General features: G+C 40.5%; 1 protein-coding gene across 2 annotated transcripts; it reads right to left on the bottom strand.

Annotated features, from left to right (window-relative positions):
• Positions 1–20,088: 20,088 nt before the first annotated feature.
• fam120b (family with sequence similarity 120 member B) lies at positions 20,089–56,792 on the bottom strand. 2 transcript variants are annotated; one of them, XM_061964257.1, is made up of 16 exons: positions 56,728–56,792; positions 56,544–56,623; positions 56,361–56,474; positions 54,836–55,026; positions 54,542–54,675; positions 53,849–53,971; positions 52,739–52,930; positions 52,396–52,654; positions 50,820–51,003; positions 50,635–50,739; positions 50,266–50,438; positions 47,606–47,698; positions 42,008–42,214; positions 32,184–32,325; positions 22,359–22,605; positions 20,089–22,290 (listed from the first exon to the last, which is right to left on the bottom strand). In XM_061964257.1, the coding sequence occupies exons 3-16, from the start codon at positions 56,470–56,472 to the stop codon at positions 22,221–22,223; spliced, it is 2,232 nt and encodes a 743-aa protein (XP_061820241.1). In that variant the 5' UTR covers positions 56,473–56,474; positions 56,544–56,623; positions 56,728–56,792; the 3' UTR covers positions 20,089–22,220. The 2 variants fall into 2 exon arrangements, with proteins under 2 accessions (XP_061820241.1, XP_061820242.1); XM_061964258.1 differs by having other exon boundaries at positions 32,184–32,322; positions 56,544–56,770.
• Between the last annotated feature and the right edge of the window lie 15,297 nt (positions 56,793–72,089).

The raw sequence follows: 72,089 nt of genomic DNA, 5'->3' as shown, positions 1-72,089 counted from the left end.
AGGTTAATTAAACAAACAAAAGAAAGCCGTGTTTCCATAGTGTCACTGAACACACCACACTTCTAGTTTAGCTAAACCAGGAGAGTCCAACAATTTCGGCTCGCAGCTGTTTTTCTTTTGTTTTTTTATTGGTCATTGACATGTTCTGAAAATATATTTAAACTATTTGCTTCATCACCTATAACACAAAAGCTGAGATGTTTTATTAAATAGCTTAGCATATACTGACACTGATTTAGTGTACAATGTGTATCAGAGACTACATTTACACTGCAAGCCAAAGTGGCCCAAATCTGATTATTTTTAAATCTGATTTTTTCCAGCGGACTGTTTACACTGCAAGTAAAATGTTACTTTTATCCGACTCCAGTGTCGACGCACAGGCCCCAATGTGGCCCCAATGTGGCCCCAATGTGGCCCCAATGTGGCCTTGACGTCACTTGCATGCACACTTCGATAAAGTGAAAACAAAGGAAGTTGACCGGGAGGAAGTCGCGACCACTACAAAATAAAATAAAAGTGACGACACCTTAAAAATTATGGGTTTTTTTACGTGAAAATAAATGAAAGTAGTGTAATGTATGAATGGGTATTTCATGTAGTGTAATATATTTGGGAGGGTCATAATCTTTTAATGGCTGTTAAGTAAAAGATGCATGGAGATCAGCGTGGAGCTGAGTCAGCTTTATTTTTCAACTCACATGTAAGCAAATGCGCCACAGGGTCAATTCCGGTCCTTCAACAATCGCTATTTCTTCAGAATCAAAATATATATTCATATACTACATATAGCCTAATATTTGTGCACTATTGAAAAGTGATGCACCGAAAATTTGGTCGTCTTAAATAGACTTTGCTCACCAAAACAGGATGTTGTGATGAAATATCCACTTCCACTGGTGACTGTGTCTTTCACTGCGCACACCAATGACGTGGCTCGCCCAAAGCTGACGAAAAAGTCACATTCAGGTTGCATTTAGGTCGTATTGCGTTTAGACCAGGGGTCCCCAAACTTTTTGACTCGGGGGCCGCATTGGGTTAACAAAATTTGGCCAGGGGCCGGGCTGTGTGTGTGCGCGTGTAAATATATATATTCCTCACGCACTAATTGACAAAAAGAGTGCGCACTTGCCGCACGCTCGCCCGATACTGCGGCGCGAGCGCGATGATGTGACGTTATCGATGGGAAAATGCATTTTTAGACATTGTGATTTGCCTGAGCGGCTAGGAGACCCCGAGAGTAACAAGCGGTAGAAAAAATAGATTAGAAAGGACAGATTAAAAAAAAAAACTTGAGACTTCCCTCGGGCCGGGTTTTGAACGCAGTTCGGGGACCACTGGTTTAGACTAAAGTCACATGTGAAAAGATCAGATTTTAATCGGATTCAGGACAACCTCCTGAAGTGGCCTGAATCTGATGCCAAAAGATCAGATTTGAAGCACTTTAGAGTGTTTAGACTGGCAAAAAAAAATCAGATCTGTGTTATCCGAGGGCAAAACAATCAGATTTGGGGTGCAAAGTGGCACCATAGTGGATCTTCTTAGATCCACTATGGACTGGACTTTCACAATATTATGTCAGACCCACTCGATGTCCATTGCATCCGGTCTCCCCTAGAGGGGGGTGAAGGGGGGTTGTTAGCTATATCTGCGGTCCTCTCCAAGGTTTCTCATAGTCATTCACATCGACGTCCCACTGGGTTGTGAGTTTTTCCTTGCCCTTATGTGGGCGCTGAACCGCGGATGTCGTTGTGGCTTGTGCAGTCCTTTGAGACACTTGTGATTTAGGGCTATATAAATAAACATTGATTGATTGATTGATTAAATTTTTCATTGTACTGCGCTCGGCGGAAAAAGTTTGGACACTCCTGAGCAAAACATTTGAGAGTAAAATGGCGCTACCGGCTGGCCTCAATAGTTTTGTACAACACGGTCTTGCGTTAACCTTGATGGCAGAAATTGAATTTGCTCACTCTAAGAGAGATAAAAGCAGGGCCTCCCTTCGTTATATTGAGGCCCTAAGCAGAATTTTATTTGGAGTCCCCCCCTCCATTAAAACATTTTTTTTTACCCTTTTTTTATTTGTGATTATGTTGTATTTATGTGATTTTCTCACTTTTTTATTCATACTTTAATTTAATTAAATGCATGTTTTGTACTAAACTAACTCATGTGAGAGGAATTGTTCAATACAATTTTTTAGTACAACATTTTAACAAAATTACTTTTGTGACACAACACAGATTGTAGATTGAACCCAGTATGTCTGCCTTATAAAACCAGAACCAATGGCGCACGCCAAGCTGGACAGTGAAAAAGGAAATTTGCCATTATATTCTTGGGATTTTTTTTTCTAGCGTACTAACACATCGGCGTGCTTTGGTATTAGCCGTAAAAGCTAACAACGGCAAGAGACAAGCTAGCTTCTATAACAACACGAAACACGTTTGAGTTTGTAATGCACAACACTGTGATACGACACCAATTCAAACTGACTGAAAAACATGAACAATCATATTACAGTATCTGTAAAGTATTAACCCACATTTCATGTTTTGTTTGTACACAGGTAGTTAGACAGTGTATGTACTCTAGTTGTAATAACATGCATGGCGTGCTGCTTGTATCATGGTCAATATTAAAATTGACTCACTCGATGGACAGTTTTTCATCTGGTGCTCTGTCATGTCTGTTGATCATGTTTTTGTTTAGTTATGTTCTGCTTGGTTTTTGGACACTTTTTAGTTCCTGCTTTCACTCCATTGCCTTGTCACCAGTGTTGGGACTAACGCGTTACAAAGCAACGCGTTACTGTAACGCCGTTAGTTTCGGCGGTAACTAGTAATCTAACGCGTTATTTTTTTTTATTCAGTAATTTAGTTACCGTTACTACATGATGCGTTACTGCGTTATTTTACGTTACTTTTGATGTAGTATCGGCTAGAAACAGAAGCGCTGCGGTGTCGTTCTTCTGAATCTTCCTCTGTCACAAGCCGGAGAGAAGAAAAGAGGCGCGGTCTATGTGTGTGTGGGGGGTGGGGGGGGCGGGGAGGGGAGGTTTGATCCGCGGTTTGATATATGAAACAAAAAAAAAAAGTTGTTGGCACGTTCAGTCCACACACAGCGTGGTCATGGCGAGCGCAATAACGGAGGAGCTTGAACGCCCAGCGCCATTGAATCGGTGTGTTTATAAGTGCAGATTTGGTTGTGCAAAACGAGGGTTTTAAACACATGCTGAACGTGCTTGAACCACGTTACGACATCCCGTCGCGCACCCACTTCAGCAATAAGATTGTGCCAGATCTTTATGAGCAGGAGAAGAAAAAAGTTGTGGATGAACTATCCCGAGCATCATCTGTTGCGCTCATGACAGACGGGTGGACGTCCAGGGGAACTATAAGCGCTCACTTCATCACAGCAGACTGGGAGATGAGAAGACACGCCCCCTCTACGAGAGTCACCTTGCGCAGGTACTGACACAAGCAGTGGAGGAATGGAAGATAAAGATATCCCAGTCACACGTGATAATGCCAAAAATCTAATAATTACAGAGAATGAGGCAGGACTGGGACCACAGATAGGTGCTTTGCACATGTAGTGAATTTGGCATCACAGAAGGGAATCTCAGTCAATAGGATGGAGCGCCTCTTTGGGAGGATCAGGAAGGTTTCTTACTTCCACCCAAGCACAACAGCTGCTCATGTGCTTAAGACAAAGCAAGAAATGCTAAAGCTGCCTGCTCATACATGATGTCCCAATGAGGTGGAACTCCACTTATGATATGTTGGAGCAGCAGGCAGCTATATACTCTGCATTGACCCACAACACCCTGAAGACAAATGTCACCCTGTCTGATGATGATGTGAGAGTGGCAGATGAGGTCCTCTAGGTGCTTAAACCCCTCAAAAGTGTTACATCTCTACTGAGCACTGAAACTTCACCATCTGTGTCAATGATCCTGCCACTGAAAACAAGGATTCTACAATCCATGGCTCCAAGTGTGGAAGACAGCAGCATCACTCCAGATGTCAGGCTTTATTTCACTACCTATGTTTCAAGGAAGATGATGTTTCTTCTTATGTTGCACTTAAACTTGTTTTTTATTAATGGTCATTGGTCCAAGTTTAAAGAAAGGAGGAATGCCTTTTTATGTTGCACTGTTTTTCATTAATTATGTTAAAAGGAAAATAAAAATGCATGTCAAGTTGATCAACAGATTGTATTATTCTCCAGTGCAATAACAGTACTTAAATGAAGGCAAAAAGGGCATTAATGGGAGCTTTAAAAAAAAAAGAAGAAAAAAAGAAGTAACTAAATAGTTACTTTTCACAGTAACGCATTACTTTTTGGTGTAAGTAACTGAGTTAGTAACTGAGTTACTTTTGAAATAAAGTAACTAGTAACTGTAACTAGTTACTGGTTTTCAGTAACTAACCCAACACTGCTTGTCACCATGACTACTCGTTAGTTTCACCTGTCTCACGTTTTGAACTCGCGCACCTGTCACTAACCATGTCTGTATTATTTAAGCCCATAGTTGCCAGGAAGTCAGCCTGGCGACATTAACTCTGTTACCCTTGCTACTGTGGACTTCTGCTACCCATGGACCCATGCTACCATAGTTCATGCTGATAGTTTCATGTCACAGTAAGTGTTTTTGTTTCTTGCCCATAGTCTGCCTAAGTGCTAGTTTTTGTTTCATTAGTCAAGTTTGTTCTCCGCCATTGTGCGCGCCTTGTGTTTGCTCCCTTTTTTTGTAGTTTGTTAGTGTTAAAATAAATATGTATCTACCTTCACGCCATGTCTAGTCCAACTTTACTTGCATCTCGAGAAAACAAACATCCCACAGTCCACAGTTTGACAGTTTCCTGTTGATTTTGGTCAAGCACTCAATTTATGTTGAAATAGCTTGGCTCCAAGTTCCAAATTTACAGAGTCAAAATCGTTTTCATCCCTTTTTCCCGGCTTCTGTCTGCTCAAACGTCTCAGTCTTTCTTCGTGCTCACTTTCGAAAGCAGCAGTATCTTTAGCTTCAAAAGTAAAAGGTTGTAAATCTTCATTTGTCCAAAAATAGTCATCTTGGTTGTCTGTTACCAAGGCTGCTATGGAAACAGTAAATAGCAAACAGTAAATAATGAACATATTACAAACCCCGTTTCCATATGAGTTGGGAAATTGTGTTAGATGTACTGTAAATATAAACGGAATACAATGATTTGCAAATCTTTTTCAACCCATATTCAATTGAATGCACTACAAAGACAGGATAGTTGATGTTCAAACTCATAAACTTAAATTTTTTTTTGCAAATAATAATTAACTTAGAATTGCATGGCTGCAACACGTGCCAAAGTAGTTGGGAAAGGGCATGTTCACCACTGTGTTACTTCACCTTTTCTTTTAACAATACTCAATAAACGATTGGGAACTGAGGAAACTAATTGTTGAAGCTTTGAAAGTGGAATTCTTTTCCATTCTTGCTTGATGTAGAGCTTCAGTCGTTCAACAGTCCGGGGTCTCCGCTGTCGTATTTTACGCTTCATAATGCGCCACACATTTTCGATGGGAGACAGGTCTGGACTGCAGACGGGCCAGGAAAGTACCAGCACTCTTTTTTTACAAAGTCACGCTGTTGTAACACGTGCTGAGTGTGGCTTGGCATTGTCTTGCTGAAATAAGCAGGGGCATCCGTGAAAAAGACGGCGCTTAGATGGCAGCATATGTTGTTCCAAAACCTGTATGTACCTTTCAGCATTAATGGTGCCTTCACAGATGTGTAAGTTACCCATGCCTTGGGCACTAATGCACCCCCATACCATCACAGATGCTGGCTTTTCAACTTTGCGTCGATAACAGTCTGGATGGTTCGCTTCTCCTTTGGTCCGGATGACAGGATGTCGAATATTTCTAAAAACAATTTGAAATGTGGACTCGTCAGACCACAGAACACTTTTCCACTTTGCATGAGTCCATATTTATTATTTTTATTTATCTTAGATGATCTCGGGCCCAGAGAAGCCGGCGGCATTTCTTGATGTTGTTGATAAATGGCTTTTGCTTTGCATAGTTGAGCTTTAACTTGCACTTACAAATGTAGCGACCAACTGTATTTAGTGACAGTGTTTTTCTGAAGTGTTCCTGAGCCCATGTGGTGATATCCTTTAGAGATTGATGTCGGTTTTTGATACAGTGCCGTCTGAGGGATCGAAGGTCACGGTCATTCAATGTTGATTTCCGGCCATGCCGCTTACGTGGAGTGATTTCTCCAGATTCTCTGAACCTTTTGATGATATTATGGACCGTAGATGTTGAAATCCCTACATTTCTTGCAATTGCACTTTGAGAAACGTTGTTCTTAAACTGTTTGACTATTTGCTCACGCAGTTGTGGACAAAGTGGTGTACCTCGCCCCATCCTTTCTTGTGAAAGACTGAGCATTTTTTGGGAAGCTGTTTTTATACCCAATCATGGCACTCACCTGTTCCCAATTAGCCTGCACACCTGTGGGATGTTCCAAATAAGTGTTTGATGAGCATTCCTCAACTTTATCAGTATTTTTTGCCATCTTTCCCAACTTCTTTGTCATGTGTTGCTGGCATCAAATTCTAAAGTTAATGATTATTTGCAAAAAAAAAAGTTTATCAGTTTGAACATCAAATGTGTTGTCTTTGTAGCATATTCAACTGAATATGGGTTGAAAATGATTTGCAAATCATTGTATTCCGTTTATATTTACATCTAACACAATTTCCCAACTCATATGGAAACGGGGTTTGTACATATTGTTATGAATGTGTCTATTACTACATTATATAGACTTGCAGTGTGTATATAAAACGTTGCTGGAGGGTTTTGAAGTTGTTTTTGAGGACTTTGAAGGCTACAAAGGCAACTCCCATTACTGGCCTTTTTCATGTGTTTCATTATCCTCTTTAAAATCGTAAAAAAAAAAAAAAAGGACGTACGTGTTCTTGTCCCTCATAATGATTGTGAAGGATAGGCAAAATAAAATAAAATAAAGTGCAGTTCCCCTTTAAAAGGATTTGCTCGTTTCCGAGAATGACCAGGAATGTTTATTTCCTTGACAGCAAACAGAGGACCAAGCTGTTAGGAGCAATGCTGGGCACTTTTAGGGTGAGGTAGTAATTGTATAGACACAAATTTACATTTCTATTATTATTGACTCATTGACTCATTTTACAAATAAAAAAAATCCTATATTTTTATTTTTCGAGAAAGCTACACACCTTTAACTTAGTTCTGTCGGCCTAGTTCCTGATGTTTTGTTTCTATAACAGTCTTTTACAACCCAGTTTTATTTGGCATGTATTATACAAATATATGAATTAGCAATATGAAACTGTGGATACGACACAGTGGCAACGCTGTCAAGTACATGAGGTAACACAGTAAAAAATATAATTGTAAATTCACAGTAAATTACTGGCTAATAATTGCATTACTTATACAGTAAATTACAGTGAAGTTAAATGCAGTGAAATATAAGGATACTTGTAATGTTTACAGTAAATTATTGGAAGGTCACAGTATTTTTTGACAATGAAATAATACTGTTAAATGCTGTGGAAGCCTGGTACATTTTCACAGTAAAAAATATTTTTATACTACACAGGAAGCTTGTTTACAACATCTGAATGTCAGCAGGTAAGACTTCACACTTAAAGAATGTCAACATGCCTCTCTCTGTAGGTGCTGCTGTTTTGGTTGGCAAAAAAAGAGGTGCTCATGTTTGTTAAGTGGGGGATTAATTGTGACATAGCTTCTATTAGAGTGGAAGTCACTATTAGAGGAAATATAATAGATAAGGCATCAAGAAGCAGATCTTCTTTAAGAGGTAACCTGACAAAAAGGATGATTGGCCCAATGCATGTCATGCCGACCTTTGACCATGACCCTCTTTACCCACCTCCCCGATCTGTCTGTCGATTAACCTGGATCTTCATGCATGTGACCCATGGAGAACTTCAGAGGACGGCACAGCAGAAAGACATCTGTGCAGCTTTAAAGCGTTACTGGAGGTGAGAAAGACTGGGACAAGAACAGGAGCCCGAAGGGGAAAAGGCGAACGAGAAAGACAGAGTCCAAGTGTCATGATTCATGCATGAACACAGGAATGCTATGAAAAGGTGGCAGACTATAAATAGTGTGCATGCTCGTGATGATCTGGTTCAAAGGAAGAATCCATACAGAAACAAGATTCATGTGTTCCAGTGCTCTGATGAGCTGAGCATCAGAATAAATAAAACAAACAATATTGCTTCTGTAAAGGTGATGTTTTATTGAGATATAATTGAATTTGTCAAATACAAATGCACCTGAGATACAAATCAATCAATCAATCAAAATGAACTTACTGTATATAGCGCTTAATCACAAATGTCTCAAAGGGATGCAAAAGGCACAACGACATCCTCGGCTCAGATCTCACATCAGGGCAGGAAAAAACTCAACCCAATGGGAATTGGTACTGGGAAATGGTACTGCAATCACGGTCAAAATTCTGTAGTCCCCATCCACTCTCCATGACTGAGGTTGCCAGATACGCAGCAGAAGCCGAATCCTACTCCAAGCAACTTCAAGGCAAACGACGAGTCCTACGCTGTAGCTTTCTCTTGCTTATGCTTCTTGCAAGATGGTTTACTAAGTAATTATTAGAGATATCCGATAATGGCTTTTTTGCCGATATCCGATATTGTCCAACTCTTAATTACCGATTCCGATATCAACCGATACCGATATATACGGTCGTGGAATCAACACATTATTATACCTAATTTTGTTGTGATGCACCGCTGGATGCATTAAACAATGTAACAAGGTTTTCCAAAATAAAAGAACAACTTCAACTCAAGTTATGGAAAAAAGTGCCAACATGGCACTGCCATATTTATTATTGAAGTCACAAAGTGCTTTTTTTTTTTTAACATACCTCAAAACAGCAGCTTGGAATTTGGGACATGCTCTCCCTGAGATAATCCTGAAACCCACTACAACTATGAGAAATACTATACTTTGACTTTCACAAAGTGCATTTTTTTTAAACATGCCTCAGAACAACAGCTACAAAAACAATGAAGGCACACAGCTTCAGTCCAGAGTATACTAGAGTAATAAAGTAAACAATAACATAGTCCTCCTTTAGTGCGAGACTGCCTGGTATACTGTATAACAGGAGATTATAAACTGGGCTCAATCTGCCCTGCTCTAACGTATTCGTATGAGTAACACAAATGTGCTGCAAGAAGTGGCCTAGCAGTCAGCCAGAGCTTCTGAAATGCTGCGTTGAGACAGGACACCTCCGTTCACTGTAAGCGGCAAAGTGTGCGCCATGCAGGGCAGAGTAGCCACACCAAACTCCACCGGCTTTCGGCTTTACGTGGTTTTTGTTGTATTTTTGTTTTTTCTCGGCGGAGTCTTTAAGCGACAACTGTGTGGTACTACTTTTTTTCGGTGTTTGCTTTTCATCCGTCTTCCACTTGTATTCATCGTGTATCTCCTTATGATTCTTGAAGAGGTGAGAGATCAAATCGCTCGTATTAAAGGTGCTGTAAAGAGAAATGGTCACAACTGCTAAAATATAGGTATACCAAGCTTGTGGCATCGTATTCAAAATGACTTGAGGTTGTAATTGCTGCCAAAGGTGCATCAGCTAAGTATTGAACAAAGGCTGTGAATACTTATTTCTTAGTTTAAAAAAAAATCTTTAATACATTTGCAAACATTTCTAAAAAAAACAAAAAACTACTTTTTCCACATTGTCATTATGGTGTATTGTGTGTAAAATTTTGAGGACAAAAATGAATTTATTCCATTTCGGAATTAGGCTGTAAAATAACAAAATGTGGAAAAAAGTGAAGTGCTGTGAAAACTTTCTGAATGCCTTGTAAAATATATATCTTTTTGCCAATGTGGTCAATTTTATTCAAACAACATTTTAGTTAAATACAATTATTCTAGAATTACTTAAATATCAACATCGCTTTAAAACCGAGAACCTTGACATAATTGGAATCTAACATAATATTTTGTAAAGGTGATTTTATCCAATTGTTCAAAATAATAGTACTAGCAGAATGGATTAGCATTTAGGTCTTCAACGATTAATTGATTTAATTTATTAATCAGATTAGAAGAAAACCCGTCAATTTATGTTTTGTTGCTTTGATTAATCATTTAATGAGTGTAATTACAAAAAAAATCAGTCAAATCTGTACTGCATGGAGTGTTCGGAACTTGAAATATGCAGAAAGAGTAGTTGCAGCAATAGAGCACACATGCGAGCTGTGGTGTGACACCAAATAGTTGAGGTTTTTTAAATGAATGTTAAAAATGCAATTCCAACATTGCTGACATTCAGGTGTTGTAAACAAGCTACCTGTGCAATGCATTTATATAACAAAAAGAATGAAGGTTATGGCAAGAAAAAAAATATTGATTTTTCAAAACTATTTTCCCTAAAATACGCATTGAGGTTATACATTGTGTTTTTTCTTGACTAATCGAACAAACTATTCAATAGATTACTTGATTTCTAAAATTATTCATAGTTGCAGCCCTTTTCCAATGAATCATGGGTTGAATCCAAAAAAGTTACATTATTTAAATGCCTAAAATTGCTTTAAAATTGAGGCCAATTAAGGAGGAAATTGTCATTCTGACAAGTTTCGTACATGTAGTGACTTCAAATTCGTTAATCATTATTAATTATATCAGTGTATATATCAAAAGAGGATGACTGCTACTTTTCAACAATGTTGTACTTCAACAAAATAATGTAGAGAAAACATGTGCGCTGAAAAAGTGGGAGCTTAAGTTCGAAAGACATCTGTGAGGATGCCAATGGATGCATGTGTGTTTTTTAAGGGAGCAGCACAAGACTTCTGCAAATGGCAAATGTTTGTGTGCATGCAGACTGTGGCTCTCTGTTTACTGAACATCCCAAAAAAACAGAGAAAGTCACTGCTTAAGTGAAGTTAAAGGTGTGGAAATAATGAGGATTAGTGAAAGTGATGCCACATGGGACCATTTGCATTCTTTGTGAGAACAGTTTTTGCTGTTGTCATAAAGGCACACTTTGATGAGTTGGTGTGAAATAATCCCAACAAAGAGCTTTGGGATGAGTTGTGTATTATGAGCCAGAAGGTCCATTCTCAAATCCAACATCAGTGACCTCTGACCTAAATAGTTTTGAAAGATTGCATTGGTGCAACACATTCATATGTAGCACTTCTTTGTGTATTGATTATAGTCAAAACTCTTTCAAAACTAAGTCGAAAAAGTTTCAGAATGAGCAAAACAGAAGTCCTTACCAAAACAGCAGCCATGAGAAAAGTGAATAGCAAAATAGTGACTCAATTCTCAACGAGAACAAACAAATGACAGCAAAAGCGCTATTTCGGCAAGTTAAAGGCACGTTTGTGCTGCCAGTTAGTAGAGACAGTGGCTGAAAAGATGGGGCGGAATTTAACTTGGTTGACCCTAAAAAACGTCATCGTAATGGAACTTGAAAACAAAACACCACAATGTGGAATGGGCCGAAGCGTGCCAAGCATCGGGGATGGTCCAATCAGTCCCACTCTCAAGTCTTTGCTGCTCTTTAGCACAAACAAGCAACGCTATTTAAATAATATAGTTGCTCTTTCAGCAACATTTGGTTTAGTCTAAGAGCCAACATTACCATAGTGACACTCAAATAGAATTTTTACAATTTGGTGTTCAAAAATCACAAAATTCACAAAAAACACCACTGTGCATGACATCCCCCGAGAACTAATCTGGTGAAATTTAGCTCAGGGGCTGCATGAAGAAAAATCTATTCCCACGTGGGCCGGACGGGTAAAATGATGACACGATAACTTAGATATAAAGACAACTTCAGATTATTTTTTTCATTAAAAAAATAGACAAAGCATATTCTGAAAATGTACAAATCATTAAGTTTTTTTTTACACTTAAATGTTGCAGTTAAACGTATTCAATGTTCATTTGTCGTTATTTCTACTTTCTGAATAAATTATGTGATCATAAAATAGGTGGAATTGAGTCTGGCAGAGTTATAAAATGCTCCCATTGGTGTTCATTTTTAATCTATCAGAAGGTAAAATTAAAAATAATATCAATATCAAATTAAAGCATGTTAACAATATAATTTCCTCATTTTCCTCAACTGTTGTACTAACACAGTGGTTCTTAACCTGGGTTCGATTGAACCCGAGGGGTTCGGTGAGTCGGCCTCAGGGGTTCGACGGAGGTCAAAACACCCCCGACTCATCGTGTAAATAAAAACTTTTCCCTATCGGCGTATTACGGATACGGCAACAGCAGAAGTCACACTGATTTGCAGGTGTGTAATTTGTTGTGCGTTTATGCACTGTGTTGGTTTTGTTCTTTGAACAAGGTGATGTTCATGCACGGTTCATTTTGTGCACCAGTATAAAAACATGGTATCACCTAAGTATGGGGAACATATTCACCATTAATTAGTTGCTTATTAACATGCAAATTAGTAACATATTTGGTCTTAACTAGTCATTAAGTACTTATTAATGCCATATTCGGCATGGCCTTATTATAACCCTAACCCTCTAACCCTGACCCTAACTCTAAATTAAGTCTTTGTTACTTAGAATATGTTCCCCTAGTGTCCAAAAAACTCTATATTAAGTCTTTGTTACTTAGAATATGTTCCCCATACTAAAGCGTTACCAAAAACATATAACTTTGTCTTGAATTTGAAAAAAAACTACATTTTATTTTTCACTAAAGAAGGGTTCGGTGAATGCGCATATGAAACTGGTGGGGTTCGGTACCTCCAACAAGGTTAAGAACCACTGTACTAACATCATGTGGTTTATTCTGTACATATTTTGCATCATCGACAACAAAACTTGCAATCACAAATTAAGTTAGAAGGGGATACATTATATTTCAGTATATTTATGTGCGCCATGAAAATATGTCCCCAGTTATAAGTGCAACACGAAAAGAACAGATTATCAAAAGCATTTATTTGGGTAGAAATGTCAAAGTTTACATTACAAACATCTTTGACAATCAAGGCATTAACGTAACAATCCACATTTTGTACAGATTATATTCATGTGATGTCACGTCCAAGGTCGTTAAATATGCGAGGCTGGAAGTGGTGGGCCAGCGAGCGTCTGTTGTCATAGCGTTCTAGGAGGCATTTTGCCTTTTTCGAAGAAAAGTGCCCTGTGCTTGCGTTGTTTTTGGTTGTTGGAACTGTTCAAATCACGAAAAAGATCAAAGTTACTTCAGAGTTCCTCAAAAAGAAATCAACAAGGGCAAGATTTTACGAAAGAAGACGAAAATAGGAGCACACACTCTAGTCAAAAGCCAGGACTGTTTGCCTCTCATCCAAGTAGGCTTCATCAGTTTATGCATCTAGCAGCTAGTGCAAAAAACCCAACTATTGAGCCTCCTCCTTATACTAGTCAGGAAGTATCCACAGTTTTGTGAACACTGCCTCTGCCTTTCTTCGGCTGAACAACATAAAGATGCACTGATGAGATAAAGCAGATTGTGCTATTCCTAATCACTGTAGCAACCTGGCTGTTAAATTAAGGAGTTTTGTGATTTCAAATTGTGAATGCACCACAGAGCTAGTGAGAGTGTGTTTGTGTCAGCAGGGCGGCTGCATACAAGGACAGTTCAGCTAGTTGCTGTTGTTTTGCCTTTGTTATTAAACAGAAAGTTGATCCACCACCCCCTTGTTATGTTTGTTTAATGCATTTAGGGTTGTCCGGATACCAATATTTTGGTACTGGTACTAACATTTATTTCGAAATTTTCCTAAATAAAGGTTGACCACAGAAAATTGCATTATTGGCTTTATTTTAACAAACAGAAATCTTACGATACATCAAATCTTACGTTTCTTATTGCAATCGAAGAACAATTATGGCTTCCAATAAAATAGTGAACATACTGGACAACTTGTCTCTTAGTAGTAAGCAAACAAAGGCTCCTAATTTAGCTGCTGACGTATGCAGTAACATATTGTGTCATTTCTCATTTTATTATTTTGTCAAAATTATGAGGGACATGTGGTAGAAAATTGATTATTAATTTACTTGTTCATTTACTGTTAATATATGCTTACTTTCTGTTTTAACATATTCTGTCTACACTTCTGTTAAAATGTAATAAACATGTGTTCTTCTGTTGTTTGGAGGCTTTACATTAGTTTTGGATGATACCACAAATTTGGTATTGATCCGATGTGAAATAGTTACAGGGTGATACATTGGTCATATTTAAAGTCCTCATGTATCCAGGGACATATTTCCTAAGTTTATAGACATAATAACAATTTCAAATAAGGAAAAAAGATTTTGTGATGATAAAAAATATCAATGTAATCCTTGAATATGGACTAGATATAGCTCTTGTATTGGGTATCATTAAAGTGAATGTCAGGTGTACATCCACCCATGACATTTGTTTACATTGCAGGGATGATACTTGTAAGAAACATACTTTATTTGTCGCCATGGAGGCGAGGATTAGTGATGTAGAAGTAGCTAAAACACTGCCAACTGCGGATGGACGTTAGCTGTTAGCTAGCCAGCCATGTTTTAAAGCACTTCTTGCTGAGCGGCGTTTCAGTGTTTTAGCTTCACCTTTATCGTTAGTTTTTAAGCCAAAATGTGTCCATTCTCCATTTCTATCTACACACTGTGTCTGCTTGCAAGTACTCTGTGCGTATGTGTTGTTGAACATGCTCCTCTGCTCGTAAACCAGCAATGTCACAACGACGCGCCGTCATGCCCCTAAAAAATGTAAATATTTTTCACAGGCAGTATGGTACTGTTTTTAATTCATTCGTACCGCCTTACTTTGTTAGTACCAGTATACCGTACAACCCTATAATGTGTAGCACTTTATATTGTGTTCAAAGGGTAGAAACGTGTACTACAAAATGGACTTTTGTCAAGGCTGGAACACATTATTTATGTTTATATTGTTTCTTATGGAGAACGTTGCTTATATACAAAATTCACTATTTACAAAACCTGTCTCAGAACCAATTAAGTTCGTAAAGCAAGGTTCCACTGTACTTCCGCCGGTGGTGGGTTGGGTTTGTAAATCAAATTATGCTCGCAAAAAGCCAAAAGACAGCTCCTATCTCAAATGACTCATAAATTGACGCACACTGTACTGCGATAAAGACCATAGAACTAGAAATGTCATTTACTGTGACAAAACTCTTTCCTGCCTACTCCTGATTGAAGTTTTTTAATTGGCATAAAGATTAACTTGTTGCTGTTCCTCAGCTCTGAACACTACAATAATATACTCAGCCCCCAGTATCCTGTTGAATAAATTGAGTATTTTTCATTGTGGTCGGCAACCACATACAGAAATAAATACAGGAGACCCTTGTTTCTTTCATTAGTTAGCATGTCTCCGTTTTTGTTGTTTTTAGATTTATTATTCTGAAGCAGAAAACCAAACGTACACATTCAATTTGCTATACATTTTAAAATAGTTTTACACTTGCAAAATTTCCAAAAAATGTCAAATCGTTACTTACAAAATTGCTAATGTTTTTTTACAGCCATAGTTTAATCTTGGAATGGATTATTTCACATTTTCCTGGAATAGATTGCATTGCACTTAAAAGGTTATACTGTATTCCAATGATAAACTGCAAAATAGCAAAAAGTCACATGGACCCAGGAGGTTCAAGTCCGAACACACACTTACTGGAAAATAGAGCTTATCCCCCCGCAATTAGACAAGTATTGAATCCATGCAGATGTGGTGCGGTCAGTTGCACTCAAACACTTGCTGGATGACAGCGGTTTAGAGATGGCTCGTGAGCAAAGATGGCAAACACATTACAGCGTGCATGCACGCACACATACACGCACACAAAAGAGGGCTGAGGGTCTCAGGAGAGGTGTCTCACAAGAGATGGGCTGACATATGGCCAGCAGACCCCGGACCACTGGGTGGAGCAGGGTGTGTGTGTGTGTGTGTGTGTGTGTGTGTGTAAGGGTGGGGCTGCTGAGGGTGCAGATGAATAGCCCAGTGGTTTGAGACAGTTGAAACTCAATATTCATTTTCACTGCTGCCCTGCTGCTGTTTGTGTGCACGTGTGTTCATTTACTGTTGATGAAAGGAGATGCTTCTTCACAACTTCAATTAACCAACTAACTTAACTTTCCATGCAAAAGTTCAAACTCTAATAGGATGAAATGACAGAAGATATACAGGAAGTAAACACAACATTACAAAAATATCTTCAGATGTAAAAAACAACAACAACCTCAAACACACCTTTTGGTCTCGCTAAAACTTTACATTTGAAAGCCCTTATAGTTTAGATTTGCATCAACTCACCAATGTGTCATCGAATAATAAAAATGCACTTTCGTCAATATGCATCACAACAAAAACAATAATACTAAAAATGGATAGATCTTAATAGTACAACTCATTATGACGTGTATACACAAACTATGGAGAAGATATAAGTGGAAAAAATATTTAGATTAGATAATGAGTCATATCTTGAAATATGGGATTCATTATATGAATTTGTTTTAGCTATTACATTTATTATAAATATGACATTTTATTTATTGTGGTAAATATTGAATACAGTGTGATCGTCAAGCTTATGAGATGCAGTGCAAGTGTAAGCCACTGTGACTGTTTTATTTTTTTTAATGGCTGTGATGGTGATGGAAATAAGTGATGATAATAATAATAATAATGATACATATTGTTTCTGTTATCGTAATTAATTGTGTTTGTTGTTGTTTAATGTTTTATCATTATTTACTATTATCGATGTTATTATTAGTATGTTTAATATTATACGTTTTTGTTTGTCCTTTTTTTAAATATTGTATGTGTATGTCTTCCTAATTGCTGGGAAAAAGCTGGGTTTGGGTTGGAATTGGGTTGTTCTATTTTGCTTTTATTAGACTAATTAATATTCTTTGTGATTTAAAGTACATGGTTAATGAAAAAGCCATTATTTTACCAGGGGTATGTTCACTTTTTATATGCACTGTATTTTACAAATATAATCAGCATAAATCAGATAATTTTTTTATAAAAAAAATAGAAAAGCTCAATTCGTTTCAGACGTTGTTGCACACAATATACATATTTAAATGTTTCCTGTAAAAAAAAAAAAAAAAAAAAAAATTTAAATAAATCTTCTAAACACATTGTCAGCCTGCTTTCATCAACATGTGGGAATTCCTCCACTCTGCCAGTCAATTCCTGAACATAAACAAAAACACACACACACACAAACAGCCAGGGGTGGTTTGATGGGCTATTTGACTGAATGGCCTATCGCCATGGTTACAGCAGTACTCCATCAGTCCATTCAAGGAACAGATGGCCGATGTGCAACAGGAGGCACATGTTTCAATGAACACACACACACACACACACACACACACACACACACACACACACACACACACACACACACACACACGCACACGCACACACACACACACACACACACACACACAGAGACAACAACCATTCACACAAACACACTCTCTTGCTTTCGCTCACACGCACACGCACACACACGCACGCACGCATGGATGTGCCCCCGCTCAGAGGGAGGGTATTGAACAACCAGCAGCATATGTTCCACTAGTCAAAGTGCATTCATTCACGGACACAGGCAGGAGAAGAGGAAGGAGGAGGGGCCTGTGAAAGAGAGAGAGGGCGAGCAAGCAATAATGGACACAGGTAACAACAATCAACCACAAGCTCACTTTAAACAAATGGTTGACGTTCAATAATGACAAAGTACAGTATATCATCATACTACCTTTTATCATGTATTTTTGAAATGTTGGCTATTGTTATTCATGTCACATCAAGCATCGTCAACTTTGACTTGGTAACCACCACCCCGCCCCCCACCCCAAATACACACACACACACACACACAAACCGACACACAGTAAAAAGGTTCTAACCTTTGCTGCCAGCGTACATGGCAACAACGACAACACACCCACACCATGGGAGTTGTTCCCTCTGTTTATGGCCAGAGCTAAAACATATAACTTTGTATTTTTAGACATATCCTATAAATACAGAAGGGTTATATTTGCCTGCACAATCTTTCCGCGCATTTTTGGATGCCAGTGTACTGGTTGTGCGTGCGTCTGTAAAATAATGTAATCCAAAACAAGAGAGAGGGAACGCTTCTGTTGCTAGATCAGTTTCTTTGTGTGAGGGCACACAGGTGAAGATAATAATGCTCAGTGCTGATTAACAATGTCCGAGAGGTATTATTGTAATAATATGTGTATTACTGAGGTTGTAAATTCTGCATCAGGTGTTTCTAATGTTTTGTCCCATACATGTTGCTAAATTTGTTTTTTAGAAGAAAAAAAACAATGCTTTGTTTAGATAACAAACCCAATCTGACAACCTGCTGAATGACCACCAATGGAGGGGAAAGGGCTAATCAGCCAATCCCAGACTAGATCATTTAAAATGGGCTTGACAGTGTTTTTGTCCCTGCTGCTGCAGGAACCACACCCACTAGTAGAGAGAAAGGAAGCCAACTTAGTTTCCTGCAGTTGAAGAAACATAACAAGATCTTTGACTCAAAAATTGTCTTCTCTTTTGCTCTCTTCATCACCTCATCCTGTTTTGTTACCATGTCTAATATTAGTCCTCCATCAACCTTCTCCTGTTTCTCTCCTCATACTCTTTAATGTTTATATGGACTTTTTCCAACACTCCTCAATTCCTTTATTCCGTGTTCTTCCTGTTGTTTAAACCTTCTGTCATTGGCTTTACCATAGAAAGCATCCTGCCACCTCATAAATACTCTACTCTACTAATTTGGTGTTTGGGTGCCTTGCTCTATAACCACTCCTCTTGTATTAATTAATTAATTGTATTAATTCAAGTTGTTATATAAAGTTACATTACATTGAGCTCCTAATGTGACTACTTTCTTGCATCTTTGTACCTGAACACACTGTCGCACACAGTACACAAAGGCAACTTCTGTAAACATGGCGGCTATGCTACAGGCATGCTTATATTCTGACACCAAAATGTTAAATTTTGCCATGCCAAAGCAATTCTGACATGTTATGTGTGCTTTGCTTTTTCTTTGTGTTTTTGATGCCACCAACGAAAGGTACCAGTGATGGCTAGTGATGGGTATTGTTTACATTTTAACCAATACCGTTGGCAAATCAGTATTTTTGAGACAGGCGTTGGTGCTTGATTAGTGTCTAATAGTTTTGTGATTCAAATCTACATTTAACACACTTCCTTGTGATTTAGATAATGCTCCACAGTCACATTTTCAACCTCCTGTAAAACAGCTCATACATTGTTGATATACTTTAAAGATGAACATCATTGCTATTTCCTTTTCAGACATGGTGGAATATAAACTTAATTGCATATCTCACTGCATGTAGAACATCACTGTTATTGTGCGCATGCCACGGTTAGATGACAATAATACTTTATCAACGTCTATTTATGTGGTAAGTCTAACACAGCTTGATTGAAAACTTTACATAAGCTGCCTGTAAGTACACTAACATTACACAGACAACCACGTTTACACAAAATAAACAGTAAAGGTATTGATTAAGTGACTCATGGCTTTCTCTTGTGGTCAACATGACCGATTAGTAATGTCGGAATGGCGTTTAGCTGTTAATTCAACTTCATTATTGGCCCATGTTTACAAAACAGTACCGTGTAAAATGCGTGGACAAATAAACAAGGAGGTATTTATTTTGTAGAAATCAGAGGTCGGGTGGCATGACACAGGAGCTCCAGGATGGCAGAGAGCATGTACAAGAAATGCCCACATTTATACTTCCATCAATCTGTGACATCACAAATTGCACTCCACCTGTTAAAAAAATCATCCTAAGTACCCTTTAAAAAAAAAAAAAAAAAAATTGGGCGGGGGGAATTTTGTGAAATGCAAGTTAAACAGAATAGTAATCTAAATACTTGAATAATATAAATAATACAAATAATAATAGTGATAACAAAAGAGCTTCAGACTGTGTGTATTTGTCAGGAAGCTTTATTTACAAGATGTTACTTGCACAGTATCAACGTTAAGCACTGGTTGCAGGTAGCTGAGATGGTCGCTACTTTATATTTGTGCCATAATGTAAAAAAAGTGATGGCACACGCTTAAAGTGTAACAACCATATAATTGGTCTGGGTTGCTCAGTACACTATGGCTAAGTCTCAATAATACAGTAAACAAAAAATAATTAAATGTGAGTGCTTACATCCAAAGCAGTTAGGGGTTGGTTACACAATTTAACTTTTTTTTACACTGGCATGACCGTTAGGAATATAGAATATGCATTATGCATATTGTCTGTACATTTAATAAATTGTTTATAATGACCTATGGTCATGAGCTTTGGGTTATGACCGAAAGGACAAGATCAAGGGTACAAGCGGCCGAAATGAGTTTCCTCCGCCGGGTGGCGGGGCTCTCCCTTAGAGATAGGGTGAGAAGCTTTGCTATCCGGGAGGAGCTCAAAGTAAAGCCGCTACTCCTCCACATCGAGAGGAGCCAGATGAGGTGGTTCGGGCATCTGGTCAGGATGCCACCCGAACGCCTCCCTAGGGAGGTGTTTAGGGCACGTCCGACCGGTAAGAGGCCACGGGGAAGACCCAGGACACGTTGGGAAGACTATGTCTCCCGGCTGGCCTGGGAACGCCTCAGGATCCCTCGGGAAGAGCTGGACGAAGTGGCTGGGGAGAGGGAAGTCTGGGCTTCCCTGCTTAGACTGCTGCCCCCGCGACCCGACCTCGGATAAGCGGAAGAAGATGAATGGATGGTTTATAACAGGGATCCCCAAACTACGGCCCGCGGTCCGGATCCAGCCCCCAAGCATCCAAAATCCGGCCCAAGGGAAGTCCCAAGTTAAAAAAAAAGTTTTTTGTTTTTGTTTTTCTTTAATCTTTCCTTTCTAATCCATTTTCTATCGCTTGTTACTCTCGGTGTCTCCTAGCCGCTCAGGCAAATCATATTGTCTAAAAATTTATTTTCCCATCGATAACGTGACAATGTTAAAGGTCAAAACGGATTAAAAAGAAAATGTATATATATATATATATATATATATATATATATATATATATATATATATATATATATATATACATATACAGCCCGGCCCCCGGCCAAATTCTTTTAACCCAATGCGGCCCACGAGTTTGGGGACCCCTGGTTTATAATGACAACAGTTAATTGGATTATATATTTTTCTATTTGATTGTCATACGTCCTGGTTTAGAAAAGTGTAAAATAAATCAACAACGTAGTAGTGAGTATTACATGGGACAAGTGTATACATGATACTGGAGGACTTGTGGTAATAAGTCTCAACATTCTGATTTTTTCCCTTAGTTTAAAAGAAACAGGTTTCAGGTGCATCAAACTCATTTTTAGCACAGTTATGGCTACCCTCAAGGGCCTGCTAGTAACTGCAAAACAATATAAATGTACAGAATGATCGTCCCATGATACTATTACACAATTGCCCCTTCATTGGAATATTCACATATTGGATGCCAACAAACGGATGGAAAACTTTCTTTGCATGTAGAAATCAAAGTGACAAGCAGATATTTAAGTTCAGCTATTGTACAATTTATTTTAAAGAGACTTTTAATGACAAAAATGCTCAGAACTGCATTTTGAATTAAATAATATTGAGTTAGAAAGAACTGCAGTTGCATGTGGTGCAATGTTTTTCAGTCAAAATGTTATAAAATTTTAGCAAACAATTATTAAGGATAGGGTTAGGGTTAAGGTTATCGCGGGGGCCAGATGTGGCCTATGGGCCTTGAGTTTGACACCTGTGGGTTAGATGACTAGCTATTGATCATCTTCTTAGTTCACCTTTGAAGTGGTGTGTTTATGTTTGTTTGTCAGTAGAGTTCCAAATACCACACAAGACTTTTTCTTAAGAAAAAAAAAAACATGTCCAAATTGACAAATGTTTGGTTTCAAAGTTCTTAATCTCTCCTTAATCCCCTCTATTTTTACCTAGAACATCCTTTGGACAAACATTCTTGACTGCAAATTCACTACTCAGTTTGTTCAGAGAAACTTGATTCCATCACTCCTTTCATCAGCTCTTTCCTACCCTCTTAACTCCTCAAGCCCTGTGCTTCTAATCCTCTGCTCCTCTCCTCTCTCTGGCAGGGTGGGCTAATGTCTCAGGAGCGGGAGGATGACCCCATCTGAGAGGAGGAATTACACATGAGGGAACAGGAAAACAGAATGGCCTGATTCTTCGGGTGACGTTTACCTGGGTGCCACCTGGTATCTCCCCCTGCTGTGACGCCATCCGCTGTAAGTCTGCTCAGGCCGAGATCTCGTGTTCACATTGATGGAGGGAGGATGGAAGTGAGAGTGAAAATATTGACCTCTTCCTCCTCTTCTGTGTCCTGGTCTGTGCTGCACTGTCTCTCTGCTGTTTTCACTACTTAAATGTCCACTTTCCCTCCATCCTCCTGCTGTTGCTTCTCCTCGCTCTCGCCAGTTGTCATCAACACCTGAAATACGAGCTGAAAGTAACCCATTTATCTGCTATAATCATTTTGTTACTTGTTTAACACAGTTTAAGCAATTTAAAGGATGAGATAGACCACTCAGTGAATCCTTATTTTACTGCACATTCTATGCAATATAATGTTTAATTCCAGCTTTGGGCAAACTGTTTGGCCCAATGCACAAAACATAAAGCTCCATAAATGGAAGGTTGGATGAGTTTGGTGTGCAAAAACTTGTCAGTCCTACCTTGAAACCCCATCAAACACCTTTGGGAATTCAACAGGGATTGTGAGCCACTAGGCTCCTTCTGAGTGACCTTTGATCGGTATTTTTACCAACTGGAATTGTCAGGTGTCCCAATACTTGTGCGTTCTACAGTGAATGAGATGAGGCCAACACGGAAAAAATTCATTGTAAATTCACAGCAAATTGCTGGCTAATAATTGCATTACTTTCGCAATAACATTTACAATAATTTACAATTAATTGCTATGAAACATACGTGTATCATAATTTTTACAGTTATTCGTTGTACTGAGGCAGTACATTTTAATTAAATGCAACAACAACTTTTCTGACCTGTTGGTATACCAGTTTTTGTATAATTGGGATCCCCATAAGTCCCACAAATTTAAAAATCAAACCATAGAGGCATGGTTGAGATATTATTGAAACAATCTTGCCTTCTTCCAAACTTGCCCCAAATGAGCCGTCTGGAATTTGAGACTCTAATAACGTATATTACCTTAGTTACGTCAGCGGATATCTTCATATATGGTAGAGGTTTACCCACTGAGCTTTGTGCGAGTCCTCCATTTTTATTCAGTTGTAGTGCAAAGTTGTAGTCATTAAGTTCCTTATTTTTCTTGATCCTCCTTTTGTGGGGCAGACAACCTCTTACATTCACATGCATGTTAAAATCCTCCGCTGTTGCTATTTCTAATAAAAAGTACCGTATAGGACAGGATAGGATAGACTTTCTTTATCCGACAATGGGGAAATTATGTGGTTGCAGTGCAGATTCAAAAAGTCCACAAAAATAAGGCTAAAAACCCATTAAACATGAGGGAAATTTTAAAGAATACAAAGGACATAAAATACATTTAAAAAAGCACAGAGCTGATGCAACCAGCTGCCACTTCAGCGCAAATTTTAAAAATCAGAGTGGGGACGGCGTGGCGAAGTTGGTAGAGTGTTGCAATCGGAGTGTTGCTGGTTACTGGGGTTCAATCCCCACCTTCTACCATCCTTTTTTTTTTTTTTTTTTTTTTTTTTTTTTTTTTTTAATGTCCTGTCCAGCTTCTCAGGCAAATCATATAGTTGATGTAGATGCCCATGTCGGCTGTTCAGATTTACTTTACAAAAGAGAAGTGTAGGATACTTCTCTTGTTGCCTTATTTGTATTTGACTTTATTAAATGTATTTATATTATCATTTAGTGCAGCCGGGCCGGAGCAGGAGGGGATAGAAAGAGAAAAAAAAAAGAAGACAGAGGGGGAAATTGTGGGGACAAGAGGGGGATTAGACAGAGAGACAAAAACAACAACAGCAAACAACAACAACAACAACAATAGAGCAACATCAGCAAATATGACATGTACAAATATGATGGTAAAAGTAATAGCAAATAAGCAGTTAGCGAAAAATAAAAAATAATACAGAAATGACAATGAGCATTATTACACTACAAATGGATCAATACAAATACCAATAGAAATAACGCTATTGATAATGAACAATACCAATAATTTACCTTTATTATCAACAATACAGTTGTTTAAATGCAACAATACATATACGTAATGATAACTTGAGATACGAAAGAATGCAGAAAAATGGAGGGGGAGAAAGAGAAGCAACCTACATTAACCTTGTAGATTGTTATAGTCACAATAGGTTAAGCTTTGTCAGTGTGCCATGTGTTACACCCAGTTTACCCTAGGGCAACAACGTTAATATATGTTTGATGAAACGTGATTATGTGCATGAGTGTAAGTATGCATATGTACTTGTATATGTACAGAATGTGTATATGTGTTTGTACAATGAATGTATATGTACAGAATGTGTATATGTGTTTGTACAGTGAATGTATATGTACAGTATGTGTATGTGTATGTTTGTATATTGAATGTGCGTGTGGATGTACGAACATTAGGTAGGTAAATATGTACTGTATTTGTGTATGTATGTGGGAGCGTAGGTACCTATGTACGTATGTGAGCATATGTGAATTTGCATGTACAATACATTCGACTCCCAGAGTGCGTGGGAGCCAGAGCACGGCCCCATCACCCCCGAGAGCCCAACCCACAAACAGGAGGCGTGGTGCCCAGGGAACCAGGGACCACCGCCCCCACGCAGCCAAGCCGGCCAGCGACAGGAACCCCAGAGCCCGACCCACCGTACCGCCCACAAGGGCCAGCAGCAGGCCGCAGACAGACGCACCCGGCAGAGGACAGGGCACGAGAAAAGCAGGGGACAGCCAGACCCCAAGCCAGCGAGAGACCACCCCCCACACGGGCAGAAAGGCGAGACGCCCCGCCCGAGGGACCCAGAGACTCCCCGCAACCGGACGGGAAGACCGCCCCCGCCCCACCGGCAACCGGGCCCCCACGAGCCCACCCCCCACCCCCGGAGAGCGCGGCGAGGCCAGCCCCCGGCCACCCCACCCAAACCGGCCGCCGCAGGACCACCCAGGCACAGGGCCACGGGAACCACCCACCCCACCCGCAGGGACCCCAACGATGGAGATGGAACAACCAGCAACCGCCCCGCCGAGCCCCCCCCCTGAGGGAGGGGAGAAATTAAAAAATAATATTAATAAAATATATTTAAAAAAATAAATAAATAAATTAATTAATTAATTAATTAAAAAAAAAAAAAAGAATTAAAAGAAGATCACAGACATGCTGACAAACAAGGTCACTACCCCAGCAACTGGCCGACTCGCAGCACCTCGGAATACCTTGCAGCACCAAGCTACCACAATAGACGCAGGGACTAGGCCCAACAGGCCCCAACCAAGACGGGCACCCGGAAGGGATGGACAGCGGGACCCAGGAGCTCCAGACACGCAGTTCGGATGCAGTAGCCTGAGGCGTCGACCCCCGTCTGACAGGCAGGCCCAGAGCGTACCCCCAGAAATATACATACATACATACATACATACACACATACACATACACATACACACATACACGTATACATACCCACACATACACATATATACATATACATACACATATGTACACATACACATATATAAACATACATACATACACACACATATACATACATATACACAGTTCGTCAGCCCCGACAGCCATCACGCGCGCGCGCTGCCACCAGTCACAACATCAGCCACACCCCTGCACCAGACCCAGCAGCCACGGGCGCCCACACCACAAACAAACGGCAGCAGAAACAGCAGCCGCAATAACCCCAGACAGCCAGCACCAGCCAATCAAATCAAAGCGATCAAAGAAAAACTGCGACCAGCAACCACACGCCACCAGGGCCACGGAGACCAGCCGGCGCCAGCCCGCCGGTCAGCCCGAACGCCAACACGCAAACAAGAGACACCAACAACCCCCCCAACCAAAAGGCCCCCCACCCCAACCCAAACCCGCACAAACACACCACCGCCCAAACAACCGGGACACAGCATCCAGACCAGACACGGGGGCTGCGCCGCCACCACACCAAGTCACCGACAGAGACCCCACAGCGCAAGGTCGGGCCACACGGGCACGGACCCCATCCAACAGGAAGTGAGACCCGCGCGACGCCACACACAAATAAATAATAAGATTAAAAAAAAAAAAAAAATGAAATAAAATAAAATAAAAAAATAAAATAAAAAATAAAATTTAAAAAATAAAATAAAATAAAAATGAGTAATAATAAAAATAAAAATAATAAATACATAAAAAATAAAAAATATATATATAACAATAATAAATGAATAAAAGCCTGGCAGGCCACCAGACCGCAGTCCCCGCCGGCCGACGAGGCAATGAGGGGTGCGCCGAACCCCAAACCCCCCATGCATGTGTACAAGGCCCCCAGAGTGTCTAGTGTGTAGTTAAAATTAGGAGGTCAGCCGTTACAGCCGACCTCCAGTCCCTATTGATGTGTGTACTGTAGCGTGAGTGAGATATGTATGCTTGTGGGAACTAATAATGCGATTAAAATTGGGGGACATCAAGGTCATGGTGGGTCCCAACCAAACCAAGCCCCCCAAATCCTAAGTGTCTAATATGCAGCTAAGATTGAGGGATGGACGAGCAGGGGACAAGAAAGGAGGACTGGAGCCCCATTGGAGGCATCCTCAACCCCCCGCCATGCCTCCCCGCAGGACAATCCCCAAAGTCCTATATATGTGTGACTGTGTGCGCTATAAGTAGGAGGAGTAGAGGGCCCGGACATCCCCCCAGTCCACGCGGCCGACAACCAGGAACTACGGCCAGGAGGCCGCCACCCCCCGCCACAGCCCGTGACCCACACCAGACCACTTTAACGTGACGCCACGCGAGCCCCTCCCCCCGCCAAACAAAGCCAGCCCCCGCCCGCCCCAACCCAACCCTGCAGAGCCCATACCGGCAACCAAACGCAGAGAAACCGCACAGCCCCCACGCCCAATGCAAACACCGCATCCCGGCCATCCACACAGCAACGTGCCCATACGAGTCCCGGCCAGGGGAAGGAGCCCCCCAACGGGGGAAGAAGCCAATGCATCCCGTCCGCCTGCCAGCCCCCAAACCAGCCGGCAAGCCAACGCCAGCCATCTCCACAACCCCACAAGCGCACAGACACCAGCCACAGTCCCCCAACCACTCCAACCCAACACAGCGATGCCAACCGCTGGTATCACCGCAGCAACCATCACCACCACCGCCCGTCCGCAGCGCAAACACCCGCGGCCGCCGAAACCAAAACAAAAAAGCGACCGACCCCGTAAACCACAACAACGCACACCCCCGGCTACCACCGAGGCCACCAACCCACCTTCTACCATCCTAGTCACGTCCGTTGTGTCCTTGGGCAAGACACTTCACCCCTTGCTCCTGATGGCTGCTGGTTAGCGCCTTGCATGGCAGCTCCCGCCATCAGTGTGTGAATGTGTGTGTGAATAGGTGAATGTGGTAATACTGTCAAAGCGCTTTGAGTACCTTGAAGGTAGAAAAGCGCTATACAAGTATAACCCATCTATCATTATTTAGTTGATGTAACCAGCTGCCACTTCAGCGGTGCCATTTGTATACACTGCTACAAAGGTAAAACACAATGAAAAAACAAAAAATGAGCACTAAATAATACATATTTTGCACATACAATTGCACCATGCATGCAAACAACAAAACAAAATACTATCTCAACACCCACCTACATTGTGGTGGCCTCTGTGGTGCTCCACCCCATCATCCGCCGGAGTGGGGGGCAGTACACCCAAAGACAGGAACAGACCCAAAAGCAACCAAGAGAGCAACCGACTCCATCCCAGGTTGCCCACCAGCCCTTGGCCAATGTCGCCAATGACGAGCGAGAATCCGTCCAGGGATACCAAAGCGTCTGACACTTGCTCATGCAGCCACAGCTCCATGAAGCTTGTTCATCCCGACAATCAATGCAAGCTCCACAGCCACGTCTTCTCCTTCTCACCTCCTTTGGTCTCTCTATGTGGACTCAGGTGTGGCAGAGAGCCAGCAGCTAGTCTCCGGTGCAAATATGGACATGGCCAAAAGACTACCCCGAGGTAGATACAGAAGTCCACAAAAAAGCACCAAAAATAAGTGCAAAAGTCACAAAAGTGCCAACCCGTGTTGCGCAGTCTCGAAAAGGCCCGAACCAAAAAGCAAACATCACATGAAAACAAGAGGGAAACCTCAAGAACGCAAAGGAGAACACACAAGAACACAAAGCTCCTGCAACCAGCTCCCACTACAGAAGAGCCATCTTGAAAAAAATATATATAGTATAGTATATATAGTATAGTTCTAACTTATATTTGACAGTAAACTCAAAATGGAAGCGCTATAAACTACAACATGGCTAATTTAAGACCGCCCACAGAAAGTGGTTTGAAGATGGTCTGTATAACAAAATCTATGAAACATTTTGACCAAAGCACTACCATTACGTGTCAGCAAAAAATGTAGTCTATAGGGGGTCTCTATTTTGCCCACAAAACTCTCTAAATAACCATTCAAAACCCGCAAACGATACTCTATTTACATCTCGTGACCTGAATATTGACCAAATATTAGTAATATTGTTATATGTAAGCGCTAACGCAGACAAATTATTTTTAGCATTGATAACCGAGAGCTAACTATAGTTTATGCTGCACTGGACTCAAGGAGAGACTTTAATGTAATTATACAATGAAATGGAAGATGGCAGTAATGCAACATATATGGATGCAAACTGCCGTAAAACTGTAAAGAAGAAGAAACTTATGCCGCACTGCAGACTGCAGCATTGACGCGGCGATGTCTTGTTTGCTGCTGTTCTGCTTCTGCTGCATCGCGTCTCGGCTCGTCAAAGTTATTCTAGATTATACATCATGCCTCTAATCTAGATAACAGGAGGATTTAGCCTTGAATCTAGAAGTTGTTCATCTGTGACATTCAACTCATACACGGAGATGGAGACAAACACACTACAACAGAAGACAGTGTCAGCAGCAACTTTTTCAACACTTCGTCGTGTGGATTAAAATAATTATTCATCCAAATGGGAAGCTTTGGACATCCTATCAGTCGTCATCACAGTGAGAGCTGACATCGTACTGTAAGCTATCGTTTTAATATGTTTGTAGTTTGTATTTCTTGTTTAGCACTTAGCAATACTGCTACATGGTGCTTAGTATTTCACTAAAGCTGGATCTGTTTTGCAGAGCTTCTAAAACTTGTAGTTCACCCTCCTTATATTCAGGATACAAAATATAAGGTTCTGGACCCTCATTTGTCCCAAAGTAGTCGTTATTGGCTGCCACAAAGTCTGCATGATTTTCATTGTTGTTGGTAGGGAAGGAATCTGCGGTTCTTACCTCTACGTCACGCGATCACGTGACTGGCTCACTATTTTGATCATATCTCTTTACTCGCAAACTTTGTCAGTCTTTCGGTGTCATACATCAAATATATATGATAATAGCTTCAACAAAGAGGCAACTTGTTTTTCCACTCTACTGGTAGTTTAAAACATAAATTATTAAACCTTCCAAAACCGATCGGCAATCAAACCCAGTGCTCTGTCTTACGAGACAAGCACTAATGCTTTGTCCCACAAGAGCCAGTGTGACTGGGTGGCAAGGAATACGTTTGTGGTAAAATTGTATATGAAGCGCCTGGCCCCTGTCATTCATTAATTGACATTTTGCATGGGCTTTGCAAAAACGCAAAACGCAGCCCCCTCACTACAAAATGAGGTTGTCTTTATTAAAAGGTTACTTTGGCTTTGTGGACAGAATGATGAGGGGAGTCATTAAATAGCTATAGTCAGTGTAGAGAGATATTTGCTGAAGAGACTAAACATCAAGCTTGATACCAAACACAAACCCAGCAAAGCTCTAAATGACACCACAAAGCGCCAGTACGACTCTCATTATGAAAATCACATAAAGTAATGATGGAAATAGCAATAGTGAGGGCACAGTCTTCTCTTCATATGCAAGCAGAAACATCCCTCTGAGACCCACGGAGCTTGACTTGAGTACAGTGCAGTTTGGGGTAAACCAACTGCCGCTTTAAAAAAAAAAAAAAAACTACTGCTGAAAGTCAGGGGGGTTCCACTAAAATGTCGGGTTCGTGTTTCACAAGGCTACTGCTGACTCGTGCTCACTGACTGACCACCAAGGGGTTTAAAAGTCTATTTATAACTAATATGTTGTGTTTTTGAAAGCATTTGAGAGGCATCCATGAGCCTACTGCAGTAAAGAGGAACATAACAATCAAATGTGCATAAGTAACTTTGGAGTCTATGATTATGTTGCCGGTAAACAACTACCGTATGCTTTGAAACAGAAAGGGGTGGGATTAAATAAACTCTGCTTCTTCCTACTCCTTTTGGGACATGCTGTAATGAGAAACTGGAAATGTATAATGTTATAAATGATAAATGATAAATGGGTTGTACTTGTATAGCGCTTTTCTACCTTCAAGGTACTCAAAGCGCTTTGACACTACTTCCACATTTACCTATTCACACACACATTCACACACTGATGGAGGGAGCTGCCATGCAAGGCGCTAACCAGCACCCATCAGGAGCAAGGGTGAAGTGTCTTGCTCAGGACACAACGGACATGACGAGGTTGGTACTAGGTGGGGATTGAACCAGGGACCCTCGGGCCGCGCACGGCCACTCTTCCACTGCGCCACGCCGTCCGTTCAATGTTGTAATTGTATACATGTTCGAAACAAATTAATTCCATACCCATAACCATATTTTTTGCAAAACACTGGCCTAAACTAGGGGTCTTCAAACTTTTTCCACCAAGGATCTCATACAGAACAAATTAGTGTAATATAAAATATGTCATATGTCATAAGTAACATCCATCCATCCATTTTCTACCGCTTATTCCCTTGGGGGTCGCGGGGGCGCTGGAGCCTATCTCAGTTACAATCGGACGGAAGGCGGGGTATACCCTGGACAAGTCGCCACCTCATCGCAGGTCATAAGTAACAAATTCACTTTATTTTTAATACATTGCATAGGAGAACACTTTGGACATTCTCATGGTCTTGCAAGCCTGCATACTGTGCAGGAAGTTTTATAATGATGCCATGCCTGGTTTCAACCGATTGTTTAGTTAAACATCTCTTATACTGTACAGTGTCAACTGAAGGATGCCAGTGGAATACGCAGTGGTCGTCTACGAGCATGCATTTCTAGGCATTACTGATATAGCAATGAATGTTACAAGGGCAGAATGTGGAAGACGGTGAAAGTGTCTACATTTTTGGAGACACGCAGGAGAAGGGAAACAGGGAGGATGATGTGGAAAATAAAAGGATGACGACTATGGGATCAACTGAGGTATGGGGGTGAGGGGGATACAATAGGGGCTTGGAGACAGAGAGAAAAGCCTGTAATCATTGTTGTTGTCTGTCCGAAAATAGAGCGCTCCTGCCCTATAAACAGAAACCAGCTATTACTAGCGCACTGACAAAGCAAGTGTTTTGGTTCCAGGCATGTGCACATAAGCCATATGTGTATGTGTGAGTGCGTAAGACCACAGCACACATGGAGCTAGTTACAGTACGGCCCTCTGGGTAATGTGGTCCATGGAGGGGTTCCAGAGAACAACAACCACAGATCAACAGTCAGATTAAAATGCTGCTTCTCCATTTGGCTCTTGGAGTATTTTGAGCTCCAGACGACCCTCAAAACGTGAGGCCTCTTCTAAATGCTATTAACTTGGCAGTTGCAAAGTTATTATCATACTCATTTGGCATGTTTTCTTTTAGAAACACAATATTCGAAAACAGCTAAAACAAGAAATGACAATGAGGGAAAACAATTATATAAAAGAAAATACGTGAAATAAAGAGTCAGGCAAACGTCTCACCTTTGTGTCCATCTCTGTATCGTGTTCTGTGACTTTGATCTAGCACGTTGGCTCTGGGTCGGGACTGCAAGACTCTGCTTCTCTTTGTGCAAACTTGTACGAGTTTCTCTCTCAGTCGGATAAACAAAGACAGACTGGGCTGCTGGAAGGGAAGCAGGCAATAACAATAGGATTGCAGATAAACATCACTGAGGTGACTTAACTGCTCACATCCTATTCAACGAAATTCAATGGCCACAACAATAGGTATACGTGCATATTTTGACAATATACAATACAAGAAATTTGTCAAAACGTCTAGTTTTAAAAAGATAAAAAAGCAGAATTTTGATTGAGACTGGCAGAGAAGTAACAATGTAACATCTTTATTATTGCAGTTTGTTGTGGCGTACAACTACACTGCGTAATACTGCATTATTGTGTAGCTACTAGGGGTGTGGGGAAAAATCAATTCAAATTCGAATCGCGATTCTCACGTTGTGCGATTCAGAATCGATTCTCATTTTTAAAATATCGATTTTTTTTTAATTGAATTGAATTTTTTTTTTAAATCAATCAATCCAACAAAACAATACACAGCAATACCATAACAATGCAATCTAATTCCAAAACCAAACTCGACCCAGCAACACTCAGAACTGCAATAAACAGAGCAATTGAGAGGAGACACAAACACGACACAGAACAAACCAAAGAAACAAAAATGAATATTATCAACAACAGTATCAATATTAGCTACAATTTCAACATAGCAGTGATTAAAAATCCCTCTTTGACATTATCATTAGACATTTATAAAAATTTAAAAAAATTAACAATAGTGTCACAGTGGTTTACACTTGCATCGCATCTAATAAGCTTGACAACACACTGTGTCCAATATTTTCACAAAGATAAAATAAGTCATATTTTTGGTTCATTTAATAGTTAAAACACATTTACATTATTGCAATCAGTTGATAAAACATTGTCCTTTACAATTATAAAAGCTTTTTACAAAAATCTACTACTCTGTTTGCATGTCAGCAGACTGGGGTGGATCCTGCTGAAATCCTATGTATTGAAAGAATAGAGAATCGTTTTGAATCGGGAAAAAAAAACGTTTTTAAATCAAGAATCGTGTTGAATTGAAAAAAAAAAATCGATTTTGAATCGAATCGTGACCCTAAGAATCGATATTGTATCGAATCGTGGGACACCCAAAGATTCACAGCCCTAGTAGCTACATTAATAGGTCAGTACAATGGAACCTCGATTTACAAACCCCTCATTGTAGGACCTTTTCAATTTACCAATCACACACACCGAATAAAAATATGCTTTGGTTTACAAACCTGGCCTCAGTGTACAAACGTTTAATCCACCCATTGCGTGTGTCGCACCACAGCCATTTTGTGCCCAGCAGCACAGCGACTGTGGGGAGGTTTATCAATCTCCGGTGCTTATTCAGTCAGCACAGTACAAAGCTGCTGTTAGGCACAGTGCTACTTTGTATACTTTTAAGTGTTTTTGAGCATTTTTACAAACATTTTTGAATTTGTTTCTAGTTTCTAGTTTCTAGCACAGTATGTTATGGACAAGTAATGTGTGTTTTGAAAAATTCAGTAGGTAGCCACAGTGTTGTTGACACTCTCTCTCCCTTGAACTACATGCAAAGAAGATTAACTGACAAGGTAAGGTAGATTTAATTTTTTTATTACTAATCTTGGTAGCAACCTGACTGTTTAAGTTAAGGAGTTTTATCATTTCAAACTGTGAGTACACCTTAGGGCTAGTGCAGACTTGGGCATTCTGCGGCCCGCGGGCCACATCCGGCCCTTTGTGCGTCCCTGTCCGGCCCGCGTGAGGCCAATCATAAATTACAAAATAAATTTAAAAAAGTATTTATGTCGAGTGTGCAATACAACGGTGCTGCTTTTGTTTTGAAAAGCGTTATTTGTATTACTTCCGTGTGGACGTATGCTCGTGCGTGATTGTGAGTGAATGTGAACAGCTGCAATCACAAATTACAAAATAAAGTTTAAAAAACATCTATGTCGTGCGCGCAATACAACTGTGCTGCTTTTATTTTGAAAAGTGTTATTTATGGGCGTATGTCCGTGTGTAACCTGTGAGTGAAGGTGCGCACCGACAAGTGATGCACGGTTACTCCCGAGACGCTAAAAAGAGAAAAGCTGATGACGAATAGCGTGTTTTCAACAAGACATGGACTGCCAAGCAACATTCCCTCTAAGGTGCGCGCCTGCGCAATTGCGCACTGCTCAAGCGTCCTCTGCGCATAGCAAATATATACCGCGCACCAAATAAAATCCCATCTGAATTCTAAACAAAGTAAACACATTTATTCTGTGTAATTTTGCAATGCAACTCTGAGTGACAGTGACAACAAGCGGCCCTAACAGTGTTCGTCAACACCGTTCAATTGAACACCGTTCAATTACTGTAACGTCTATCGAGATGCTTCGAGGACAGGAATTATATTGATCCCTTTATTGAGCAAAACTGTTTATATTCGGCCATAACCACACCAACAACATGAGTAAAACACTTCTATCTCGAAAAACTAGTCATTTTATGCCGTACAAACCAGGCCAAAACCAACTTGTCATCTGTCACCAACACCATAGCACTAAGCCACTGGTGCGTTTATGGCCACACAAAAAGTCGGACAACTCAAACACCACACAAAGTTGCACTATGACTCCTCAGTCATACGTGTGCTTATTTTACTGTCATTTATTATTAATGTTAATTTATTTATGTTAATCATGGAACGCTGTTACTCGAGAAAGTTACAGGAATGCACACTTCATCCTATGCTTACATTTAATTGTGCAACATGAGGATGTTTAACGGGAACTAAATGTGATCTCTGAAAGGGGTACAAATGATTTCCAAAGCAGGACCCCCACCCAGACATATTGTACAACACTAATCCATAGCTTATGAAAAACAAGATTTATTTTATTTTCATTACAAGTGGGCCAAATCACTAATATTAAAAATAATCTCATGAAAATTACTCGTCTCATTTGAGTGTTATTATACAAGATTGGTTTGAGACAGGTGTGCTGCTGGTATTGCCACGTATGATGTTGCTCACATGTGCTCCACTGAATGCTCAGGGAGTTTTTGTGTTTGCTCACACACATGAACAATTAGAGGGAACATTGCTGCCAAGTATTTTATTACAGAAATTAAAGGTAAAGCCGTGTGCTTAATGTGTGGTACACAGGTTGCTGTGTTTAAAGAATATAATTTGAATCGCCACTACATGACGAAGCACGAGGAAAAATACCAGAATCTGTCTGATGAAGCGCGCGCAAGAGAGGCTGATGCGTTGATGGTAAAACTGCAAACCCAACAAGGACTTTTTGCCATATTTCACACCCCCAGAGATGCAGCCGTCAGGACAAGTTTTGTCATTTCTCACAAAATCGCCAGAAAAAGTAAAGCGTTTTCTGACGGAGAGTTTATTAAGGAGTGCTTATTGGACTCTGTTGCGCTGATATGCCCGGAAATTTGGAGCTTCAGCTAAAGAACAGAACGGCCGACTTTGACCGTTTTTCGCTGGCTTTGGATGAGAGCTGTGATGTACGTAACACCGCCCAGCTGCTCATCTTCTTACGTGGGATAACTACAGAGTTTCAAATCACGAAGGAGCTGGCAGCCATGCAGTCAATTAAAAGGGACAACCACAGGTAATGACTTGTTCACATAGGTAAATGCGTGTTTGGACATGTTAGGACTGAAATTGGACAAGCTGGCAGGTGTGACAACAGATGGTTGTCCAAATCTGACGGGGAAAAATGTTGGACTTTTAAAGAGGATGCAGAATAAACTTTAAATTAACCCTGTGCAGAAATTGACATTTTTGCATTGTATTATACATCAGGAAGTGTAGTGTAAGACAGTGTTAAAAATAAAACCATCAAAAGCAATCTGCTTTTGGTATACAGTTAAGTTAGGTTAAATGAAAGTATTATTATTATTATTATTATTCATTATTATTATTATTATTATTACTATTATTATTATTATTACTATTTATCTTACGGTAAATATCTAAAATAATATTGAGCAAAATTTAATTGAAATATTGTCGATGTGGCCCTCCAACAGTGCTCGGGTTGCTCATGCGGTCCCCGGTAAAAATTAATTGCCCACCCCTGGGCTAGTGACAGTGTGTGTGCCTATCGGCTGAGCAGCTGCAAATGAAAACAGTTTAGCTAATTGTTGATGTTTTGGCTTTGTTATAAAATAGAAAGTTGATTCATCTCAACTCACTTGTTATGTTTGTTTGATATATAGTATAACATAGTATAGTATAGGAAAATATATCATAGTATAGTATACTATTACATACCTGCCAACTTTTGAAATCAGAAAAACCTAGTAGCCAGGGTCCAGGGGCCACAGGCCCCGGTAGGTCCAGGACAAAGTCCTGGTGGGGGGTTCAGGCTTCGCCCCCCGACGCAAAATGATTGATTGCATTCAGACAGGTTAAAATGTTGCTAAAACCATCACTTTTCTATCAGTCACAGTGACTTTTCAAAACAAAAATATTACAGCAAAAATCATATGGGTTGATTGACATGTTTATTCTGTAAGCTAACTTCAATAGTTTGAAATTATTTTGACAGTTAATGCCAGTTATCCTGTCAACCTTTCACAAGACTTCAATTTGTTAATTGAAAGTATAAACAGTATAAACACTTTTTACAGTAAACAAATGGTAAAACAGTACTAAACAATTCCATTAAAAAAAAAATTGGTGTCATTATTAACTTTCTGTCCAAGCTTGTATAATCTACTGCCTTGTTCAATTGTAAAAAATATTCTGTGCCTAAAATTCACATTTCTATCACAATTATCATACTGTAAACATGGTAAGCTAACTTCATTAAAATTAATAGTCCTGTCAATAGCATGGAATTACAATTCAAATGTAGTTTTTTTGTAAGCCTTTCAAAAGAATTCAAAATATGAAAAATTAATGAAAATTAATTTAAGCCATCAGACACTTGAAAAGTGGCACATCACATCTCTAATGTAATCATTTTAACTTTTCAACAGAAATAGCACTGCAAAAATATTAAGGACATACTTCTGTATTTTGGTAGTTATGCTGTCAACATTTAACAAGATTTCTTCAACTTGGACTTGAAAGCATAAATAGTATAAACACTTTTAACAGTATAACAGTACTAAACAATTCCAATAGATAACATTGGTGTCATTACCTTTTTGTGGCTAAAATCCAAATTTAGCAACGGCATTAGACTTAATAATAATAATAATAATAATAATAATAATAATAATAACTGGGATTTATATAGCGCTTTTCTAAGTACCCAAAGTCGCTTTACATGTCGACTTGTGTTTTTTTGTCCCAACGTGGTCTTTTACATCGCTAATTCCTCCGTGTCCGATCGAAAAATCTTGTCTGCACAAGGTGCAATTCGCGTAGTTTTCACCCTTTTTGGAACGGATAATTATTCCCGGATAGGCTTTTGAATATTCTTCACGGAATGACTGCAGTTTTCTTTTCGGTTTAAGACTCGTTTGCGATTTTTCTCCGGCTGATTCCATGATCGTTCGCTCGTTTGGAAACAATGGGCAACAGGTGCCTCGTGCTTGGCAGCGGTGCTATAAATAGCCTCGCGCATGGCATTCGGAATGGCTCGATAGGAAGTTACGGGAAGCAGTGTTGATTGTGATTGTTGTTACGCGATTTCGTGAATAAAACTTAAAAAAAAAGAAAAATTTTTAATTAATGAAAAACCGTATTTTTTATCACTGCAACCGTAACCCGGAATAGGTTGATGAAAACCGTACTAATTACGGGAAAACCGGAGTAGTTGGCAGGTATGCTATTATGTGCAGTACACTATATGTATAGTACTGCATAGCGCTTTATATTGTGTTCAAAGTGTACAATATTTTACTTTCACAGACTTTTTTCAAAGCTGGAATCCATTATTCATGTTTACATGGTTTCTTATGGAGAAATTTGCATCGATATAAAAACGTATCTATTTACAAAACCGGTTCCAGCTCTCTGAGCTGCCACCTTAACGTGGTAGAGGAGTTTGCGTGTCCCAATGATCCTAGGAGCTATGTTGTCCGGGGGCTTTATGCCCCCTGGTAGGGTCTCCCAAGACAAACTGGTCCTAGGTGAGGGACCAGACAAAGAGCAGCTCGAAGACCTCCATGAAAGATAAAAACAAAGGCCCCAGATTTCCCTCGCCCGGACGCGGGTCACCGGGGCCCCCCTCTGGAGCCAGGCCCGGAGGTGGGGCACGATGGCGAGCGCCTGGTGGCCGGGCCTGTCCCCATGGGGCCCGGCCGGGCACAGCCCGAAGAGGCAACGTGGGTCCCCCCTCCAATGGGCTCACCACCCATAGCAGGGGTCATAGAGGTCGGGTGCGATGTGAGCTGGGCGGCAGCCGAAGGCAGGGCACTTGGCGGTCCGATCCTCGGCTACAGAAGCTAGCTCTTGGGACGTGGAACGTCACCTCGCTGGGGGGGAAGGAGCCTGAGCTAGTGCGCGAGGTGGAGAAGTTCCGGCTAGATATAGTCGGACTCACTTCGACGCACAGCAAGGGCTCTGGAACCAGTTCTCTCGAGAGGGGCTGGACTCTCTTCCACTCTGGCGTTGCCGGCAGTGAGAGGCGACGGGCTGGGGTGGCAATTCTTGTTGCCCCCCGGCTCAGAGCCTGTACATTGGAGTTCAACCCGGTGGACGAGAGGGTAGCTTCCCTCCGCCTTCGGGTGGGGGGACGGGTCCTGACTGTGGTTTGCGCTTACGCGCCAAACCGCAGCTCAGAGTACCCACCCTTTTTGGATTCACTCGAGGGAGTACTTGAGAGTGCTCCCCCGGGTGATTCCCTCGTTCAACTGGGGGACTTCAATGCTCATGTTGGCAGCGACAGTGAAACCTGGAGAGGCGTGATTGGGAAGAATGGCTGCCCGGATCTGAACCCGAGCGGTGTTTTGTTATTGGACTTTTGTGCCCGTCACAGATTGTCCATAACGAACACCATGTTCAAACATAAGGGTGTCCATATGTGCACTTGGCACCAGGACACCCTAGGCCGCAGTTCCATGATCGACTTTGTAGTTGTGTCATCGGATTTGCGGCCTCATGTTTTGGACACTCGGGTGAAGAGAGGGGCGGAGCTTTCTACCGTTCACCACCTGGTGGTGAGTTGGCTGCGATGGTGGGGGAGGATGCCGGACAGACCTGGCAGGCCCAAACGCATTGTGAGGGTTTGCTGGGAACGTCTGGCAGAGTCTCCTGTCAGAGAGAGTTTCAATTCCCACCTCCGGAAGAACTTTGAACATGTCACGAGGGAGGTGCTGGACATTGAGTCCGAATGGACCATGTTCCGCGCCTCTATTGTCAAGGCGGCTGATTGGAGCTGTGGCCGCAAGGTAGTTGGTGCTTGTCGTGGCGGTAATCCTAGAACTCGTTGGTGGACACCGGTGGTGAGGGATGCCGTCAAGCTGAAGAAGGAGTCCTATCGGGTTCTTTTGGCTCATAGGACTCCTGAGGCAGCGGACAGGTACCGACAGGCCAAGCGGTGTGCGGCTTCAGCAGTCGCAGAGGCAAAAACTCGGACATGGGAGGAGTTCGGGGAAGCCATGGAAAACGACTTCCGGACGGCTTCGAAGCAATTCTGGACCACCATCCGCCGCCTCAGGAAGGGGAAGCAGTGCACTATCAACACCGTGTATGGCGGGGATGGTGTTCTGCTGACCTCGACTGCGGATGTTGTGGATCGGTGGAGGGAATACTTCGAAGACCTCCTCAATCCCACCAACACGTCTTCCTATGAGTAAGCAGTGCCTGGGGAGTCTGTGGTGGGCTCTCCTATTTCTGGGGATGAGGTTGCTGAGGTAGTTAAAAAGCTCCTCGGTGGCAAGGCCCCAGGGGTAGATGAGATCCGCCCGGAGTTCCTTGAGGCTCTGGATGCTGTGGGGCTGTCTTGATTGACAAGACTCTGCAGCATCGCGTGGACATCGGGGGCGGTACCTCTGGATTGGCAGACCGGGGTGGTGGTTCCTCTCTTTAAGAAGGGGAACCGGAGGGTGTGTTCTAACTATCGTGGGATCACACTCCTCAGCCTTCCCGGTAAGGTCTATTCAGGTGTACTGGAGAAGAGGCTACGCCGGATAGTCGAACCTCGGATTCAGGAGGAACAGTGTGGTTTTCGTCCTGGTCGTGGAACTGTGGACCAGCTCTATACTCTCGGCAGGGTCCTTGAGGGTGCATGGGAGTTTGCCCAACCAGTCTACATGTGTTTTGTGGACTTGGAGAAGGCATTCGACCGTGTCCCTCGGGAAGTCCTGTGGGGAGTGCTCAGAGAGTATGGGGTAACGGACTGTCTGATTGTGGCGGTCCGCTCCCTGTATGCTCGGTGCCAGAGCTTGGTCCGCATTGCCGGCAGTAAGTCGGACACTTTTCCAGTGAGGGTTGGACTCCGCCAAGGCTGCCCTTTGTCACCGATTCTGTTCATAACTTTTATGGACAGAATTTCTAGGCGCAGTCAAGGCGTTGAGGGGATCTGGTTTGGTGGCTGCAGGATTAGGTCTCTGCTTTTTGCAGATGATGTGGTCCTGATGGCTTCATCTGGCCAGGATCTTCAGCTCTCACTGGATCGGTTCGCAGCCGAGTGTGAAGCGACTGGGATGAGAATCAGCACCTCCAAGTCCGAGTCCATGGTTCTCGCCCGGAAAAGGGTGGAGTGCCATCTCCGGGTTGGGGAGGAGATCTTGCCCCAAGTGGAGGAGTTCAAGTACCTCGGAGTCTTGTTCACGAGTGAGGGAAGAGTGGATCGTGAGATCGACAGGCGGATCGGTGCAGCGTCTTCAGTAATGCGGACGCTGTATCGATCCGTTGTGGTGAAGAAGGAGCTGAGCCGGAAGGCAAAGCTCTCAATTTACCGGTCGATCTACGTTCCCATCCTCACCTATGGTCATGAGCTTTGGGTTATGACCGAAAGGACAAGATCACGGGTACAAGCGGCCGAAATGAGTTTCCTCCGCCGGGTGGCGGGGCTCTCCCTTAGAGATAGGGTGAGAAGCTCTGCCATTCGGGGGGAGCTCAAAGTAAAGCCGCTGCTCCTCCACATCGAGGGGAGCCAGATGAGGTGGTTCGGGCATCTGGTCAGGATGCCACCCGAACGCCTCCCTAGGGAGGTGTTTAGGGCACGTCCGACCGGTAGGAGGCCGCGGGGAAGACCCAGGACACGTTGGGAAGACTATGTCTCCCGGCTGGCCTGGGAACGCCTCGGGGTTCCACAGGAAGAGCTGGACGAAGTGGCTGGGGAGAGGGAAGTCTGGGCTTCCCTGCTTAGGTTGCTGCCCCCGCGACCCGACCTCGGATAAGCGGAAGAAGATGGATGGATGGATGGATGGATGGATGGATGGTTCCAAGAACCAATTAGGTTTGTAAATCGAGGTTCCACTACAAAAACAATGTAACAAAAATGTAACACCCCCAACACTGGAATTATATGGAACTCTAATGTCATTGCAAACTTCTGCATATTTTACTTTAAATATAGTTTGTCCAAATGAGTGCTGTGAAATGTTACTAAAAGCGTTTTATCTTGAAGTGGCCTAAGACTTTTGTGCAGCATTACAAATATAAATGCCATTCAAAAGAGAGCAAAACCATTATAAAGAAAACAGTAATGCGTGAGAAATTTGATAGAGTTGTAGTCTGAATATAATTAGATTGTGCAGGTGGACTCAATAAAGGGGCAAATGGGTGAGTGTTTTGTCACTATTACGGTAGTCTTTTTGTCTCCACTTACATTGTTGTCCAGCAGCACAGTTTCCTTAGTGGCGCTATGAGCCAACAGGTACTTGGAGTGAAAGAGCCGGCCGTCAAAGCTATGCCAAGGCATGAGAGCGGCGCTGGGCAGCGGGCAACCGCTGGCACAGTTGGCTCCCAGCAGGTGGCTCAGTCCTCGGACGTACAGAGAGCCCAGCTGGACCGCGCGACTGCAGAGGAATGGCAGCTGAGAGCAGAGAGAGAAAAGAGGTCATAATTGTATTTGCTTGGTTACATAAACACACATGCTTACACACACACACATCACATCTTTGGTTGGATGACTGATGTTTTGTTTGATCTTCTGTCGCAACACTGCGTTAACCATTCCATAAAAATGGGACCCATTACCTCCCTGCTTGGCACTCAGCATCAAGGGTTGGAATTGGGGGTTAAATCACTCAAAATGATTCCCGGGCGCAGCCACCGCTGCTGCCCACTGCTCCCCTCACCTCCCAGGGGGTGATCAAGGGTGATGGGTCAAATGCAGAGAATAATTTCGCAACACCTAGTGTGTGTGTGACAATCATTGGTACTTTAACTTTAACATATGTCACTTTTCTTTCCTGAAACAACTACTTCCCTAAGCACTGCACAGCTAATTGGTATGCTTTAAGTTGCGAGCCAAAATTACAAGCTTCCCCGCCGCTAGCTGGCGTAACGAATGTCACTGTGACGCCTACCAGATCCGCCTCAAAACATCCAGTTTTACTTGCCAACAATAGTTTATAGTTACAGATATAATTTTGTTTTCCAACTATGAAAAGGAAGGAAGTGAGTGTGAAGGACAGTCCTGAGAAGGTGAAGTGGGTGATATTCGTTGAATTAAATAAAGAAATCATCAAAAACACGACCACCCATGTAGCCAACCTGACGAAGCAGTTCAAGCGTCATCACTGCTGGTCTCCATCATATTGAAGCAGAATGAGATGATAACACAAGCCTGCATGTTGAAATTATTTACTAAACGGCTGAAATGTATCCATGAAAATATGGAGAAGCTGCTGATGGTGTGTTTGACGGAGGAGCCGAAAAATATACTTTAGAAATCTGCTCTCCAAGATAAATGCTGTACATTATTACATTGCTCCATAAAGCTACTGTAGTTGTTTGTAGTACATTATATTGCATTGGTTTTTCTTTTTAAAAAGTATGGCTCATGTTAAAACTGTGCTGTTTTATGGGGAACAGTACCAATTAAATTAATTGCAATTCATTTTAATGGGAGACATTGGTTTAAGATACCAGCGTTTTAAGTTAGGAGCTCCATCATAGAACCAATTAAGCTGGCACGTTGTGGTACTACTGTATTACTAATACAATTACTATTGGCTATATGCATTTATTAAGGAGATGCATTTGACACAACACATTACTACTGCTAGATAGATAACTTTATTGTCATTGTACACAATATACAACAAAATTGAGTTGCTCTTCAAGATTGTGTTTAAAAAGTGATTGTAGATTCCTAATTAAGCCTTAGCTTGACGCTCCTCTACTTTCTCCTGCTCCTCTTGCTGCGGCAACAACAAACAAAACTTCAGACGGTCCTCTTCGTTTTGTATCGTTTACTTGTCACTTAATTATTCAAAAACGTAAAACAATAACGATGTGGGAACAAATGAATGTCAAAATGAAGCGAGTTTGTTAAAGTAAAAACGAGTTAGAAAAAGTAAGAGTAAGAAAAAGTAAGAGTGAGGTCAAAAAACTGTGTGGCTCAATTCCCCCGCACCTGACTGCCATTACCCATAATACCTTGTGTCCAAAAACCCACCTACCACACAGATCCTTCCGCCATATATGCAATCAAACAGTTACGTCATCAAATTATTTAGACAAATGTAATAATTACAAATAAAGTGTACCCTATGATTATTCTAAGCATGCAAATAAAGTAAATAGTCCCATTTTGGCTGAATAAACAAATAGCACCTTCCATAAAATGTAAATTAACTTAAACAGCATTTAGGCTCCTACAGTGATACTTGCCCAAAGCATGGGTAAAAATAACACACCGCACACGTTTGGTTTTGACTATAAAGAACGCTACATTTCCTTATGCTTCATATTAATGACAATAAAGCATCTTGTTCCATCTTAAAAGTCAACTATCCAATTTTTTTTCATAGCGCACAGAGCACATTTTCCCTAATTACAGCATTTTCAAGCAGTCATGGGAACATTGGGAAATATTTTATTCACTAATTTTATAAGGGAAATTGTTATTTTTATCATCATTTGTCTACACATGGGCTAAAATCCTCACGGTTTACATTATACTTAGAATAATATCAAGAAATCAATTATTTAAATGTGGACTTGCAGTGGAAAATATTTAGATTAACTTAACAAATGTGACTTGCTGCTGTTAAAGAGGAGGAGGTAAAGACTATGTTGCACTATGTTGCAAATGCCCCGGCAAAGTGCAAACTAACGACAATGTCAGAAGTCAGTGGCATGACAACAGGCAGATGTCCGCTGTGTGTGCATGCACACTTTATGCTCTCACCTGTCCTTCTGGATGGAAGCCCTGATATCTCTGATAAGGTACACACACACACACACACACACACACACACACACACACACACACACACACACACACACACACACACACACACACACACACACACACACACACACACACACACACACGCCCTGGATGTCACCTGCTTCCAGTCAAACACAGCTTCACACACTGAAAACAATGAAGCAGTGGACAGACGCACAAAAAAGCTTGAAGCACTCAAAAACAAACAGACACAAAGGCGACTGAAAAAGTAAAAAGAATAAGAATATGAGAACTCACAAAGAACAGAAAGCTGAGTATGTGTGTGTGTTAGAGTTCAGTGGGGCAATGTGTGTTTGATGTAAATAGCTCCATGTGGTGAGCGTCAGCCAGGACAGACGGCGACTGTCGCAAGCACACACGCATACACACAGGCACGCAGCCCCATTAGGAGAAATGCTAAATGCTGCAACGATACCAAGGCATCTCAAACCATGCATGTCTCGTTTTCAGGGATGTAATGGTATCAAAATCTCACGGTACGATACTATAACGGTATTAAATAATAAATAAATAAATGGGTTGTACTTGTATAGCGCTTTTCTACCTTCAAGGTACTCAAAGCGCTTTGACACTACTTCCACATTTACCCATTCACACACACATTCACACACTGATGGAGGGAGCTGCCATGCAAGGCGCTAACCAGCACCCATCAGGAGCAAGGGTGAAGTGTCTTGCTCAGGACACAACGCACATGACGAGGTTGGTACTAGGTGGGGATTGAACCAGGGACCCTTGGGTTGCGCACGGCCACTCTGCCCACTGCGCCACGCCGTCCCACATTAAAGCCACTGTATGATATTATTGTGGTATATGTCCAAACAAAAAATACTTTAAAATGCCATAGTGTGTAAAAGGAAGCGGCAGGAATGCTTAGGATAAACACACTTACTGTAATTGAACATAACAATAATGGTAAAATGAGGGCGGTGTGGCTCGGTTGGTAGAGGGGCTGTGCCAGCAACTTGAGGGTTGCAGGTCCGATCCCCATTTCCGCCATCCTATTCACTGCCGTTGTGTGCTTGAGCAAGACACTTTACCCACCTGCTCCCAGTGCAACCCACACTGGTTTAAATGTAGCTTTAAGATGTAGATAATGGGTTTTACTATGTAAAGCACTTTGACTCGCCACAGAAAAGCATTATGTAAATACTGCTAATCATACTAGAAACATTTATTTCAAGTGCAAATGGTCCCTAGTGTGTGAATGTGAGTGTGATATGTTAGTGTGAATGTTGTCTGTCTATCTGTGTTGGCCCTGCAATGAGCTGGCGACTTGTCCAGGGTGTACCCTGCCTTCCGCCCGAATGCAGCTGAGATAGGCAACCCCCGCGACCCCGAAAGGGACAAACGGTAGAAAAAGGATGAATGGATGGCAAATAATTGTGCAGGAACATCCACTGCTTCAAGCAAATATAAAAAAAACCTACAGTTGAGTGTCTTTACAATGACAACGTAAACATCCAGTGTAAAACAATCATGTTCACTTTAGTGTCTTTCAACTTTTACTTTGTGACAACCAGTGTCCTCAACAGTTGACATCTTTATAAAAGTCTACAATATGCTGTTTTTGAGAAAAGTTAACTGACAATTTAACTTTTAATGATGTAAATACCTCACAAACTGATTTTTGGCTTCAAATATATTTTCTGAGCGACGGTTTATGAGGTGGCGACTTGTCCAGGGTGCTGCCTTTCATCCGAGCGCAGCTGTATAGGCTCAAACCCCTCCGCGACATCAAGACAGACAAGCGTTGGAAAATTAATGGATGGATTGAGGATTTATCAAGAAGTTTTTCAGTATACTCGTATTTCCCGCGACGTACAGTTTTTTTGGGGGGGGATTTCCTCCCGTGCGCTGCGATGTGACCGGCTGGCTGTGTCGTCTTGGAAATGCTCGAGATGACAGTGGTGTGCTTTGCTTGGCTGAACTCAGACTTTCTTACCTCCGCCAAAGAGGTTATATGGTTGCCAGGGTTTGTTTGTCTGTTTGTTTGTAACAAAACTCCAAAAGTTCTGGACAGATTTCGATGAAAAGTCCGAAAACAACAAAACTTCTCATCTACTACGAACTCACTTCACTTCCTGCTTACATTGTCCACGCTCCCACCTTGCCGGTCCTGTAGAGGATTCTGGGGGATGTAGTTTATTTCAGACTCAGCCACCGCTAAAGCACCAGAAAAAAACTACACCAAGTTTTTGTTTGATACCGTCACACATCATGTCATTATTGTGTAGACTTTGAAACCGAAATACTGTGGTATCCACAAAACCGTTACACCTCTACTAAATTTACAACAAGGTAAACTCACACACACTTCCTCAATAATCTCGATTAATATACTTTTACATTACAACAAACATATACATGTCTGCCACAACAGAGATGCTCAGGTATTTTATTCTTGTGTGTGTGTTATTGTAGTAATAGTTTGTGGTGGTACATAACTGCACTGCATCATTCATACATATTTGTTACATCTTTTTTCCCCTCTCATGTAGCTAACTAAGGTAATCAAGAGATGATACAGTTCAGGTCTACACCGCTATGAACTACAACCACAAAAACACAAATCAATCATTGATCCAAACTGCTTATTATTGTCTTTGCAAAGGCAGAATATTTCAATACTGACTAATATACTATAATATGCAAGTATGCCTAATGGTCTGTATATATAGCTGCTTTCACTTTGTATATCTTAAGAACATGGTGCAAAAGTAAATCATGATCTTTTAAAATGTATACAAAAATACAAATAACTCCATTTACATAACAAGGCCAACTCTAATTGTTTGTTTGTTTTTCTCAAGAGATGCCCATTCAGGACCTTATCTGTGTTTTCAGTCTTTTTTTAAGTCTACCCTGACTAGAAACCTTTTGGGAGCCGTGTTTGCTAAAAGAGGTGCATGTTTACTGTAAAGGGTACAGGGCCATTGTTCTCATGCATTGGAAAACGTAACACAAATTGGGCTTGTTATACTAAGCGTGTACGTGTCTGACCTTGATCTGTTGAAGCTCTTGTGGAGATTTATGGCTGAGACACACAGCCTGACTCAGGTACGCATCCACGTCCTCTGAACATAAAGATGGTACCTACATAGAGACAGAGAGAGATGTTTTTATTTAGTATATGGTTTACGAATTCAATCTCGCACTTGTGTGTCTTCAGTCTGTTTGATCTGTCCTCAACAGGAGAAAGCTACAATGCCTGAATGCAGCAAAGAGGGCAGCCAGTGTGTGTGTGTGGCGTGTTCAAAACAAACAAACCCTCAAGCTATTTAAACAGACGAGTGACAAGCGAATGTGAATGCAGTGGTCGTCAGACAACAACAGCCACTGTTGTCTGTCGGCCCGTCCGCTCAACTTTGCTTGTCTACCCACCTAACTGACCCTATAACAAGCAGCCCCCTCTGTGGTAATGTTGTTTTTTGGTCTAATTAAATCACAGTTGCGAAGCCAGCAGGTGACAGTTGCTCCGATAAAAATCCATCTGGAAGCCTGAATGTGATGTAAATGAAGAAATTAAGTGTTTGGGTGCTCATCAGTGTGATTGTTGACATGTCTGCGGCTAAAATGGTCACTCTGGGTGATGACAGCCATGCATCAAGTGTTTAACACTACATGTGTACCAAAGATGGCAACAGCTCTAATATGTTTGTCACAGATGTCGGTCTCAAAATAAAACCCTACTAAGGTGTCAGCAAACACATTTGGTGTTTTTGTAGTTCGTTCACGACAATCACCCAATTTTCCCCATAAACACAACCATTACCAAGACTAAAAGACAACAACATCGTGATTCAATTATTTATAAAAGACATATCATGTGCAGCTGCCAGATATTGTGAACCAAGACCCATAAAACAAAGCAAAATCAAGTTAAACTCAGATTTTCTAATTGTTCCGGTGCACAAAATACTGGTTTAAATATTAAGAGGTAGCATTAGGGCCAGACTGAAAATACAATTACAATGAGAGTCTAGCTCAGGGATAGTCAACTTAATTGTTTTGGGGGCCACATTTCCTGAAAGCAAAGGACCGGGCAGCCGGACTTGTCACTTCACTATTAATCCTATTTTTTATATTCTGGACAACTAGCCTCAACGGTATACATTTGATTGTGGTCTATTTCTATGTCAGAGTTACAGGACTCTAGTGTAATTCTAGTGTAACTAAGAATCTACTGCAAACATGTAAGTCTTCCACAAATTTTAAAAACATAGCTCGCAAGCCAATAGTTTTAATAGCCCAAACGATTAAAAAAATAGAGGACCTAAAATGGAACATTGAGGAACGCTACTAGGACAGTATAACTAAGAAGTTGAACAAATAACTACTGGACTTAATCTGAAGTAAACAAGCTACAACTCCTTTGTTACAAAAATCACATTACCTAAAAACAATGTAACTGCCAAAAAGGTAGAGGACTTGAAGGGGTGCCTTTTGGAACGCCTCAGTTATGGATATTGCAAGTTTGGAACCCAGGGTTCTATATTTGCTAGGAAGGTTAAACTGTTAATGCAAGGATCTGCCAATGTGCTTAGAGTGGTCCAACTTCCTCTATACAACAGGAGCACTCTAGTGTTTTAAGGAATTTGCTGCAAAGTAATTGTCTCCCAAGTTTTGAACTGAACTCAGGATCCGTATTTGGCCGCTGGACCGCCAGTTGAATAGTCCTGGTCTAGATATTACAGGAATAAAGTAGAATAAAAAGTAGTGATATATCAATTAAAAAAATCATAAAAATATACATGCATTGCCAACACTACTTGCATGCAGAAGAATATTACTCCCTTGGAAATCCTACACACCACCAAAATTGTCTTTGAGGATGAGCGATTTGATGCATTTTATCAAGTTAGAAAAAACTAAATAGTCACTTAGGGAATCAAGGGATAAATTATTTTTTTCCTTAGTTTTTTTTTCTACTAACACTTCTGAGCAGTCAGTATTTTTAATTATGTTCACTAGCTAATTAAGTAGAGATTACACAGCCACATAATACATACTTTATTCACATAGAGAGAGATACATACTTAATCATCAACAGTACGAATGTGTATTAATACTTAAACTGTAGTAGCACTTTATTAATTTTTCACCTTTTACTTGCGTATTAATTTTTTTTTTCCTCTTTGATTTGTCAGTAGGGGGTTAAGGCAGGCCAGTCGCTTGTGGGTTTTGTTAACATCATTCTTGATAGTAAAAAAAGAGTGTTGTTTATGTAGTATGTCTTCCCTTTTATGTAAGTGCATATACTGTATGCATGATTGCATGTATACGTTTGCACAATAAATGCTAAAGAAAAAAACATTACTAAACAAATGTATTATCTAATCCTGTTATTTTATTCTCGTAATGTTACTATATTTTCATTTCAATGTGGCCCTAATGTTTCTTATAACAATATTACATTGAGGTTTGGATGATGCAAAGTACAGAAGTGTAAAAGTAAAGATTATTTTAACAATTCTGCTATAATCCCTTCTCTGGAACTAGAGCAGGTGGCCGGAGACGAGGAAGTCTGGGCATCCCTACTTCAGACTGCCCTTGTGACCCAGATAAGCAAAAACAAATAGATAGATAAAGAGATGGTATTACCAATCAGTACCATTTGGTTTTACGCTTTTTTGCTACAAAATAATTACAACTAGCACTACCTGGAGGGCAATGTAGGTAACCAGACAAAGAGCAGCGAGCAGAAAGTCTTCGATGGCTCCATGCAACTCAGCAACCTCCTGGCAGTTGAATATCGAAAAGAAGCTCGTTAGACGAAGAGTGGAAACGTCAGGTCCAGAACCGAACCACAGAACGTCCAGACTGGGTCGTTCACCTACAAAACCAGAAAAAAGGATAACACTTGGGTGTTTGGAACATTGAATGCATGTGGCATGTAAGGCAGCAACAGCTGTGGACTGGTGGTACTGCAACTACAAAGTGACAATTTTCAGGGAGCAATGTAAAACTTAAAAATAAACTTAATTCACTAAACACAAAAATAGTTTTGTAAACAGTACAGTATGGCATACATGGAAAGCTGGCGAGGATGGGCTGAACCATCTGGGGCTCTTTCAAAGGGTTGCCTGGGTAGACAAACCATTCTCTGATGGCTGGAAGTTCCTCGCTTCCGCTGTCTAAAAATATAAAAAGTCAGGATAATAACTTTAAGATGCACCTATGTGTACAATAAAGACAATAGAATGAGCTTTTATACCATTAGCCCTGCTAAGCAGTAGCAGACTATAGATGTGTTGTCTGCAGGTCTTATAGACCACAGCCTGAGGTAGCAGTTCATCCTCTTCCTCATCCTCCAGACTGTTGCTACATTCAATCAGTCCATTACACAGAATATTGTAAACCATGAAACCCTGTGCAGACATATGCTGTTCTCTACATGCCTAAAAAGATCAAAAAGTGAAACATGGTCAGAAGCACTCAAACTCCTGTAGAGCACATCACAAAAGTGACTACACCCCTCACATTCTTGCATCTACTTTGTTATATATTTTCAAGGGGCAATAGTACAGTATATAAATGAATCATATGTATGTATATATATATATATATATATATATATATTATATATAATAAATATATATATATATATTATATATAATAAAAAAAAATAAAAAAAAAAAAATATATATATATATATATATATATATATATATATATATATATATATATATATATAATAGGATGAGTTCTGTCAGACAATAAATATTTTAATCACTTTTGCATTTTGATTAATCACGAATAATTACAGAAAATTACTTGTGTACGTAATTTAAATTATCTTTTTTTTTTAAATACCCTCGTATTGTGACACAATTGCAATTTTATTGTCAGAATGTCAAACAGGAAATCTTTTGAAAATGTTTTATTAGAATTTATTTGTTCACAACTTGCTAACAGTTTTGTATAAAGTACTGTCAGAAAATTTGCCACATGAGGTATGCATTGACACACACACTTAGATACCCATCCACAGTTAAGATTAAGGAGTTCATCTGTGCTTACACATAATTAATGCGATAATTTTGGTGATTGATCGCATGGGTTAACGCATTAACTTTGACAGCCCTAATTAGGATAAATGATAAATGGGTTGTACTTGTATAGCGCTTTTCTACCTTCAAGGTACTCAAAGCGCTTTGACACTACTTCCACATTTACCCATTCACACACACATTCACACACTGATGGAGGGAGCTGCCATGCAAGGCGCTAACCAGCACCCATCAGGAGCAAGGGTGAAGTGTCTTGCTCAGGACACAACGGACATGACGAGGTTGGTACTAGGTGGGGATTGAACCAGGGACCCTCGGGTCGCGCACGGCCACTCTTCCACTGCGCCACGCCGTGGCGCAGTGGAAGCTGTACACTGACAACCCAAAGTAGTCAGTGTACAGCTTGGAAAGCTGTCCTCTGAAAGTAAGTCGACACACAGCCATTATTGTCACCTCCACCTTCTGCTTGAGGGTGCCCTGCAGTCCCCAAAATATGAAATTCATGTTTCTCTCAAACAAAATGCAGCTCCCCTGTTGCACCAGCACTTATGCAACCCTATACACCAACACCCGACATTACCGTTTTTGACTGCAGGCAAGACAATAATTCCTGTGTTGAGTCATTTTCAGATGATAGTAAAGCTATACTGCTATAGAAACTGCCTACTACTGTCCCATGAGAAAATAAAATACAATTGTTGCTATGTGAGGTGTGTGCAGTGCACACTTTCATGAGAAACTGAACCAGTGTAGGTACAGTATGTATGGTATTAGACATACCTTTAATATTTCTGGACTGACATATTTCTCAAATGCATGGCCAGAGGTGAGAGGAGGTGCATCATCTTGCTGAGAAGTTTCCTGTATAGGCAGCAAATAGGAGCAAATCCCCTTTTCCAGGAGACATCTGTCTGCAGTGGACAGGGTCAGAGACTGAGGGACAAGCCCAGTCTCGTTCTCCTCTGCATCCCACAAAGAGCTGACAAGCATGGATACAGCGAAGACTATCTGCTCCTTGGGTGCTGTGGCACATTTCTTTCTGAGAAAAAAAGGTGTTTCTGTGTATTGAATAACTTAATATTGCAATCACAGTAATTACAAAATAACCCAAAGTGCGACCTACCTGTATGCTGCCATAGCATTGTTCCTGATAGTGTGCATCCTCTCCCCTGGTACCACATCGTTACCCAGGAGACAAGCCAGCAGCGGTAACTGGCTAACATACAACCCAATGGCTTGGCAAAGCCTCTGCCGGTCGTATAGGACAGTGGTGAGGCTGTCTAAGTGCAGTTTTGCCACCGACAAGTAAGGAGCACTTTAAAAAGGAGAAATAATACACATTAAATCTGGCTGCTTATCTGCATATTTTCAAGCCAATTTTAGTAGTTTGTGACACCAGGAATGAATGTATAACCAGAAGTCAAACTGAAGGCCACCTTTTGCAGGACTCAGCAAAATCATGAAAGTCCTGCAGCATATTTTTCCTTTTACTTCTACTTTTCTATGTTTTGACACCAGAGGGCAGATTTTCAAATGTATATGCTGAATGTTGTAGAATCAGAAGTACTTTATTAATCCCCATGTAGTGGTTTAAAGTCAAACTGTATAAAACACAACACAATAAAATCAACATTTTGAATGGATGTGCTCATTTGCGATAGGTGTCATTGCTGAGCTGGAACCTAGCTTAACTGATTTTGTTGATGTAAAAAAAGTAGTGCTGTCAAATTATTATTATTACTATTTTATTATTTTAATTTAATCAGTTTAATCCCACTTTTAAATTTGGATTAATCATGACAAATCACTGGTTAGTACTTGTTTCCGTGATTTGAATTAACTTAAAAAAGACCAATGCAAGTTGATTGTGAGAATGTCATCCAGGGACATTTCTTTTAATGTTCTACTTGAATGCACATCATTTATTTGCTCAAAACTTGGGAAGAGTTTTATCTTAAGTACCATCAGGCTGTATCTTAGGGTGTAATTTGCCAGCTCGCACTGCAAGTCTCCTCACTCATTATTGCACTGACATACTGTGTGCATTGACCTGATCATTGACCGTACAGCAACCCGTACCGCCTTTCAGGTAAACATCCGCGATTAAAGTAAAGGAGCAGGTACGGTCAAAATAAATTGCGTGATTAATATGCATTTATACATGATTAATGCAAAACATTTTTGTGATTACTCACGAGTTAACTCGTTATTTTTTACAGCCCTAAAAACCCACCTGTCAAATATGATAAAGTCTGAGTCCTGTCCCAAAATGCCCATGCAGCCATGGCGACGAGCGTAAGAGGCAATCTCATAGTCAGCTTCTTGCACTGAGCTGAATACTTCTTGCCCTAATGACCTGCCAAAAAATATATATTAAACCTTATAACACATTGATAAACAATAATTTGTGAGTAATGGTAAGAGCATTAACCCTGAAATTAAACATCAATTATCTTTAAAAAATTCTCTTAAGCCATTTATTATCAAAGTACAGGGTGTCCATAAAGTCTCTTTATTTAATAAATGTATTATAAAAGCATTTGCAATAGGCAAATCTGTGGAAATTACTACAAAATTACAAGATTTTTCCTTCATTTAATACACCTCCAAATGAGAATATTATTTGAATGAAGTACAATCAAGACAGGATGTACAGGTTGTTTATTCCCTGCATCTTTGTTCGATACACACTATCTTAAACAAAGCCCCATAGAAACAAGTCCAGCAGAGTGACATCTGGTGAACGAGGTGGCTTTAGTATTGGGATATCCTTTCCAATCCACCAGTCTAGAATTGTTTGATTTAAGAAACCACAAAAATCTCATCAATTGGTTTTGTAACTTTTATTTGGTTTACATTGTAAAGACTTTGTGGACAACCTGTACTAATAGTATACATGTATAAAGGAAGTTCATCAGAAGCAAACCTGAGGGCAAAGGGTGTGAATGTTGCCAAGCCAGAAGGCAGACAGAAGAGATTTCTTCCCGGTTGTTCTCCGTGTAACTTAATGTAACAAAATACTTTACACACCTCTCCATTCACTCTTCGTCTCCGCTTCACCTGTAAGCAGGATTCAAACAATGGTTCTATACATAAAGTTGAACAGGTGGCGTATTGGCGAACTTATCCAGCAGGCACCACCCACAGCAGGTACAATAGTAACAGACACTGTTGACGTTGACAGTTCCAAACATCTCAGATTTACAGTTTCTTTCCTCACCCATTCATGTCTCTTCTTTTCCTCAACCACACCATCGAAGAAGAATACCAGTTTAATTCCTGCAGAAGTAAACCTCTCTATCCAGCTTCTCAGGATGCTCATGTACTCCTTCCACTGACCCCCACACACCCAGTCTCTACAGGTGTACCAGTGGCGCAGGCAGGCCATCCCATCCACAACAAGTGTGGGACCTGCGAGAAAAGGAAACGTACTGTAAAAGTGTGCTTTTTAAAGTTGAAAGAATGGTTGTTGTCAGAGTAGTTTTGACGCAACACACTTTTTACTTTCACTTGATTATTTTTCAGAAGAAGAAATGCCACTTTTGCTCTGTTACCGTACATTAAGTTTAATTCCGATCTTTATGTTTATTATTATTATTATTTGACATGACGTCAGACAGGGCAGCATCTGTGTCAGTAGAAATGTTCACATTTCAGCCTACAAGAATTCCAAATCCAACTAGACAAAACATGTGTTGTAGATGTTTTTATGTTTTGGCTGCGCATGTTCTAAAATTATCCCAGTTATAATGTTGTGACTGTAAAATGTGCATATTTTGTAGTATATCCTGTACTAGTAGGGTCTCTCTCTGTCTTTCACACACACACAAACACACCAACTACGGTTGTGGTGAAAATACCATTAAAAAAATAACGACTAAATAAACCATAAGTTACTCACCGGTTACTTAGTACTTAAATTGTTTTTTTCACTGAATACTTACTCTTACTGCGAAAAAGAAAGAGCTTATAAGAATAGTTCCTAGGCGTTAGTGCTTATAACTACAATAACGCTAATACTTGGTCAAAATGCAGGTCACGACATGCAAATGGAGTATTGTTGGCGGTTTTTGGATGTTTTTTTAAGAGAGTTTAATGGTGACTCCCATTAGCTTCATTGTTAACCCATCCCATCCATCCATTTTCAACCGCTTGTCCCTTTCGGGGTCGCGGGGGGTGCTGGAGCCTATCTCAGCTGCAGGGTACAACCTGGACAAGTCACCACCTCATCACAGGGCCAACACAGATTGACGGACAACATTCACACTCACATTCACACACTAGGGCCAATTTTAGTGTTGCCAATCAACCTATCCCCAGGTGCATGTTTTTGGAGGTGGGAGGAAGCCAAAGTACCTGGAGGGAACCAACGTAGTCACGGGGAGAACATGCAAACTCCACACAGAAAGATCCCGAGCCCGGGATTGAACTCAGGACCTGCGGCACATGCACTAACCCCTGTGTCACCGTGCTGCCTCATTGTTAACCACCGCCTATTATTTTATATTACAAAACACAATGCATAACAAAGAAAGACATATGTGTTCTTGTCCTTCTTAGGGATTGTGAATGATAGCAAACTTCCAAAAAAAAGTGTAGTTCCCCTTTAAATACAGTCCTTGGCTACTCTACTCCCCTCTGGAAACTGGACTAAATTGTACATCAGAGGCATTATCTCCCGCAACTGGTGGGATGACGAGAAGTCAGTTGTACATAAAACGAAGTTATAAATAAATACACTCAACTGGTCGTGGTGTCCGAGGAAATCTGTTGTCTGGCCATGTCTGCCAGGTTGACAGTCAAGCAAGACTCTGGACAGCAGCGCTCCATGAAATACTGAAGACCTTTTACTCCCATTTCTGTGGAGGGAAAGCAGAAAAACTGATACTCGCCGTATCGTTTTCACATCATGCTGCTTGCATACTTACTACTCGTCTCGTCTTGATGCTAACAGCTAGCTTAGCCTCGATTTGCGTCTGTCGTTATAATTGATCCTCTCAACTTAAAACTGACTCGTGATACATAAAAACATTATCACCGTTACACTTTTTGTTTAGTGAACCACTTACTTTGTTTAGTATAATGAGCACAATAAATCAGGCGTGTCCTCACGGTTGTTTTGATGCGCTCTTACTTCCTGGATTGTACGCGTGACGTCATGACGCAGCAAAACAACAAACACGTGCTCGGCGCATGCGGACCACGACTAACAATTTAAACCGGGTCATACGGTGAGTGCAACCAATCCATAAAACCCCATGGAAACCTACAAAGCTAATACCAAATATAATAACTATATATGCTATAGATTACATAAAAAATAATACACTTCTTAATGTGGCATGAATATGAATGGCCCATTGTGGTCTTGCTGCTTCAGTCCACTCATAAACTCTCCAGGCTGGGATCAGAGACAGACTAATTGCTCTCCAGGAGAATAGAGGCTCCTTTCTGAAGTCACAAGCTATTAGGTCTACCTTCAACACAATGCACCCCCGTCCACTCCACTCTATTGTTTGAGCTTAGCAGAAATAAAGAAAGCGACATATGCTGGCTGTCAGTCCAGCTGTCAGCATCTGTCGTTCCCCAGCCAGATGCTCTGTGGACGAGGAGGGCAATCCACCTCTCACAGTCAACTGATCTTCAAGGAGGGAGGAGTTGGGTTGTAAAATCTGCCCCCTTCCCCTTCCATGTGGTGCACAAAAAAGTTACGGTCAACCGACAACATCGGGCATGCATGCATTTTGTTGTCAATCAGAGGGCTCAGGGTTCAGCTTTTGAATAGTTAATGATCAGTGTCGCAGACCACAAGGGTCATCAATACTGTACACTACAGAACAGCATTAACATGACTGAGGAAGAAGAGTTGGTCACACTTCAGGTCAATAACAATGCAAGACAAAAGGGGGACATCAGGGGGTCAGAACAGATGCTGATGATCAGGACTGATGAGCTTCCAACTTGTACTAAGGCGCCATCCTTTCAATCTCATAATCATCGCTGTGACAAATATAGCTTTGTAAATATTTTAAGGTAATGGCTTCTCCAATTAATGTGTACTTATAATTGGTACTCTAATTGTTGATCTGTGTCAACATCACACATAAACTCAGGGTCTCCTGTTGGATGTTTGTCTGGTGTGGTACAGGATTCCAAAAACAATACTTAACCACCCATCCATTTTTTCACTTGGGTTGTAGGTGAGCTGGAGCCTATCCCAGACAGCTTTAGGAGAAAAGTCAGTCACAGGGCACATATACGTACATAAACAACTAGGGATGTCCGATAATGGCTTCTTGCTGATATCCGATATTCCGATATTGTCCAACTCTTTAATTACCGATACCGTTGTCAACCGATACCGATATCAACCGATACATACAGTCGTGGAATTAACACATTATTATGCCTAATTTGGACAACCAAGTATGGTGAAGATAAGGTACTTTTAAAAAAAAGATATAAAATAAAATAAGATAAATAAATTAAAAACATTTTCTTGAATAAAAAAGAAAGTAAAACAATATAAAAACAGTTACATAGAAACTAGTAATTAATGAAAATGAGTAAAATTAACTGTTACAGGTTAGTACTATTAGTGGACCAGCAGCACGCACAATCATGTGTGCTTACGGACTGTATCCCTTGCAGACTGTATTGATATATATTGATATATAATGTAGGAACCAGAATATTAATAACAGAAAGAATCAACCCTTTTTGTGTGAATGAGTGTAAATGGGGGAGGAAGGTTTTTTGGGTTGGTGCACTAATTGTAAGTGTACCTTGTGTTTTTATGTTGATTTAATGAAAAAAAAAACCCCCAAAAAACCAATTCCGATAATAAAAAAAACGATACCGATAATTTTCGATATTACATTTTAACGCATTTATCGGTCGATAATATCGGCCTGCTGATAAATCTCTATAAACAACCATTCACAATCACTACGTTTCCATGCACTAAATTAGTGTGATTTCTCAAATAGCTCGGTTTTCTGTATTTTCACACCTACATGTGAAGTCCCAGTGTCCATGCACTCTCTCGAATGTGACTATTGGTCATACGCCATGTGCCTCCTGTATACTGGGGGGGCGTTTATTTCCTTTTAGCGCGGATAAAACTATTTATTTTACGGTTAACCTATGACGTCACACTTGGCGTCTGTGGCCTCAAACAAGTTAACAGCCTAGCTCTGTTGTGATGTCTGCTGTAATATTGACAAAGACTAGAAATATTACGTCTCCAATGGCTATACTGATGTTAAATAGTAGACAACATCAAGAAATGATCTTCGATTGCGCTAAGAACATGACGCTACTACCAAGAATGTATCAGAGCAGATGCAGGTCCGAAGCAAAGAAAGACCGGCAGCAGAGAGTTTTTTCGAAGGAATTTTCGGACGGAGAATTATGGAAACAAAACTTTCAAATGTCAGTTCATTAATAAGGCCCTGTGGATTGATGGAAGGCGTTCAAAATCCGAAAGAAAAGACTGTTCGTGCCGCGGCCGATGCTGTTCCAGATGAGGGTTGCTACTGTTCTAGACTATCTTGCCAGTTGTGTGGAAAACAGACTTATTGTTAATCAGTTTGGAGCGCACAAATGCAGCCTGAACAGGTTTGTGTACGCTTTATTATTTGCTATGTAATATACCTGTTTCATTCTCTTCCGTCTCATTCGTATTTCGTTCGGGAGTCCACATTAAGCCGCCATTCTTAATTTCCTTCGTTACCTTTTAAAATAAAGATGTAAAAATAAATGTTCCATTATTTTAATTTGTGAAGCAAATAAACTGTCTTCTCTATATTCCAGTTGTGGCTTATGTTTTTATTGATTGGTATCTTCTTCCGGGTTGTATCCCGCCCGTTTAGACTGGCGCATGCGCGATAAGAAGGCTCCCCTCGAGCAGTCAAGAGATCTGGTTTTCCATCGCATAATCCAGGTGTGTTAGTCCGTCTGTACAAAAACGAAACACGATCGGATTAAGGTGTTTTCCCTTGTAGGGTGGCTTATTTAGAGCCAAATTATTTGAGAAATCGGACTAATTTAGTGCATGGACACATACTGACTGACATCAAAACCTATGGATCCCTAATTAACCTTTTGGGCGATGGGAGGAAGCTGGAGTACCTAGAGAAAACTCATGCAAATGTGCAAAATACACACACAAATGTTCCAACAGAGATTCAAACCCATATCTCCTATGACAGGGGTGTCAAAACATTTTTTATTGAGTGCCACGACAGTAAAAAATATAATAATATTAAAGGGGAACATTATCACAATTTCAGAAGGGTTAAAACTATTAAAAATCAGTTCCCAGTGGCTTATTTTATTTTTCGAAGTTTTTTTCAAAATTTTACCCATCACGCAATATCCATAAAAAAAGCTTCAAAGTGCCTGATTTTAACCATCGTTATATACACCCGTCCATTTTCCTGTGACGTCACACAGTGATGCCAATACAAACAAACATGGCGGATAGAACAGCAAGGTGTAGCGACATTAGCTCGGATTCAGACTCGGATTTCAGCGGCTTAACACTGTCTGATAAGATAATTACTAACAACTATGAACTAGGTTTACAGCATATGAAATACATTTGGCAACAACATGCACTTTGAGAGTGCAGACAGCCCATTTCAGGCGCACTGAGAACATATATTTTTCCACGATTTCAGCACTCAGGTTAACCATACCTAAATAGACACAAAATACTGCATTACACAAGGCTACCCGAATGTACTCGAATGATTGAAAAAAAAAAATGTTTTTAAGCTAAATTATTGGTTAACACAGTTTATGTATAATAATTTACGTAAAACCGAGAGTAATGAATAAAGTTTTCATCAATTAATATATTCTGTAGACATACCGTCATCCGCTCTCTTTTCCTGAAAGCTGATCTGTCCAGTTTTGGAGTTGATGTCAGCATCTGCTTTGAGTGTCGCAGGATATCCACACATTCTTGCCATCTCTGTCGTAGCATAGCTTTCGTCGGTAAAGTGTGCGGAACAAACGACTGACCATTTCGTCGGCTTTCCCCACAGCCTCGTATTTTGAACAAATTTCGTCCAATTTCTTGCCACTTTTGCATCTTTGGGCCACTGGTGCAATTTGAATCCGTCCCTGTTCGTGTTGTTACACCCTCCGACAACACACCGACGAAAGTGAGAAAATGGCGGATTGCTTCCCGATGTGATGTCACGTTGTGACGTCATCGCTCCGAGAGCGAATAATAGAAAGGCGTTTAATTCGCCAAAATTCACCCATTTAGAGTTCGGAAATCGGTTAAAAAAAAATATGGTCTTTTTTCTGCAACATCAAGGTATATATTGACGCTTACATAGGTCTGGTGATAATGTTCCCCTTTAATGTATAATCCCCTCATGATATTACATATTCGCCTATGCATTTACATTTTTTTTTTTTTACATACAAATTGATGGATAACTTGCAAATGCAAAATCACACGTCAGAGTGACAGGCTGATATTTAAGTATTTCTTCTTATTTCAAAAAAAAAAAAACATGTTTAGAATATACTGTATGTTGATATAGTGTTTTTGCATGATAATAAAGTTAAACAACCTGCAATTTTTCTGTCAAAATTCAGACAACGAATGCATTTAAGCATTTAGTAAGAAGCATATTACTGAAGCATGTTATTTTCAAGATTTTACGGGCCACACAACACAAAGTGGCAGGCCACATCCAATTATAAGCCTATTATAAGACTGTGCTTTCCACTACTGAACAGATTTGCACAAAATGTTGTTAAAAGTGTGTAAATATTGTACTTGAAAACAAATGAAGTCCTTTATGCCATTTGTTTGCATTAAAAACAAAAACAATTAAAAAATTGACTTTTAAAAAAAAACGTAATTTCTATTGGAAATGGGGAACATGCATGTTGAGTTTTCAGTAAATGGCCAAAAGTTTTGAGAGTGACTTATTATGTGTTTCCATAGGTGTAAAACTACAAAAACAAGGATTTTTTGTAAGTACAGTAATCCCCCACCACATCACGTTTAAAATATTGCGGCTTCACCACATTGCAGATTTTGTAAAATCTTGTAACATTTTTGGGTCCTAAAAAAACTAAATATATCAATACCACAGTAGTATTGGCCACTATAGAGGAGACCAAACCAATCAGATCACGCTGTTCAGTATCATGGCCACTGATTGGCTCAGGGGCAGCACGGTGGTAGAGGGGTTAGTGCGTCTGCCTCACAATACAAAGGTCCTGAGTAGTCGTGAGTTCAATCCCGGCCTCGGGATCTTTCTGTATGGAGTTTGCATATCCTCCCCGTGACTGCGTGGGTTACCTCCGGGTGCTCCGGCTTCCTCCCACCTCCAAAGACATGCACCTGGGGATAGGTTGATTGGCAACACTAAATTGGCCCTAGTGTGTGAATGTGAGTGTGAATGTTGTCTGTCTATCTGTGTTGGCCCTGTGATGAGGTGGCAAATTGTCCAGGGTGTACTCCGCCTTCCGCCCGATTGTAGCTGAGATAGGCTCCAGCGCCCCCCGCGACCCCGAAGGGAATAAGCGTTAGAAAATGGATGGATGGAATGGATGATTGGCTCAGGCAGCTTTACTATAATGGCTTGAAAGAGTGCAATGGTCACTAATGGGTGTATTTCATGTCAGGGCTCCCATAATGCTGAATAATGTATTTAGTAAACAGATTTTTTATGCTCTAGCAATGAAAATATTTGATTTATACGTTTCCTACTTTACGGAAATTCATATAGTGCGGGCATGGCCGGAACCAATTAACAGCGATAAACGAGGGACGACTGTAATAGAAAAAGAACAAATGAAGCAGCAAAGCATACTATTTAAGTCACTCCTAAATGATTTGTGTAGCTTGCACAAGTATGTGTACAAAACAACAATGATGTTGTTCAATGTGTCCAATTGAGTTGTATTAGTTACACACGCCTAATTTGACCTATACATATACCGACAAAGAGCATGTTAAATATGGTTTTAATAAGATCTATACTAAATTGTTATTGCACATGCATGTAGAGTGTCTTCACACTTTTGTTCCATTTTCACTTAAGTGATAAATGATAAATGGGTTGTACTTGTATAGCGCTTTTCTACCTTCAAGGTACTCAAAGCGCTTTGACACTACTTCCACATTTACCCATTCACACACACATTCACACACTGATGGAGGGAGATGCCGTGCAAGGCGCTAACCAGCACCCATCAGGAGCAAGGGTGAAGTGTCTTGCTCAGGACACAACGGACATGACGAGGTTGGTACTAGGTGGGGATTGAACCAGGGACCCTCGGGTCGCGCACGGCCACTCTTCCACTGTGCCACGCCGTCCCTAAAGGGGGACATTATCACAATTTCAGAAGGGTTAAAACCATTAAAAATCAGTTCCCAGTGGCTTATTTTATTTTTCGAAGTTTTTTTAAAAATTTTACCCATCACGCAATATCCCTAAAAAAAGCTTAAAAGTGCCTGATTTTAACCATCGTTATATACACCCGTCCATTTTCCTGTGACGTCACATAGTGATGCCAACACAAACAAACATGGCGCATGGGACAGCAAGCTATAGCGACATTAGCTCGGATTCAGACTCGGATTTCAGCGGCTTAAGCGATTCAACAGATTACGCATGTATTGAAACGGATGGTTGCAGTGTGGAGGCAGGTAGCGAAAACGAAATTGAAGAAGAAACTAAAGCTATTGAGCCATATCGGTTTGAACCGTATGCAAGCGAAACCGACGAAAACGACACGACAGCCAGCGACACGGGAGAAAGCGAGGATGAATTCGGCGATTGCCTTCTAACCAACGATTGGTATGTGTTTGTTTGGCATTAAAGGAAACTAACAACTATGAACTAGGTTTACAGCATATGAAATACATTTGGCAACAACATGCACTTTGAGAGTGCAGACAGCCCAATTTTCATCAATTAATATATTCTGTAGACATACCCTCATCCGCTCTCTTTTCCTGAAAGCTGATCTGTCCAGTTTTGGAGTTGATGTCAGCAGGCCAGGGAAGCTAGGGTCGATATTCTTCTCTTGATCATCTTCGGTGGCATAAGGGACGGTGTGAGCCAAGACATCCAGGGGGTTTAGCTCGCTCGTCTGCGGGAACAATTGCCATTGCTTGCCGTGCTACCGAGGTCTTTTGTCCCTGAATTGCTCACACACTCCGGCAGATTTAATGGGGGTCTGGCGGAAGATTTCTTTGACTTTATCGTTGGAAATGCATCTGCTTTGAGTGTCGCAGGATATCCACACATTCTTGCCATCTCTGTCGTAGCATAGCTTTTGTCGGTAAAGTGTGCGGAACAAACGTCCAATTTCTTGCCACTTTCGCATCTTTGGGCCACTGGTGCAACTTGAATCCGTCCCTGTTCGTGTTGTTACACCCTCCGACAACACACCGACGAGGCATGATGTCTCCAAGGTACGGAAAACAGTCGAAAAAACGGAAAATAACAGAGCTGATTAGACTCGGTGTTTAAGAAAATGGCGGATTGCTTCCCGATGTGATGTCACGTTGTGACGTCATCGCTCCGAGAGCGAATAATAGAAAGGCGTTTAATTCGCCAAAATTCACCCATTTAGAGTTCAGAAATCGGTTAAAAAAATACGTGGTCTTTTTTCTACAACATCAAGGTATATATTGACGCTTACATAGGTCTGGTGATAATGTTCCCCTTTAAAAGTTGTTGGGAAAACACATATATACTGGTAATTTTGCAAGTGAACTGTAAAATGCCTTTAATTTTTCCAAAAAGTCCAATTTGCTGACCTTGACAGAGGTCTGCCCACTTATTAAGAGTGATTGTGGTCAAGTTTTTATGGTTTACGTGGACCCAGACCTATAGCATCCTCATGTAATGGGCCTGTGGGAGTGGGCATGCATGACCATCGTAAACATTCAGCTCTCATTGAACCCTGTCATCTTCCTCGTCTTATACTCTTCCTTTTTCTCCTCTTCTATCTCCTCCCCTCAGTTCACCCCCTTCTACTCTCCTGACCAAAGCTTGACTCAGGAGAAACAGAGGCAGATGTTCCAGGAGCACACGACTCCCCCCCCTCCCCCCCTCCCCCCCACCCATTTGTACTGGATCAGCAGTTAACCCCCGGAAAGAATTGACCATACAAGCACGCACACACATACAAAGAACACCGCTCTCCAGATCTGCGCTGGCTCAACAGTTGTCCAATTCAATGAACAACACACACACACACACACACACACACACACACACACACACACACACACACACGCACACACACACACACACACACACACACACACACACACAGTGAGCTGTCCAAATCCCCCTCAGGGTCCCTGATAGTAGCCACCCTGGGGTCAGGCCTTGTGTCAGCGTCCATAGGGCCTGGGGTCTCTCTGGGCAGCTGGCCTGGCTAATCCTGCTTCTGGAGGCCGCTGCTTCTCAAACTTAAGGCCAAGGACCCCCAGGGGGCCGCTGGACAGGGATCTCAGGGAGCTGGGGAGTGTGCGATTTGTTCCCAGTGCAGGGGGCTTTGTTTGTTTTTGCCATGTTTTGGTGTCAAATCAAATATCATATCTTTAACTCGGGAGCTGAGCAACTTTGAGTCGTCATTAAACACAGATTGAGCTCTGCTTTGTGTGCTAATACAAACAATGTTGAGTAATCTCTCCAAATGATACAAACACAATATATTCCACCAGTTAAATGTATTGAGTTGGTTCAGTATTCTGAAAAATATGTATACAGCTCATAGACAAATTGTACCAAACAACATTCAAAAGAGATTTGTAAAAAGAGAAATTAATGATATCTTAAAGAAATTACATTTTTTATAGGTCTAGTTTTAGAACGGTGGCAATTGAAAAATTCATTTCAATCAATGGTCTTAGTACATGGAACAAGATTGACTGTGGAACAAAATGTAAATACCTTTTACTATTAAAAAAAAAATCATGATGATGAAACGATATGACTTTGAGTAAGCTGATATATATTTTTTGTTGTTGTCTATGTTATGAAATAGAAATACGGCCTACAAAGACTTCTGAGTTGAAAAAAAAAAGTGTGAATGGGGGCACATATGATAAGTTTATACTTATTTCTGCTCGTTTATTTTATTGTTATATCAATTATTTTTTATTAAACATGACGTGAATGAAATAAAAATTAAAATGCAATGTTTGGCTTCTTTTTTGTAATAAATCAAGCAACATATGTCATTCATAAAAAAATAAAATCACCTTTCAATGATACTTACAGTGCTGTTGTACATTCAGGTAAACAGGTGGTGTTAGTACATTCCCAATGAAGGAGCCTCAGGTCATTTAATCTTGAAAAAAAGGAGGGGAGGGAGGGGACACGTGACTTCATTTTCTGGGCGTCACTAGAATGTTGTTGCTATAAAACAATCACATATGTTCACTATCAATGTCAATAATGATCTGTTTAGTGTCATATAACAACAGTAGTTTGCAACAATTGCAACAACGTCGCAATTATAAAATAGATAAATTGGATCTCATCAGCAGGTGTATCTAATGTTGCGGCTGTACATGTATTATAGGGCTATTCAACTGTAAGGATCAAGGGGCCAGTCTTCTCCCTTCACTATTATTGTTTTGGGAACCAGTGTTCTCTGCAGTGGACATTTGTTTTTGGTGTATTTCTTTTGGCAGAGTTGCAAATCCTCCACACCTTCCAAGTTCCATGATACAAAACACCAGTGTCAACTAGAGTTGACACTGGCCTTTAGGGGGTTAAAATGTCAGGGGGTTAAAAAAAAGTTTTACTTCACCAAAATGGCTATAGTGATAAATTACAACGCTGGTCTAAGTTCTTCTACACAACAGGAGCGTTCTGCTGTTTTGAAGGACTTACTGCAAAAAAGTTTGTCAAAGATGATCTATATGACAGCTTTCTGGTGTTTTTAGGAATTGTATGCAAAAATGTTAGTCCATCCCAAGTTTTGAACAGTCAACGCTAAATTTAGGCGCTAAACACAAATAGCTTAAATGTAAATAATAAAGTTCCTACCCTCTGGAGGGCCGAACAAATCCACTCGGCGGGCCAAATTTGGCTCACGGGCCCCTCTTTGGGCACTGCTGCTTTAAACCAAAGGTCTCAATCTCAATTAAACTGTCTGGGTGAGGCTTGGCGCCAATACGTGTTCACTTCAGTTTTAACTACTTGACAACATTTGTTAACTACTTCTACCAGCAGCTATAGTAACCATGAGCTATATTAGGCCTTCAAAAATAGTTTAAGTTTTGACACTTGAGTTCCATAGGAGATAATCAAAAACACTTCTGCTTGCTGTCATTGCTGTGTTTGCACCGCTATTGTAGTTATCGTCAAATTGGATTCAAGATTGCCATAATTTATGTAATAGTAATTGGTAAATGACAAATCAGTGACAGTGAGTATGTGGCACACTCAATAGCGGCATTGACACTGCACTGATCCTGTGTTGGTGTTTATTAATGTCATTCTTCAAATCATCAAATATAACTGTTTTTGTTTTATTTCAACAAATAGCTGTGCAGAAAGGTATATGAAACGTGCAACTCTGGTCAATGTGCCAAATAGTAAACAAAAAAAGAAGAACATTAACCTAATTCTGTGATTTAAAATGAAATATAATTTCACATTTCAGAAACGTTTCCTTTTACTTTGCTCAATCTGGATTGATGATTATGACAAAAATAATGTCAAATGTGGCATGGCAAGTCCTTCGACTTCATTTAGTGGACAAAAGAAGTGCACTGTCAAACAACACAGCAGGTGTATCAGTCACATGCTTTTTTTCTTAAAGTGACATGACATCGAAGCATCCAGGGAGACAGTATCACTCTGTGTGTTTCATAAGGCATTGATGCTTCAGTATCGTTTTAACCATCACTAATATTTAACTATTAGTCGCTCAGGATGTGCAAGTCCCAATTACACTAAACTATGAAGTTAAGTAGAGGGCCATAAAATATGAGCCTGCAGACCACAAATGGTCCATGGGCCGCGAGTTTGAGACCATTGCTCCAGACCCTAGTTATACTAAGTGTGCTAATGGAAAATATTGTCTTACATTGGAATCAATAAGAATCAGAATCAGAAGAGTTTTTATTGCCATTGTTTGAGAAGGGGTTCACAAACTAGGAATTTTACTTGGTGCAATCGTGCAACATAAAACACATATAACACAGAATAGAATAACATGAGCTGTAACTGAGCTATCAGATCTTGTTATTGTTCATGTACCTGATGGCCGAGGGGAAAAAAATGTTCAGGTGGCGAGAGGTGTGGGTCTGGATGGACCATAGTCTAGAAATCGAAATTTACAATATAATGAGTATAATAAGTGGCCCTCGAATGCACATGAAAAATGCTGCAAATGCTAATAACACACACAAACATCCCCCAAAACAGGTGGCCAGCCAAGTGTTTAACAATAGCACAACACAAATATACCTTTTTATTCCGTTAACTATTTTCTGGGCGAAAAGGGGACATCCCTCATGTCTGACAACCTTAGCAGTCTTGCTAACTTCCGTTTGGTTCTGTGAATTTTCAGCATTTCTTTCATGCAGTTGTTTTTGGGGATTTTGTGTGATTTTTGCATTCGCAGTATTTCTTATTTCGCATTTGTTTTTGATCGTGTAGCGTTTATGAGATTGCAGCGTTTCCACATTGCATGCGTTTTTTGCTACTAGAAGCCAGCACCTGCACAACAGCTAAGCATACAATAGCACGCAAGCTGGACATACATAATAAGTGTCTTTAATTGAACAATATCTCAGGCTAAAACACCACATCTGTCAATATAAACAAGTATCAAATCATCATTACGGCTGTCAAAAATAACAAGTTAACTCGTGATTAATCAAAAACAATTATCACATTGATCATGTATACACGCAAATTAATCAAACAATTTATTTTGACCATTCATGCTCCTTTATCGTAACCGCGGATGGTTTCCTTGAAAGGCGGTGCCTGTTGTTATACAGTCAGTGATCAGGTCGATGCTTAAATCATGTTTTATTTAATTTAAATTATGCAAGTGAATAATCCATCCATCCATTTTCTACCGCTTATTCCCTTTTTTTTGGGGTCGCGGGGGGCGCTGGAGCCTATCTCAGCTACAATCGGGCGGAAGGCGGGGTACACCCTGGACAAGTCGCTACCTCATCGCAGGGCCAACACAGATAGACAGACAACATTCACACTCACATTCACACACTAGGGCCAATTTAGTGTTGCCAATCAACCTATCATATATATCCTGTGATTAATCACAATTAATCCAAATTCAAAAGTGTGATCAATCTGTTTTAATTCATTTCATTTGATATATTTGTACATTATTTATACAAAGTCTCCCACACAGAAGCGTATTAGAAAGCATCCACACACTCAGTTGTTCTTTATCTTTTTGACCTCAGGACCCAAGTTTTCCACTACAGAGGTGCCTGGGGCCCACTCAAATATTAACACTGAATTAGTAATCTTACTCTACATTTTAATATATTACATAATTAAGTCTAACTTACTTAAAATTAACAACCTTGTAAGAAACCATGTGTTAATCACAAAGATGATTATTTATTTAACACATAAATCATAGGCTTAGGTCAGGCTGATTAGAAAAATAATTACTAATCAAATATAATGCATAAGAAGGGACTCCAATAGCTGACAAAAATGAATGTACATACACCTATGTTGTGCTAAGATAAATAAACTAAATTAACAATGAACATGTTTCTTAACTAAACTGTCAAGAAAATTAAAGTGCAAATGAAAATACAGCTTGAACAGCGCTTAAGAAACTTCTCTATAACTTTAGCTCCAGGCTTCTTCAGTTTGTTTGAGATTGCCCTTTTTGCTACAAGTGGTGGAAAAGTGTATTACAACGGCCCATACGGACCACAGCTGATAAAAATATATAAAATATACACTGCACTGGTGTTGTCTCGATACCAATATTTTGGTACCGGTACTAAAATTATTTCGATACTTTTCGGTACTTTTTGATTATTTTCTAAATAAAGGGGACCACAAAAAGTTGCATTATTGGCTTTATTTTAACAAAAGATCTTAGGGTTCATTAAACATATGCTTCTTATTGCAAGTTTGTCCTTAACTTGTCTTTTAGTACGAAGTAAACAAACAAAGGCTCCTAATTAGTCTGCTGACATATGCAGTAACAAATGGTGTCATTTTCCATTCTATTATTTTGTCAAAATGATTAAGGACTAGTGGTAGAAAACAAATTATTCATCTACTTGTTCATTTACTGTTAATATCTGCTTACTTTCTCTTTTAACATGTTCTATCTACACTTCTGTTAAAATGCAATAATCACTTATTCTTCTGTTGTTTGATACTTTACATTAGTTTTTGAATGATACCACAAATTTGGGGTATCAATCTGATACCAAGTAGTTACAGGATCATACATTGTTCATATTCAAAGTCCTCATGTGTCCAGGGACATATTTCCTGAGTTTATAAACATATTATACTTTTTTTTTAAACGAAAGAAGATGTGATGCGAAAAAACATTGAGGTAATCATAGTAGTATCGACTAGATACGCTCGTGGCTGTTGTACTTCGGGAGGACCGGTACACTCTTAGAAATAAGGGTTCCAAAAGGGTTCTTCTACAAGGGCTGAGGTTCTAACTGGAATCATTTGTTTCTGAAAAACCCTTTCCCGAAGAAAGGGTTTTTCAAGGGTTCTTGGTAACGCTAATGGTTCCAGTAAGAACCATTTTTATCCAGAGAACCCCTTAAAACCCCTTTTCTGAATAATTGGTCTTAAAAGGGTTCTCACTAACACTAAGGGTTCCAGTAAGAACTATTTTGATCCAGAGAACCGTTTTTGGAAGAAAAAGTTCTTCAGGGATTGTTGAAAGCATGGGTAAGATCCTGTGTCACCAGGGACATACTTCCTGATAACATTTGCCAATAATGGTGCAAAATACATTTCCTTGTGACTACTGATACAAATACTTTTCATATACAATTTTTTGTTTATTTTAAAGCAAACTCTTCTTCCCCAGATCCTGTTGATCAAACTGTAACATAATTGCCCATCTTGGGATTTGAACACCTGCCACCCAGTCTAAAGTCACTGGCAATAGTGACTGAGCTAACCAGCTGGCTGCCTTCCGTCGTCAGGTCCACCATACTAGTCTATTACCTTACACCTTCTGATCAGACATACAAATAATGGCAGTCCTATAACTGAAATGTTCTGTTACCAATTTATTTCCACAACCATTAATTATAAGAAAGCAAGATCTTCATCAGCAAATCTTGTTGACTCAGGCAAAGATTAGCTGTGACTGGGAGGACCATTTTTGAAATCTGCCTTGACAACTGCTGTCTGGCTGGGGATTTCGTTTGAGAAATAGCTCAGTGATTTAGGAGCTGGTTCTTGGTGCCAAAGAACCTGGGTTCAAGCCCTAACAAAGGTGGTGATGACAACTCATGAAAATGCCAGATGGTCTTTGTGAAGCAAACATATACATTTTAGAGTCATGATAGATTAAACATCAGTTATTAACTTATGGAGCAAATCGAATCAATTAAAAAATCAAATTACCAATACCTCCATTCTGTCTAGATGCAATTTGTGTATTTTCAGATTTTTGTCTTGATAACTGATATATTTACAGTGGTTTCAAATCTGCATGCACAACAGTGAATGGCTTAATCAATTTGTGAAGCCACTGTTGAATTATCACTTGCCAATTAGCTCAGCATGATAGACCACAGTCTTTGGTTCTATTGTTGTGGATTTTAGCCTCAACTGGTGCAAAAGGAACATTATAATGTCAACTGTCTTGCCTTCCTGTTCTCCTGTTTGTTGCTCAGAATTGCCTTAATTTGCCAAAAATCGCCCGGACCCGACCCATCGCTGCGCAGCAGTTATAATTGTGTTTATTTAATCAAATCAAATCAAATCAAATCAACTTTATTTAGTTTAGTTACACTACTCCCTTCTTCAGGAGGAAATGACACACAGCAAAGAACAAGCAAGGGGGTCCCTGCAGCAAGGATATAACCCCTCTTTCTGGGGCATCTAAGTGAGCTATACGACTCACTGGACAAAGGCTTTTGAAAGTCAGGTGATCTAGGGATTTGAAGTTGTGAGTTCAAGGCCTGGTTGATGCAGAGTGACCATGTTAATGCATACTGAGGTGATGTGTGGATTAGTGACAGACAATTAAAAAAATATTAAACACTTATTTTACAGACAATTTTACTCATGTATTTGTCTCCTCCTCATACTTTTCCATGATCGGCCTCATCCCATGGTTGCTGTACCCTGCTGACTGGCTTAGTCCAGTTGTGAAGCTGCACATAAGTTCATTGATAGACAACGGTCTTTGATGTCAGAAGCCAAGCCTTAACTGATGCAAAAATCACACTGTAATGCTGACTTTTAGGCTAC

Source organism: Nerophis lumbriciformis, linkage group LG06, assembly GCF_033978685.3.
Source record: "Nerophis lumbriciformis linkage group LG06, RoL_Nlum_v2.1, whole genome shotgun sequence".
NCBI classification, from domain to species: domain Eukaryota; kingdom Metazoa; phylum Chordata; class Actinopteri; order Syngnathiformes; family Syngnathidae; genus Nerophis; species Nerophis lumbriciformis.
This window is presented reverse-complemented; position numbering and strand designations above follow the sequence as displayed.

What these genes read in the sequence shown, in the direction of transcription:
- fam120b (XM_061964257.1), bottom strand. Translation starts at nt 56,472, where the DNA reads ATGGGAGTAAAAGGTCTTCAGTATTTCATGGAGCGCTGCTGTCCAGAG. An exon ending in CATCCTCGCCAGCTTTCCAT is followed by an intron (nt 50,439 to 50,634) that starts GTATGCCATACT and finishes CTGGTTTTGTAG; the next exon opens with GTGAACGACCCAGTCTGGAC. An exon ending in CTGTGCTGCTGGACAACAAT is followed by an intron (nt 32,326 to 42,007) that starts GTAAGTGGAGAC and finishes CTTCCCTTCCAG; the next exon opens with CAGCCCAGTCTGTCTTTGTT.